The 72089-nt window shown below is 31.9% G+C and overlaps 1 protein-coding gene and 1 pseudogene across 1 annotated transcript; one reads left to right on the top strand and one right to left on the bottom strand.

Annotated features, from left to right (window-relative positions):
* Nucleotides 1–16767: 16767 nt before the first annotated feature.
* On the bottom strand, nt 16768–19867 carry LOC149546704 (L-gulonolactone oxidase 5-like; annotated as a pseudogene).
* A 12799-nt stretch (nt 19868–32666) lies between these two features.
* LOC149546705 (protein argonaute 2-like) lies at nt 32667–41749 on the top strand. The gene is made up of 8 exons (XM_089794042.1): nt 32667–32800; nt 32951–33285; nt 33376–33445; nt 33502–34014; nt 40342–40600; nt 40697–41133; nt 41216–41301; nt 41424–41749. Exons 1-8 carry the CDS (start codon nt 32667–32669, stop codon nt 41747–41749), a joined length of 2160 nt encoding a protein of 719 aa, XP_089650168.1.
* Nucleotides 41750–72089: the final 30340 nt, after the last annotated feature.

Genomic DNA, 72089 nt, shown 5'->3' on the forward strand with positions numbered 1-72089 from the left:
GCAAACATGGTCATAAAGCTAATGAATGCAAAGAGAAATCAAAATTTGAAGGCAAAAATCATAAATGCAAGAAACAAGGTCACAAGGCATCTGAATATAGATCCAAATCATTCAATCCAGCTGAAAAAATTGTCAAAGCAATATTTGGTTGGGATTACAATACTTGGTGTAGTTCTCACTATTGTGGAGAATATGGACACATTGGCATAGACTGCACAAGGTATCATGTGAGAAAGAGGGATTCAAAAGTAAGATGCTATACATGGATTGAAATTGGTCATATAGCCAAAAACTACATGAATATAGGAAGAGTTGAAGATGAGAAGAAAGCTAAAGCTGATAACACCAAGAAGCAGATGACAAAGTAGTGGACTCCTAAATCTACCAAGAAAAATAGTTCAAATGATGGCAATGTCACTCAAGAAGTGGGTGACTCCACCATTTCCAATTAGATTCATGAAGGAGGAATTGGAACTACATCTTTAAGTTATATCTCAAGCAGTTCCAAATGTAAGGAAGCAGAAGATCCAAATCAGTATTTCAAAAACAAAGGGATCACATGAGATCAAGCCTTACTGAGCAAGGTTAGTCATAGAGTCAACTGAGCTAGGTTGAGAGGAATGAAAGTTTTTTTGATTGCCAAGTCACAAGTTTCTATTGAGCTAGTGAGTGGATGATAGTCTATCATGCACTACAGCATTATGGTACCTAGCATTAATGGTGAATTTTTATCAAAAAGGGCAAAATTTGACTTCATTTTTCACCATGACTTCAAAATTCATAGAGCTAAGAGATTTCTAGGTGCACATAAGTGATTTTGAGTAAGTTTCCAACAAAGAATTTTTTGGAAAAATTTCTATCATTTACCAAGAAAAGATGGCATCCAGGAGTAGCAGCAGAAGCAATGCAGAAGTAGCTTAGAGATGAGAGAGATAGAGAGTTTATTATAATTGAAAATGCTAAAAATATAATAATTGAGACTATAGGTGTTGATGTAGACTCATGTCAACACATTTTTTATGATTGGAAGAAGCTATAAATAAGTTCAATGAAGATACTTTTGGTCAAGATAAGTTAATAGAGAAGGCAGAGAAGAAGTTTGATAACAAGGTGCTTGAGCACATAGCTATTAATCAAGTAGAGTTATCTTCAATTTTGAGCATTCTTGAACAATTTTTCACCAATTTAACATCACTTTTTGGCAAGATTTTTGATGTTATCAAGTATACTAAGGAGATAAAGGAGAAATTGAGTAAGATTGATGTTGATATGAAGGCAAGTGCTCAAAGGCTATAGCTTGACCTTAGTTCAAGCTCATCACATCACATGAATGTGAGAATTTTTTCAGATTTGCAAGTAGAATTTCTAAGAGAGGAAGCCAAAATCAGATCTACACTTATTGATATACAAAATATGATCCTTCCAGTTATGGACTCAATGCAAGAACACATTGCGTATTCAAAAAAATTGGTACATAGCAAATCATATGATTGAACTTTCTGTAGAAGTTTAAGTGGCACTCTCCACCTACAAAATTTTGCAAGACAATTGGGATAAGACATTGGCTCTTATTCTCAAGGTACACTCCAAATTTCTCTCACATTTTGATGTCTCTATTTGAATATTTTGCATATCTCTTTGGCATTATTGTCAAAAAGGGGGAGTAAGAGATAGTAAGAGACATGGAAATAAGAGACTTGTGGAGAAACTAAGGGAGAAAATAAATTGATATGTGTACAAAGAAAGCTATCTATATATTATGCCATATGTATGGGCGATATATGTAAGATATGTATATACAACAGCTTTACAAAGATCAATTTTGAAAAATAAAAAATTAGTATGTCAGTATACATTAGGCTCATAAGTATTTTGATCACTAATACCAAAGGGGGAGATTGTTGGAATTATGTTATATTTGTCATTAGTGACAACACATATTCGATTCTGAATGAAAACTGAGCTCATCACTTAGTCTACAATTTCTACCGAGCATTTAGTGGTTACTTAGTAAGTTCACTTAAATAGTTCACACTGAGCATTCCTGAAGCTATCAAGTGAGTGTGCAGTTTAGTAGTATATACCGAGCTTACAGTGTTCTCTAGATAGATAGTGGTCACCAAGCTTCATAGTGTCTACCGAGTCATCAATTTGTGTGATGAGAAGCCAGTTTCTACTGAGTGATGAATGTGTAGTGTTTATCGAGTGACATCACAGTAAACAAAGGATTCAGTGTCTATCGAGTAGTACTATATCTACCAAGTCTCCAATGGTTATCGAGTTCCAAGCTATGTTGTGTGATTAGTATGGACTGAGCTTCTACTTCTACCAAGTGCATGATGATGTCGAGTAATGTAGTAGACAATGAGTATCAGAAGGTCACCAAGTTAGCTTGAAGAGCTCGAGTTTTCTACTATTTGGCTAACTCAATAATATTTTGTTTACTTGTGTTTTAGCCGACCTTGTATTTGAAAATATTGGAATGGTGTGTGTGTGTGTGTGTGTGTGTGTGTGTGTGTGTGTGTGTGTGTGTGTGTGTGTGTGTGTGTGTGTGTGTGTGTGTAATGTATTATATCATTTGCAATTCATGCAAAAGAATATCAAGAAATGGACATGTAATGTTTGAGAAGAGTGAATGCAAATCAATAGCAGAACAATTCAGCAAGGTCTTCATGGAGTAGTAAAGATATATCAATCACAAAAGGTGATCTATACTTTAAGAATCTAATCAGAAATCAAGTTGTAAGTTAGATCTACTATTTCATCCTAATAGGTGAATCAATTTTCCAAATCCTTTAACAAGGTAGATTTAACAGTCTTTGTATAAATCTCCTAACAGAGTGCATACTTCATTGTATGTTTGTAAAACCTTTAACAAGGTGGAACTAGCAGTCCAAATTGCTCTTAACAGGGCAAATCATCAGAAGTGGTCAATGTAAGTCCTAACAAGCCAACTTTATGCTACAATAGTGAACTTTTGTGGGTATCATCCCCACCCCAGTTTTACTTTCTATTTGGAAGGTTTCTAGGTCACCAAAATATTGTGTTCACGTGTTATAAATGCTTATCTTTTCTCATGCATGCAGTATATTAGATGAATGAATGGTGAATGATATATATATGGTTAAATGCTGAATTGATTTATAGTTTTTGAGGTTACTAATTCACCCCTCCCCTCTCAGTAACTCTTGATTATTTCCAACAGGTTGATCTTTCATCCACTTCAACAATTACCACTATGTTTCAATGAAATATGATACCCTAGGAGCATTTTCACAAGTTCTCAAAAAAAAAAAAACATATAGAGGACATTAGAGCATACATACATTGTATTGTTGAAAGTATGGCTGACAATGACATTCACAAGGACCCATACATAGTTCCCAATAATGACCTATCTCTTAAGAAAGGGTTTGGGTATTTGGATAAGATGACCATCGTTAAGCATATGGTCTACACAGAGTTTAACAACCATGAATGATAAAGAATGATTCTAAGGAAAATTTATGAAGATATGTTTTGGCTAGGTGACATACCTATAATAATAGACAATGACATGATTCACAAACCCAGTAGACTTAGTAGTGAAGGAACCAATCCTTTGAATGAGAATGATGTAAAGAAGATGGTTGAACAACTCTAAAAACTAAGTGAAATGGAAGAAATATGAAGTTGGACATGATAAATGAGATTGATGTAAGATTGATCAAAAAGATAATAGGTTAAAGACAAATTATAGTTCAAGGATTAACTCAGTATCTATCAGATTCATCAATGCAACATATATAATGCCTATAAAGAAGGAGAAAGTAAAAATGTGTGATATATTAAAGTAGTAATTACTAGATAACATTGACAAAATTAAAAGGACTAAGAATGCAACATTTAGATTTAAACCAATGATTAAACATCCATTCTTCCAAGTTATAAAGAAATTCCCTGGTAGGCCATATTAGGAGTGGAATGCAAATAAATGCACTATGAACCTAATACATCACTACTACAAGGATAATTTAGAGAATATGATAACATAGGATATCACTATTAGGATGAAGAGTTTCCAAAAAAAGATGAAGAAAATATATTGAATTTCTCTATCCCTAGTAGAGAAGTATAACTTGATGGCATCTCTTTCATGGTTGAAACTGATTAGCATGCATGGAAAAAGTGGAACCAAGGGTGAAGATCATTGATCCTATAGGATATAAAATGATAAAATAAATCATTGAAGGTTTATGCAAAGATCATTCATGAGTCAGAGAGAGATATGGAATGTCCTAGATGGGGCACTTATGAGGACAAAATAAGGGAAGCTCATAGTGAACTTCATAGACAAGACATTAAGAAAAGAGTAGACAAGAAAATATATACCATATTGAAAGGAATAGGCATGAGGAGAGAAGAATACAAGGAAGCTATGGGAATTACTCTTGAACTGAGAGAAAGTGGAAACTAAGAGATACTAATTTCTAAGCCCTTAGTAATTTGAGGTACCGTAGAAGGTGTAACAATAGAAGGTCCATCAGCACAAATACCTAGTGTACCTTATGCAACATTATCTAAAGTGAAACCCCAATTTGTCCCACCTATTAAAAAATATGAAGAAGATATATGTATTCTGAAGGTACAATCTGCCACCCCTTCAAGCATAAGAAAGTCTACATGGTTGAAAAACATTAAGAAGGAGAAAATTGAACCTCTTAAACATAAAATAGTGAAGAACATGGATACATGACTAGAGAAGAAAAGAAAGACTCTTATTTCCATTAAAGGCATTCAGAGAAGAAGAACTCAAATAGTTGAGTTTGAATCAGATGAAGAAGAGGCAGAGGTAAACGAGGCAGAAAAAGAAGATAGAGGTAAAAGTGCCTCCTAGAAGAAAATCATGCAAACCAAGGATTGAATTATTAAATGATGCTATCATAAATAAAGTAAATTTTGCATAGTTGAATAAGTTCTATGATTTATACAGTAGTTTTGAGAAATTTGAATTAGAAAATGTTATAAGAAGGCATTTTTTACTGAGTGATAAGAAATTGCTTGATATACAAGGTCTTATCCCAAAATATTTGTATGGAAGAGTTATAAATAGAAAGCATAGGGTAGTAGAGGAGGACAATAAAATCAAAGAGAATAACATAAGGAACCTTTGCAAAGTTACTAGTGATGAACACTTGCATAGCATATACAAAAGTCTTGCACCCTATCTCCCAAATAAGACAAGACCCATCCTAATTATTGGAGGAAATTATGATGAAGAAAATAGAGGGATAGAGTCAAAAATTATGTAGATGATGTCTAAATTGAAGGCATCTAGTGTGCAAAAGGTTTCAGAAGAAGAGAAGAAGGGTATTGAACTAGAGGTAAAGGATACAGAGAAATATAAAATAGCAATAGATACAGTAATTATAGAGGCAGTCAACACTCCATAGGTAATGATTTCTACTAGTACTATGAAAATAGATAATAATAAAACTACCTTGGACATAACAGATTATCCTTTTAAGGATTGTAACCAATCCATTGTTGGTAATTTGGTGAGGTACACTAGCTCTCAGAACGGGGATGAAAAAGAAGAGGAGGAAAAGAAAGGTAAGAAGAGAAAAAGAGAGAGGTTGAGGACCGAAAGAAGAATGAAGAAGAAGACAAGAAAAAATGAAGAAGGAAACAAGATATACTTTCTATAGGATAAGTACCTCTAAAGATTATACTATTGGTATTACTATTATCAAATTTAGACTTCTAAGAATTAACTACTTTATGACCCCAAAAAATTATAGTTATAAAAAAAAATAGTAATATGTTTAATTGACTTACTTTTACAATCCCTTTTATGAATCTACTTTAATAATAGCATTTTACTTCTCAAGTTCTACATACTACAATTTTGCAGATTCAAATTTGATTCAACTTTACCGGTATCATCCTTCAAGCTCAACTTTAGATATGTAATCTTAAGTTCATACTTCAAGATCTCATTTTCTTTCTTCACTATTGAAACTTAATCACTATCCTTGATCTAATATTTAGGCTCTTTCTTGGACTTAAGATAATCTATCTTATCTTCAGCTTTTCAATTTAGACTTTTGCATCTTCATATGTTTCTTTCAAAGCATTTCTTTCTTCAATAAGAATATAAATCTCCTCAAGAGGTTCTTCTATAAAAATTCCATACCTATAGTGATCTCTCATACCAATTATTTTAAATAAGAAATACTTAGCAGGGGGGGTTGAATTTGTATTTCAAAAACTTTTTCCACAAACTAGATATCTTTAACAACTTTATAACTTGTATAAGAAAGTAAACTAACTATGCTAAATAGTAAACATAACCATAAAATAAATTAACTCATAACACCATACTTGTTTAACTAGTGAAACCTTGTCCAAGGGGAAATTGGGGATGCTACCCATAAAATGATCCACTAATCAAAAGTAGGTGTTAAACCCAGTTAGGATTCTATTTCATTCATATAGCATCTAGGTCCTTGCTAAAGGACTTAGGCCAAGTTAAAATCCTTAAACCTATTAGGATTTTTCATACACAAATTACAAATGTATGCAAGATAAGCCCACTACCCAAACATACAATGTACAATAAAATTCTTCAATACAAAAGATAGATACAAAAACCTTTACCCTATCAATAATATCTTAAAATCTTATATTGCCTATGCTTCTCTTCAAAAAAAATTATTAAAAATTTCAATCCTCTAATCATACATCATAATTTGCATCATACACAATTTCACTCAATTACATAAACGTTACACTTAACCTTTCAATTGCAATCTTTCCTTTATATCTTTCTATTTCACAAATATCTGCTTTATTACCCTTCATACCTTTATTACACTCATCAAAATACAAAATTAATTGTAGGAATGAAGTGTTTGAAGACCTCTAACTAGACCACTCTTAATGTGGTAATGTAAATTCTCTAATAGGGTTAAACTTAACAATATGTTTTGTAATCTTTAATGGAGTTAGCTCCTAACAATGCTTACTTTAGAAGAGTGAAAAATATTGTGACTAGTTGCAAAGTGGTTTAGAAATTGTGTAGATGATGTCTGAATTGAAGGCATCCAGTGTGCAAAATGTTTCAAAAGAAGAGAAGAAGGGCATTGAACTAGATCTAAAGGATACACAAAAATATAAAATAGAAATAGATATAGTGATGATAGAGGTAGTCACCACTCCACAGGTAACAATTTCTACTATGATTATGAAAATAGACAATAAAAACACTACCTTGGACATAATAGAGGATCATTTTAAGGATTACAGACCATCCATTGTTGGCAATTTGGTGAGGTACACTAGATCTCAAAATGAGGAAGAAAAAGAAAGGACGAGAAGAGAAAAAGATAGAGGTTGAGGACTGGAAGAAGAATGAAGAAGAAGACAAGAAAAAGGAAGAAGAAAACAAGATATACTTTCTATAGGATTGGTACCTCTAAAGATTATACTATTGATATTATTATTATCAAATATTGGCTTCTTACAATTAACGGCTTTATGACCAAGACCATGATAGTTATAAAAACAAATTAGTAATAGGTTTAAATGACTTACTTGTACAATCCTTTTTTACGAATCTACTTCCATAAGAGCATTTTACTTCTCAAGTTCTACATACTACAAATCTAATTCAACTTTATTAATATCATCCTTCAAGCTCAACATTTGATCTGTAATTTTATGTTCATGCTTTAGGATCTCATTTTCTTTCTTCACTTTTGAAACTTCATCACTATCCTTGATTTGATCTTTAGGCTCTTCCTTAGACTTAAGAAAATCTACCTTATCTTTAGCTTTCCAATTTAGACTTTTGCATCTCCATATCTTTCTTTCAAAGCATCTCTTTCTTCAATAAGAATATAAATCTCCTCAAGAGGTTCTTCTAGGTTCTTCTGTAACTATTCCATATCTATAGAGATCTCTCATACCAATTATTTTAAATAAGAAATACTTAGAGAAGGGCATTGAATCTGCATTTCAAAAACTTTTTCCCCAAACTAGATATCTTTAAAAACTTTATAACTTGTATAAGAAAGTGAAATAACTATGCTAAAAAATAAACATAACCATAAAATAAAGTAACTCATAACACCATACTTGTTTAACTAGTGAAACCTTGTCCAAGGGAAAATTGGGGATGGTACCCATAAAATGATCCACTAATCAAAAGTAACTAGTTAAATGCTATTAGGATTCTATTACATTCATATAGCATCTAGGTCCCTGTTAGAGGACTTAAGCCAAAATAAAATCCTTAAACCTATTAGTTTTTTTTATACACAAATTACAAATGTATGCAAGATAAGCCAACTACCCAAACATGCAATGTACAATAAAGTTCTTCAATACAAAAGATAGATACAAAAACCTTTGCACTGTCAATGATATCTTCAAAATCTTATACTACAGATTTATGAATAATGAATGGTGTGGTGGGCAGGAACCTGCATCGGTAGGGGAGCTTTTATACTAATCAATTGTGATCTATGGTGGAGTTGTAGTTGGGTATGTGTAGCATCATGGTGTGCCAAAATGTGGCAATCTAAAACATATGTAGTTTTGAAATGGCTCAAACCATTTCAAAATCTATTCCAACTTTTTTTCCAACCATCTTGATACCAAACCAAACAAAAATACCTTAATAAGGCCTAGTATACCATTGGATACCACCCCTACATGGTCAACTTTTAAAATGTCTCAAAAATGTGTTTTTGGCCTATTCTTGTGTGCTTTCTAAAGTGTTGATTGATACACTATTTGGAAAATGACTATAAATTTCAAACAGTAAAACATTTTGGAAATCCAAAAGGTGCATCACCTTTTATACTTCTTCTACTATAAGGGGAAAAAACTAAAAAATTGCAGAGTTTTGAATTACTTAATGTGTTCAAACATGAGAGTCTTTTTATTCCAAAAATAATATAGTAGAAAATTCATAATTAATAAATTATTAAGAATAAAAATACCAAAAAATAAGAATCACATTCGAGAATGAGTCTACTTCCTACATCTAGAATATAATTAAAAAATATTATCATTTGATTTTGATTAAGGTGGTCATACATACGTCTACTTCTTATTTTTGTCCTAAAAGTTTTGTACTATAGCATTAAAATTCAAATTTTTTCCCAATCATTTTTTTTTCAAATAATACTTAGTATTTTAGAAACTAAATTCAATTTCCAAGAGATTATTTTCTCAAATTTTTGATAGAAAGTTCATAACAAGTTGAAAATTACATGTCAATTTGGCATAACCTCGATTTGTCGATTTTCGATTGTCACTTAAGGGCATAGTTTCATTAACAATGATTCTACACATACCCAACTCCAACACATATGTCCTCCTATCCCTAACCACCATGTGTCTTCGATGTACCTTTGATGATACCAATCACATATGATGGCACCACACTAAGACATTATCGGGTCAAGAACTGAATAGCTTGATAGACTAAAAGTAGATCAGTAGACAAACATGTACTCATAGGACTCAAACAATCTAGTTAAGACTCCATAGAGATGTCTACTAGAGATGGGATGTCAACCTCGTAATACATATCATCAGATGAGGATGATTCAACACTATGACCAGCTATAGATGTAGATCATAAGCGTGGCATGTATCTATGCACTCAATCAAAAGATATCTCATGCACCTAGGTAGCAATAGTGGCAATCCTCTAGTACACATCTATATGTGTATCATCTGTCACTTTATCTCTAGTTGCAACGAACTCTAATGTTTTGGCATCACCAAAAGGTTTGGACCAAGCAATGCCCATTTATTAACGAGCACATGAGCATCTAGGTGTATGAATATATCTAACATCTGTAGATCATGAGCGTGGCATGTATCTATGCACTCAATCAAAAGATATCTCATGCACCTAGGTAGCAATAGTGGCAATCCTCTAGTACACATCTCTATGTGTATCATCTATCACTTTATCTCTAGTTGCAACTAACTCTAATGTTTTGGCATCACCAAAAGGTTTGGACCAAGCAATTCCCATTTATTAATGGGCACATGAGCATCTAGGTGTATGAATATATCTACCCTTACCCTACCCAACTTTCTTAAGGATATTAGTGTAATTAACATCTTGATGCAGATGAAATTTTGCAAACAATTGTTTGTAGATATATAAGGGGAACTCATTCTTTTGGGGCTACATGTGATGTGCAACCAAAAAATGAGGATATATTAAAGGTGCCACAATGGATTAGTAAATATTTTAGCATGATACCCTCTTACCATTTTGAAAAAATGATAATATGGGAACGTGCTCTCCACACTCTCCACTAACACCATCTCATCTATCTCCCTCCACCTCAAACCACCACTAGCACAATCATAAGTGTTAAAACCCAAGATAGTGTGCATCATACTGATCAACTCATCCTTAATCACAACCACCTTATCCCTATCTTGTAGGGTTGGTGAATCTTGTAAGCTCTGATTAATAGCATCAAATGTGATCTATAAGCATTGAATAGTCTTAGTGAAAAATTTTTGCCTATCTTGGGTGCTAGTAGTGGATCTACATGATGAACCACTACTTATTACATAGATGAATCAATGTAATTATACTAATTTATCTTTGATCTCATAGGTTTATCCTACTAAAGATACTAGAACATCAACAAATATCCTTTGATTGTACATGATATTTTTCTATCAAACATTTGGCTTCTAAGAGTTCCTATAGTACTAGTTGGAAGTCACGCTCTACTAGTGGAAGAATTTTGTTTGTAACAACCTAATTATTTTTTCCAAATATTTATAACATGTACAATATTATTTTTTAATATTAATATTCCAATATTATTCATGCTCCTCCAAGTTAACTAGATATGATTGAGGACATAAGGATAAATGTTTCTTAGGTTACTTTTCCTCTAATTACTTATGCACCTCTTGATAGTATTGTGTATTTAATTTCTTTTGTTTATTTATCATATCACTTACACTTATATTAGTTTTCCCCCTCAAATTGTGATTGTATTATCAAGATTGAAATATATAGTTTTTAAGTAAAACTCATTTATTGTTTTTTTATGTGTAGTGGTTCACAAGAACCCATCTATTATTAGAATTAATCGAACACTTCTCACTTGTTGCATCTATTTTATGGTCACTCATTAATCATTAAAGGTTTAGAAAATTGGGTTACTAGATGACCAGGCTTAAGCTAGGATAAAAGTCCATGGTAAATTACACTTATTTTGGAATGGTACTCATGTAGGTGACCTACCAAGAATATTCAACACTTTACATTTGTAACCATTACCTGAATGCAATAAGTGTTGAGTGTTTCATTCATTCTCATTAGATATAGGATCATTTGGATCACTTGTAATGGAACAAGGGTGAATTAGTTTGATCTAAAAATTATATAGTTGAGTCTTGATAGGAATATCACAATATAACTCCTTGTGAAATGTATTTCATACTTTTTAATTAGAACTTAAGAGGATATATAATGAATAATATATAGAGAGCATAAAACTTTTCCAAATTTTTTTAAATGATGTTTCAAGATAAGTAGGATTAAACATTTAGTAAATACTATGGTTAAGTGAATTTGAGGTTGAGTATTAGTAGGATGAATACCTTTTTAAAATATCTAGTGCTTTGCTTGTATGAGTATCATCTAGATGCAATTAATTCTATGTGTTCATTCAAAATTGTGAGGGATGAGTTTGTTTGAATCACTAAACATAGCACATAATTCAATGAGATTTTATCAAAAACTACATGGATAAATAGTGATAGCTCAATATTATTATTTTACATGTTCTAGACAATATTTTCTAGGTATTAAATAATTAGGTAAAGGGGCTCTATAATGAATGGTTCATAATGGGGTTGCAATTCAAGTGAGCTTAAACTTTGATAAAAATCAATGGCTAGGTGGCCTTATTTTCAATAGTTCATAGATGGCTGACTTCTTGAAAAAGCACATTGCTTCATCTCTCTAAGCATTTCCTGGATGCAATGCTTAAAGATGGGTTCTTCTGAACCACTACACTTGGAACATGGCTCAATAATTTGATTCGAAAACCAAATAGTTGCTTCTTTATTTCAATATCACAAATTTACTAGTCTTGAAACCTATTTCCTACTTATAAATTGTTGAGCTAATGTGTCTATATAGTGAATGGTTAATAAATTATTTAAACTATTTGAACCTTCATAGATGAGATTATGATTTAAGTAGGCTTTACCTTGGGGGAAACCCCATTATCAAGCACACTTGAGTTAGATTAGTGCTAGAATGTATGCCTCATTAGAAGCCTAAATTCTAGTTGAATCCTAATAGTATCATCACAACAAAATTATTTTACAAATTCAAAAACTTTTCTCTGAATAAAGAAAAAATATAGCATTTTAAACAAATAAGAAACGAATATACTCATTGATTTTAAACCATCTTCAAAATATTCTACTACAAAGTTCATTGTTTATATATTAATTGTTGTTAAATCATCTTCAAAACATTTTTTTTATTTTAAAAATTAGTTACTAGTTTGAATAAGCTATTGTTTTAAGAATTCTAAATAAATATTTATACATTTCTACGGTATATGTTTTAAAACCTTCTATTCTAGTATATAGAATTTGAAGATGCAAACAACTTTTTATGTGTTGAATGAAAGAATTTAGGAGTATTTTGTTAACATTTTAATCTTATCGAGTGATATAATCCATTATTAAACACATCTTATCCAGTGCGCAAGAGTTGGGCTTCTGAAGTGGCCAATCTTACATGGCCACCCTTAAAAATCACACACTAAGGGAAGAATTAAGCTTGGGAAAAAAAAGTCAACTTTTACTATTTAACACTTTTGGTCTAGGAATTAAGCTTAGTGTGTGATGTTTAAGCTGTTCCATCTTGCACTGCCCAGCTTGCAAATAGAACGGTCCTCCCATATGATCTTGTAATTGAAGATTTCACATTCCTAGCTTCCACATTGCACATATGGAGTACTTGTACTTTGACATATACAAAACGAGCACAAGAGAAATGCCAACAGTGAGAATCATCATTTTTATTTCTTGCTAGGTAGCTTATGTTCCAAGGGGATTATAGCAGTGTGAATATATATACAAATTATTCACGAGTTCTAGTCATTTAATAAATCTTACAGATTGTAATGAGTTGGCAAAATGTATAATTACTATTTCACATATTTAAAAAACCTTCCACACATTGTCAAGTTTCTACTAAATATTATTTTTCATATGCTCAGATTAGTACTATTTCACACATTTGAAAAATCACTCACACGTTGTCAATTTTATATTAAATTTTAGTTTTCATATTGTGGAATTTAAATTAATAGTTTTTTAATAAATTTTTATAATTAAAAACCTTCAAACAGTGTAGTGATATTTTCCCATCCAATGAGGTATACATAAAATTGTAGCAACTAATCAAACTTGACAGATCTTCTAATGTATTCTTTCATTTTCATGGAAGAAAGTATGTAAGTAGTGAACTATTGAATTTATTAAAATTAGTTATGTCTAAAATACTCTAATAATTCTTTTTTTCAAGATTCAGATTGTTGTATGATATCTAAATCGTAAACACATTGCAAATAAGAATTCATAAACCTAATATGTTTAGTAATTGACTAGATCATGTTTCCCATTAGTTGTAAAGTTAAACATATATATAACAATATAAAACAACATTATAGAATCTCATACTAATAGTCCTCTTCTTTTAGAATATTTTGCTAAATGTTTCTCAAAAAATCATGGTACTGTTTCCTTAGTAGCTCGTCATTACAATTTTTGTATTTTTTCTTCTCCAATAATTTCAAACTACATTTAATACAAGATTTTGTAAAGGCTTTTAATGGCTCTAATAAGAGTCCTTGGAAGTTTGTGCTGAAAGTCTACTCTCTATTTCCTAATAAACTTAGATAAAATTCCATGGTCAATTGTGCTTGTTTTAGAGAAGTACTCACTCGAGTGGGTGACATGTTCAGAAGGTCCAATGTTTTACCTTTGTGATCATCACCTAGATGAAATGAGTGGCAAGAATTTCATTCAATCTCATGAGAGATGCATTCTTTTGAACTACTACTCATGAAACATGGGTCAATGAAGTTGACTTGGGAACTAAATATTCAAATGCTAATAGAAATATTACAATATTACTCGTGAAAAAAAATATACTACATATTTGTTAGATGCTAAGAAGATCTCTAACAAATTATTTATAAGGCCCAAAACATTATCTAAGTTTGAAAATGAGGCTGCAAGCTAGATGAGTTAAATCTCTAGAGAAACTCTCTGGTTAAGAGTATTTATAGTGGACTAGTAACAAGATGGATGAATCTTAGAAATATATAATGCTTCACTTCTATAAGAATCATCTAGATGTAATGTGTGCTAAGTCTTCCATTTAATCTCTTGTGAGAGAAAAGTTTTTGTGAACCGCTAATCGTGATGCATGGATCAATTTGTTTTTATTAAAAATTACTTGCACGAATCTTGATAAAAATATCATAATTCATCATGTCTTGGATAATATCACTAAGGTATCAATTAGTAAGGTGAAGGGGTATATAATAAATGGTTCATAATGTACAACACTTGTTGATGGCTTTGAGAATGGTGTTGAAAGCTAAGTGAGCATAGCTTTAAATACAAACCTATGGTTGAATTTGGTGCAGGAGCACATATGTGATAGGAAGATAGCATGCAACATTATTAATGCATAATTATATTGTAATAGGAAGTCTGGTGGCGATAGGAAAATAACCTACAATATGACTAAAATGTAGGGGCACAAAGAAAATATCAAAAAGATTTGAGTTTGAAATCTGAAATTTGAAATATTAGTGAGGGTGTGAGTTCAAAGTTTTATGTTTTAAAATAAAAGTCATTTTCCATGTGGTAGAAATTTTTAGGTGGCATTCTTATAATCCTACCCAACATTATCCACTTAGGACATAGTATGAATCTATTTTAATTTCTTTTGGGTGTGTTAAAAGTTTCTAATTTTCAAAAATGTTTTATGGGAAAAAATAAAAGGAAGAAAATGATGAATATTCCTAAAGCACCATGTGTTGGCATTCAAAATGTAACTGCCACAAGAAAGCTATGATGGTTTCTTGGGAGTTAGATTAGAAGGTTTCTCAAAAAAAAAAGCGTGCATATTGTAAGAGAGATTTTTGGAAAAAGTTTTTAGGACAGATTTTTTGGAGAAAGTGAATAGAATGAAGTCCATGAGTTTTCTTGTAATTTTCTTGGATTTCTAGTGTTGTATGGATGTGATTGTGTAGTATTCTACATACATTTTTCTATTTGTATATAGATCTACATTTTGGAAGAAATCTGAAAATCATATCTTAATCGTTTAGCATTTTCTTACTTTTCATTTCCCATCAGTTGGATCTCTCTGTTGTTTTGAGAGTGGCCTTTCCATGGAGGTTTTCTAAAGATCCTCCAATAGTCTTTGTCAGCTATTGGAGGATCCTCTTTAGTTTCATGCATTGATTTGTTCTTGTATTGTTGTCTCATATAATGTTATAGGAAAACCTAGTTGTAATGTAGATTTGAATGGGCAACATCATTATGTGTTGACCACTTGTCGAGAAAAATTTATGAAAATCTGCATGCATGCATGTGCAACCTGATTTTATGAAGTTTTAAAATCCCTCTGCATCAAAATGTACTTTAGATTAGTACTTAGATTGATGGTGTCTTGGGAAATTCAAATGGTTCAACTCTTTGAACATCACCTAAATGCAATCAGAGTTAAGCATTTGATTCATTCTTGTGAGAGATGAGATCTTTTAAATAGCTCCAAATGGAACATGGCTTAGTGAGCTTGATTTGAAAACCAAATCGTTGAATATCGACAAGGTTATCATATTTTAACTTGGCAAAAATGTTTCCTATTTATCAATTGATACATTAATGGATGTCTATATAAATGGTTCATAAAGCACAAAACATGTTGAAATTTTCACAAATGAGATTCTAGCCAAGAAGGCTTAACCTTGGAGAAAGCCCCATCGTCAAGCTTGCTTAATTGGACTAGTATTGGAATTGGTGACCTATCAAAAAGACTCAATACAACTTTAATCTTAATAGCATTATAAAAATATATATTCAAATTCCAAATCTTTTGTCAAATTAAATAATAATAATTTCATTATCAACATAATTGCTATTGTTGAGTAGTCATAAAAATAATCTAATAGAAAATTCATTTTTAATATACTAGCAGTTGTTAAGTCATTTTCAAAACATGGCATTATACTTTAATATTAATTACTAGTTTGAATAAGTTTACCTTCTGAATTATAAACTAAGATACATACATTTCTATGGTCGGTTAGTCAAAATATGTTTTTAAAAATTATATTTTGGCTTATGCAATTTAAAGATTCAAACACCTTTTTATTTGTTGAATGAACGGATTTCCAAGTATTCTGTATATATTTTGAGCGCTATAATCTCTAAACTGAAAACATTTCTAGAATTGAATCTTGACGAATACACCAAATTGTGGTACGAATAAATTATATTAAAAATGTGTTTCTTAAAAGAAGAAAATGAATTTGAAAGATGTAAGAAAAAAATCCATCGTTGTTTGTGAGGGAGAATAGTTTAATTATAAAAGTAGAATTTGTTTATTATTTTGAAAAACTCTTGAACATAGAACCAGTTACTCAAGGAACTAGTTCTAAAATGTTTAGGGATCAAACGACAATATTTTCAATTAACCTTTCTACAAACACAAGCATTCTTCCATACTCTCCCTGGCTTGCAAAGAAATCCTTTATCTGGAGCACAATGTTTATCCTCCCTACATTTACACATCTTGTCCAGTGCACATCCATCTCTCAACACCTCCACACCTTTCCCTCCAATTCCGAACAAACCGTCAGTCCAATCGTTGGAAAACACTTCGTTCGGATCAAATCTCGCCTTCACCTTTAAAAATTTTGTCAAGTTCACTGCCCGTTGAGCCAACCCTCCGAACAAGTGACCTCTAGACTTTCCCCATTACAGGCCCGCTCCATACTTCTCAATCACCATCTACTCCATCTCTTGAAACACATCTTCATTCCAATTGGGCATCTCGGCTTCTCTTGGTCGGTAAGATAAATATTCGAACCTCACTGGATCCTCAGAAGGTCCCAAGTATGCCTCAGACTTCTTAAGAGACCTTATAACCATCGCAGTTGTGTCGCACAGCCTTTGGGGATCCAAATCTCTTATTTTCTTTACATTCTCTACGACTTCTCGGAATCGAGAGAAAGGCACTCCAAATTCAACGTTAAAGAGCTTAGATGTGTGGACGTGGCGATCCCACACACGTCTTATTCTTATCTAATATCTGGGTCGATGTACAGCTCCCATCTGTTTGCTCAGAAACTCGTTCCCAGTCACCAGATGTCTGCATACGGTGATTGAAACCCACCACCGGATAGACGGTGAAAATTTTCCCGTCATTCAGAAACCTGTTGCCACTCGTCGGATATTGAAGAAGTCTGCTTCCGACCCGGTCACAAATTGCAGTCGCGTTTGCTTTTGCCTGTATTGAATCGACTGAAGTGCAAAGACAAACCAAATAAGATGCATTTTTATAACAAAGCTTTTACTATTCAAATCAAAATCAAAATAATAATGAAAGGGAAGTCTTCAAATAAGATTGAGTAATAATAGCTCTTTATGGTACTGGTGAATTTGAATGGTTTGAAAATTTGTCTATCTAGAAAAAGATATTGCTGAGTCCTTATCACATTATAAGAGATGAGGCCAGAATCATATATTCTACAAATTTAGAGAAATAGATACACATGAGTCTTTAGTTCAAAAATTTCACCCATTAAAAAATGGATTGAAGGGTTAAAATAAATTAAAAATAGTAAGTTTTTAAATCAAATTTAAATCTATAAATCTCTAATCTGCTGATAGAATTGAATGAATCTAAACGAGACTGCAGAAATAAAGTCTAACTGAATGCAAAATACACAGACATGATAAAGAATGAAATAAGATTCAAATCAATAGATATATTGGTAAAATTGAATGAGAGATTGTCAAATACGAAACTCTGAGAAGATAAAATATGATGAGGGAATCTTGCCTCAAAGGGTGGAGATTGTGGCCCGTGGCTATACAGCCATGAAAATGCACTTCCTTTACATTGCTTTTTCAAACTTTAAAAAAAAAAAATCTAAGTCCTCTCCTTCGTAAGGAAGTGCATTTTCGTGGCTGTATAGACGTTGCCGAGATTGTGCTGCAAACTCACAAAACAAAAATGGATACTCTCAATCTTAGATGTCAGCCATTTAAAAAAGAAGAAGATTGAAAAAGTTAAATAGTACACACCTAGAGAAGCATTGGTTTCAATGTCAGACACTCTGTTGGGACTACCTATGGCTGACGAGCTGCCGTCTCTGACAACATCAACAGAAACTCGATCAATTTCTGCAAAAATCGCCTTCCGATGTGAAGGCATCCAATTTATGTCACCAAATGTGTGAGCTCTGAGAAACCGTTCGGCTTCATTTCCCAGATCGTGATCGTGGTCGGTAAGATAAATATTCGAACCTCACCTGATCCTCAGAAGGTCCCAAGTACGCCTCGGACTTCTTAAGAGACCTTATAACCATCGCAGTTGTGTCGCACAGCCTTTGGGGATCCAAATCTCTTATTTTCTTTACATCCTCTACGACTTCTCGGAATCGAGACAAAGGCACTCCAAATTCAACGTTAAAGAGCTTAGCTGTGTGGATGTGGCGATCCCACACACATGTTGTCTTATTCTTATCTAATATCTGGGTCAGTGTACAGCTCCCATCCGTTTGTTCAGAAACTTGTTCGCAGTCACCAGGTGTCTGCATACGGTGATTGAAACCCACCACTGGATAGCCAGTGAAAAGTTTCCCGTCATTCAAAAACCCGTTGCCGCCCGCCGGATATTGAAGCAGTCTGCTTCCAACCCGGTCACAAATTGCAGTCACGTTTGCTTTTGCCTGTATTGAATCGACTGAAGTGCAAACACAAACCAAATAAGATGCATTTTTATAACAAAGCTTTTGTTATTCAAATCAAAATCAAAATAATAATGAAAGGGAAGTCTTCAAATAAGATTGAGTAATAATAGCTCTTTATGGTACTGGTGAATTTGAATGGTTTGAAAATTTGTCTAACTAGAATGGATACTCTCAATCTTAGATGTCAGCCATTTAAAAAAGAAGAAGATTGAAAAGGTTAAATAGTACACACCTAGAGAAGCATTGGTTTCAATGTCAGACACTCTGCTGGGACTACCTATGGATGACCAGCTGCCGTCTCCGACAACATCAACAGAAACTCGATCGATTTCTGCAAAAATCGCCTTCCGATGTGAAGGCATCCAATTTCTGTCACCAAATGTGTGAGCTCTGAGAAACCGTTCGGCTTCATTTTCCAGATCGTGATCGTCTCTCACTGAGACAGAAACAGATCTCTTGAACATTGGCTCCAGAGCGAACGTTATCTCTGAAATCGCCCCCAGTGTTCCCAGTGACAATTTTGCCGCTTTGAGATCTTCGTCTGATTCGGTCAAAACTAACATCTTTGAATACCCTTCAGAGGGAGACGCAGGAACTACGATTCTCATTCCCACCACGTATTCATAAACTCCGCCGCCTTTCCCGGCGAAGCTGCTGCCGTGGGCTCCGGTGGAAATAACACCGGCTGCAGAAACTCCACTGATGTAAGTCATGGCGGGCAGAGCGAGGCCGTGCTTTGCTGCTGCTTCAATCGCATCTCTCATCAGCGCTCCGGCTTGGACTGTGATTGTCATTGCCTTGCTGTTCACTTCAATGACGGAGTCATAATTCTGTGTTGAAATGATGAGCCCTTTTCTGTCAACGCAGGCAAGCATTGAGATGCTGTGAGCGTGTTTGCTCACCACTCGGATCTTCTGCTTGTTTCGAACAGCGTGGGCAACGGCGCGCAGGAGCTGGGCTTCTGAAGTGGGTAATGCAACGTTGGCCGCCTTGCAAGAAGAACGGTCCTCCCAGATGGCCTCGTAATTGAAGATCTCACATTCATGGCTTCCGCATTGCACAGATGGAGCAGGCGAACACCGTTGGGCTTTGGCGTCTGCGTAATACAGAACGAGCACAAACAAAATCGAAACAGTTCGTATCATCGTCTTATTTTGCACCAAACTATAGGTTATGTTCCAAGAGACTTATACCACTGTGTATATATACAAATTATTCCCCTATTCTAGTAACGTACTGAAATCTTATAGCTTGTAATGAGCTGGCAAAATTATAAAAAAACTCTACACATCGTTATATTTATAAAATGTCTAATTATAAACTCTATTTTTTATATTTTAAAATTTAAATAGAGATCTCTTTATATAAATGTTTTTACTTAAACAATTTTTACTTAAACTATTTCGATGGAATTAAAGAGTTTTTCTATCAAACTCAAAGAACCCTAGAAATCTTTTTTTAAGTATTAGAAAGTCTTACAATTTTTTTAAATGAAAATAAATTTAGTTTCTATGAAAATATTATATAGCTTTTAGTATTCTGAAAATAATAACAGACAAATATTTAGTAATAATCTATATTGAATAAATTTATCTATTGTAAGTTACATACAGTAATCATATAAAACATTAATTCCTAAACTATTATGATATACAGAAAGTTGTATCCACAAATAAAACATATTCACCATTTAATATTTTCTTTATTATTATTTTTTTAAATATGTGAAAAGTAGTAAATTATAGATGTGTATGTAACAATGATAATACCTTGACAAAAATACAGTATTAAAGATTTTAATCTTAAGTTTGTTATTTCACTACTTGTAACAAAAATTTTAAAAGCCATCTAGAATTAACCCAACATAAAAACTTTATTCTTCAGATAGGCTGATAATAGAAATAGCCTAGACACTGTATAAGAGCACTCTTCCTAATGGTCAGTAAATCAGAATCGCCTCATTTATATGTTGTAATCTACACGTCTATATCAAAATTTATTTTAACATTTCTAAAATTACAGCTGGATCTAATACAAAAGTGAGTGGAAAATTTTGATCTAATCTATCTGATAAAATATGATGGACTTAGTTAAGTTATAAAACCCGACTCTTAAACGTCACACTAACACTTAAGAGTGGCAGCTAGAGTGAGTCTCTTTGAACGTCATAATTTTGAAATAACTATAGTCTACAGACATTAGTTCTTATGTGTTTTTAATTTATTTAATAGCAATTAAATGTCTAATAAGAGGCTCCTGTCGACAGGATAGATGAATTTAGCACGCTTGTTAATCAGATGCAATTCCCAGTTGTATTGCTTCGTCCTTTTTCTTCTTTGATGACAACTTTTTATTGGACTGATTTGAAAAAAATCTTTTCTAGATTCGATTGCTTTCGCATCAACGTAATATTCCAAAATATGATAAAAATAACCACAGACATGTGAGCCCACCCTATTCAGAACAGTTTGTCACCAATAATTTTAATATACCTAGAGTATCCAATATTCAATTCAACAGCTCTGAGTGATATGCAAGCCTGTAAAGCATGTTGTTAGTAGAGGCACGTAGCACTACAAATTGGACATACGTCTTTATTGCTTGGAAAATATGATTATGCGTTCTAATAGAATTTGACCCATTTTTTCAGCAATACAATACACCTTTAATTTGGGTTTAACTATTGTCCTCTATATTTATAGCATACTCATTTCAAAATCAGCCTTCAGTTCTGTTAAAATGTCATTATAAAAAGACCTCGTTCCTCTTTCCAGCTCTCGCAACTGTAATAATGTCTCTTAGTTTCAAAAGTAGTGCAAGTTGCTCCAAAACAAACAGAAGATTGTTGTGTTCATTGACGTATTATACTATATATGTTCGCAAATACCTTATTCATTGTAACTATTTTAAGTAGTTCATCCATCGTGATAACAACGTTGTTATATGTTTTCTAATTTGGCGTTGAGCTTGAAAGAAACAAGAGAGAATCATACTCGCTTCGTATTTAAAATTCACTTCATTACAATAAATGGCCTAACTCAGTCAAAGCCTCAATATAATATCGTTTAACCAATTCATATTTAAAAGAAAAAAGAAAAAATAATGTTTCTTTTCTATTAAAACAACAATCATAAGGTCAGGAAATTCAGAATGAGCACGAGCAAAATGCAAATGGTGTGAATGACCATTTTTATTTAAAGTTCTAGCTAAGTAGGTTATTGCAATTTTCTATAAATTAGTTTAATCTACATTTTGAATTATGTGAAGAATCATATGCTACATTAATTACAAATCAAATGTAGTATATATAAAAGTGTATCAACCAATCAATCATAATGATCATATGTTTTAATCTTTCATTTTTCATAGAAAGAAGAATGATAGAAGTAGTGAATTGTCTCATTTATTAAAAATTTATAGATCTAAAATATACTAATATTTACATTTATTTTTAAATTTGTATTATTTTTTATATTAAAATAGTCAAAAACAAGGAAGCTGAACATACATGACACATGTCCAAGATAAACAACAACAAAAATCAACAAGTCTATCCTCTTTACCAATATAAAAATCTCATCCCAACTAACCATAAATAACAAATTAAACCAACTATTCCCAATAAAGCTATGGTTTAAACAAAGAGTTTTATAATTTATCACACTACTAAAAATTAACAATATTCTACTACTACAATGATAGCTTATAACCAAAATAGAGTATAAAGTCTAATAATACATTGCCAACAAAAATGCACAAGAGTAAATTTTATATTAATGGACTAAATCATTTGGCTTTTTAATTTAAATTTTAAATAGTTATGTAGATATATGTTAATATATTAATCATTAGGGTTCAAAGTTAGGTTAGATATTTTAGTTGTAGTAGTTATTTTATATCAGTTATTTTTAGTAGTTATTAAATTGCTATATGACTACCTTATTTAAGTAATGCATCTTGATAAATCGATACAGTAAAGTTTTGATTATGTTTTGATTATTTTTCATTACATCATATTTTTGGGCCTAATAGTTGTATCAGAGCAGGTAAAAATGATGCAGTAGAAGGAAAATAAAAGAGAATCTAAATATAATAAGCCCTCTGACTATCAATAATCATGGAAATTTTGTTCATTTATTTTGAAATGCAAATAATTTTTTTAGTATTTTAATCGAAATGCAATTCTATTTTAGTTCACAAGGAGACTGATTTCAAAATTCAGTTACAAGGCATATTGATTTCAAATAATTTTTTGAGTCATGGTTATTTTGATAACCAAAATTAGATGGTAATTGTTTAGAACTAATTCACACAATGTTGGCAGTGGTTTGATTTTCAATTGATATCAAGTTGGCATAAGACACTTCCATAATGGCCAATTTGGTTTGCAATGAATGATTGTGGGAGTCAAAGAATTAATTAGGAAATCATTTTTCTTGAGATTCAAATCTAATTTCCATGAAACTGATTCTCCTCCTAGTACATTGATGTAGAGTGCACAGCAGTAAGGTGAATTAAGCCTAATCATACTTATAAAAATGGTATCTCCTATCTTATTTCAAGCAACAACCACATCAGCAACTACTTATTCTCTTGTAAAATCTGCATTGAAGATAACTCTATCTTACATATTATTCTCTTTTTCAAACCATCAATCTAGGACTTTCAATCCAAACAGATTCTTTGAATAATCAACTCGATTCCATGAACATTAAACATTCTCCAAAAACTCGATTCAAGAAACATTAAACTTCTTTCATTCAAGAATTAATAAAAATAGAAAATCACGAATGCAAAAATGAAGAATAGAACATATGAATATAGAATTTAATCCCTCTTCTTCTTTTCTCAATTCCTCTTTACATCATTCGGTCTCATTCATCGAGACTGCATCTCCACCTCCCATCCAGTTACAAAATATGCGATATATAAAGGTTTGCAAAAACCTAACAACTAATTATTATAACCACTGTATCTTAACTCCCCATAACACTAACCTTATCACATCATTTAAGACACAAAAATGGCTTACTTAAGCCATACACAATGAGTAATAATCATTTATAATCTAGAAGCTTCAAAATTTTCCAATTGTCGGATGCCCCTGCATCATACATCTAAGTAAATAACATTTTTTCTTTCGATGGTGAGTATTAAAACCATGATAAAAAATTTCTAATTTCTAATAAGTATCGATTGCTAAGAAATTAAATGAGTTCAGAAGTATGAAATAAAGATTTGGGTTTTGGTGAATTGGTTTTAAAATGACTCTTCCAAAATGGTATCAGTTTTCAATTGGCTTTGAAATCAGATTTTTTTTAAACCTTCTAACTTCAAAATGGTTTTGGTAACCATAATAATATTTTTCTTTGAAATTTTCTAATTTAATACTATTAGATTTGAAGTTGGTTGAATGAGGTATTAGTTTGGCTGCAAAATCATACATGTAGATTTTTTATCTTGTTGCATAATACAAGTTTCATATTGGGTTTGATTCTTAATATTATTTTTAAAGATTCATATTTTAATGGTACCATGATGGTATGGTACTTATCGATCCTCTTGATCGACTCAAGCATGATGATGAAGATGGATTCAAAAGAATGTTGTCAATTCACAAATGGATGATATTGGAAGTTATTATTATCAGCCCAACTATTCAAGAATTATATTTTATAAAGTATCAATGAATAGTATTGGACTTTTTATAAACCAAATTCTAGATTGAGGTATTTTTATTTTATCAATATTCAAAAGAAGATATCAAATAGAAAGATGTCATTGATAAAAGAGTAAAGAGACTAAAGGATTTTCTATGAATGAATGAAAGTAAATTGATATTTTTCAAGATATACTTGGTTGCAAGATTTAGAAGTTTCATTATGCTCTATATTAAATATAAAAAGAAAAAGTTCTTCAAAGAACTAATATGTTGGTAAAACAGTGAAACTAAATAAGACCAGTTTGTTAAAAAAAATTATCTTGAAGAGGGAGTGCATCAAAGTTGAGAGTTCAAATGAAACTACCAAAGATAAGTTGGCGATGATATTGGTACATGGTAATGTATTCCATCTATTTGAAGAAATGAAGATAAATATGTGTTATCTTATCCAATATCTTATCACATGAAATTATTTCATCTCATCTGCCAAGGGGAGGATATTCTATATATGTCAGATTCAAATTCAAGTGAGTGCAATTTTAGATGCAAGTTCAAGTGAGAAATGATAATAAAAATTCATTCTAGGTTCAAGTTCAAATGAAGGACAAATACACAACACCCAATCTGTTGTTTTATTGCATCTAATGTCTACTATTATCTGAATGTCATATGGACAAAATAATTCATAACACCTAATGTGTTTTTTTATTGCACCTAATATGTGCTATTATAAAAATGTCATATGGACAAAACAATGCATAACACCCAATGTGTGCTCTTATCTAATTGTAATACAGACAAACAAGTCTATAACACCCAATGTGTGTTAAAAGTACAAAGTTGTGTCACCTTTCAGGCTAACTTATTAGAACTACTGAATTTGAGTGTTTCTATCCAAAAAAAAAAAAATTTCAAATATATGATTTAGATAAATCCATTCTAGCTAAGTTATATATGGTGTCACACTCTTTCAATTAGAAATGTCTATTAAATGCATGTTTTATACTAGTTTGTATCCAATTACTAAATAAATAAAATTATTACACAAAATTGACATTTCAATAACTCTTACTATTTTTAATGATATTTTTTTATTAACATATAAACACCACTTTATAGAGCTCAAAGTTAATAATATTCTCATATAGACATTATAGTATTTTAATTAGATATATAGTATATTGTAATTAAAAAATTTAACAAGAACATATTTTAACACTTGAACAGATGTCAATTTTGAGAAAGAAAAAATTATTAAATCATATTTAAAAAATATAAAAACTATATGACATTCTAAAGGAGAGAGTCCTCTTCTAGAATGTATAATTTTTCTTTTAGTTAGAATAGATTTGTTTTGAAAAATGTGGTGGGAGACGAAAACTATCGATTTTAGATGAGTTGAATTTTTAATCATTATAAAAGAGAAATTATAGGTCTAAAGTCATTTTTAATTTTTAATTTTTTTTAGCTATATATGTTATCTATAACATAGTCTAAGTTCAAAAGGAAATACATTTATTTCTATATAGTTTTGTGGTGGGAACTAAAGCCCTAATTTTTAGCATTTTTAAGAAACTAAAAAATCATCTATAAAAATTAGAAAAATATATCAATTCTTATTCAAAGTAATTATTAAAAATTATAATCCTAAACTTCATACATTTCTACACATTTCATTATTTTACTTCATTTTCAAATTCTAAATAATAATACCAATTTTATGTCATTGAAGATGAATAGTTATACTTTTGTCAGCCTTTCCCTTTACAAAAGGGTGACACAAGTTTCCATCTATTTGAAGCAATGATGATAAATATGTGGTATTCTATCCAATAGCTTATCACATGAAATTATTTCCTCTCATCTATCAAAGGGGGGATATTCTATATATGTCGGATTCAAATTCAAGTGAGTGCAATTTCATGTGCAAGTTCAAGTGAGAAACAATTATAAAAATTCATTCTAGGTTCAAGTTCAAATGAAGGACAAATACACAACACCCAATGTGTTGTTTTATTGTGTTGTTATTAGAATTTCATATGGACAAAACAATTCATAACACCCAATGTGTTGTCTTATTGCACCTAATGTGTGCTATTATAAAAATATCATATGGAAAAAACAATTCATTACACCCAATGTGTGTTATTTCATAGTACCCAATGTGTGCTCTTATCAAATTGTAATATAGACAAACAAGTCCATAACATCCAATGTGTGTTATTCTATTGCACCCAATGTGTGCTCTTATCAAGTTGTAACATGAACAATAGAAATTCATTGCCCCCAGTGTGTGCTATTTTCAATAAATTATGCACCCAAAGTGTGCTAATTCAAAAGGGGAAAAATAAATCTCAAAGTGATATGTATCAAAACAATAGGCTGAGGTGTTCAAAATACTCTTAATTTCATGTAACCCTTTATGATTAAGGGGGGGATCCCAATGTGTGCTCTTATCAAGTTGTAACATGAACAATACAAGTTCATTGCACCCAATGTGTGCTATTTTTAGTAAATTATGCACCCAAAGTGTGCTAAACTACTATATGAATACCTTATTTATGTAATGAATCTTTATGAATAGATACAATAAAGTTTTGACTATGTTTTGAGTATTTTCCATTACATCAGATTTCTAGACCTAGCAAATATATAGTAGAAATATACAATTTCATGATAATATACTTGATTTTATTTCAAAATATTTTTTCATTGTACTTCTTAAGATTATTATGAAGGATTTATAGAGATGCATTATTAGAATTTGTATCGACACTCCAATGTCCACTCTTACTACATTCATTTTACTTAGCACCTAAAAATGTTACAAGAAAACATAATTTGTAGTCCATGGCTTTAAGAAGACACTAATGTTTTTGGTATACTTAACTATATAGTTATTTTTCTTTTAGAAATCATCCAACCTTTATTTATAGTTTGGTTTACACTATTTTTATTAATAAAATAAAATATTTATTTTTAGTATCTTTTTTCTTACTAGTTGTCTGCAATCTTCTCCATGGTATTTTCTTTTTCTTCTTAAAGTTTTTAAAAAAAATTAGGTTCTTTTTTCAGCATGTGGAGTGGCATTTTAAAAACCTTCACATAGCTTGTGTTTTCTTCCATATTTTATGTTTCATGGACTCATAACTTAAGGTATACATTTTAAAGCTTCTCTTTGACACGTAATTTGCATGTGTTTTCAACCAATCAATCATTTGAGACCATAGAGGGAACAAACATGCATAATTCTCTTTGATTTCTTTCTTGGTTATATCTTTGTCAAAAATGTTCTTTGAAGAGGTTTATTTTCTTTGGTTTTTTTATGGCAATAGAGAGGAAGTAAATCTGATAAATATTGTTCATCTATTTATTGTAATCACAAGGAATCTCCATGCTTGTTAATGCTAAATAAACTTCAAATCTTAGTGGCATACAAAAATGAGTGATTAGACTCTACAAGTACCTCATTAATGGTGGTGCCAATGGAAAACTATGATTTATTGTAGCCTTTCTAATTCCACTTATCTTATATTGATTTCTTTAAGAATATTTCAATTCCACAATTTCTGATTATGTTCAATTAATTTTACACTTTGATTTTAACTACCAAGCTACAAAATTTGTGGATAGAGTCTCAATCTATGTAGGGAAGGGAATGTTACAACCACTAGATGGTGAAAGTAATTTTAAAATGATGAGTTTTAATAGGTAATACAATTCAAATGGGAAAAATATTAGTGACATACATGACATGATATCCTCTCTTAGATCATACCTTTGAGGACTCATCTTCCAACAAAATTTTGGCCTTAGTGATAATCTCTATTTATCCCTAGAAATTCTAGCAGCTAAATATCTTGTATAAATGAAAATGTTTTATCTTCTTTTGTATAAATGGCTAAGTATCTTATAGAAATAGAAAATATTCCACTTATTGAGTTAGGATAGGATATATATTTAATAAAAACTAAAAATTGTGTCATGATTTTTTTGGAGTAGGATAATTATTTTATCGAAAATTCATGTGTCCTATGCTATAGTGGACTAATTTTTTAGTCAAAATCTTATCCAAAGCTTGTCATATCTTGTGCTGAATTTGGCTAAATATTTTCTTGAAATCAAAATTAAGGCATCTATACTGAATTAAGATAAATATTTAATAAAAATATAAATTATGGCATCTTCTCTTCTTAGATAAGGCTTTCACAAATGTCTCCCATACAGAGAAAGGCCAATGATGTGAGTACTCTAATTCACCTCTATATAATTTTGTGCCCCTACACAATAACGGTAGTAAATATTTTGTCAACAATGCACAAGTGGATGTCAAAAAAAGTTGAATAAAATTATACATTAATGTTCTCTTTTCAATGCAAATTCTAAAGTGATTGTAAAGATCATTTTTTACTCTATTAGGATCGTTATCTCGGTCCCATTTTTCCTCACATATTTTTCCATCTTAATATTTTTAAGATGATTTTGTATATACCTTTTATTCTTAATTATCTTAACAAGACTACTTCCATTTGGCTAAACATGATCTATCAACTCTTTCATTTTACATCTACATTTGTTCAAACAATCCTTAAGAATTATGATAAAACTTTTGGATTCCTTAAAGATTCTTGCTCCATTTAATTTTGTTTGAATTTTATTTATCAACATCCTCAAGCGTAATTAAGAGATTATTTTTAATGCTACTAGTTCCCATAAAAAATCTTCTCAAGTTGTTATAATTTATTTGAGGCACAAAGATATAATACTGGTCAATTATTGGGATTAAAGAATACTAAGAAGGTTGGAGGGGTGATTAATTATTATAATACTACAAGGATTTTTATTTTTTTATTATTATATTAATTATTATTTTTATCATATGATATCATTAACACCAAAAGGGTAGATAAGTAACAAGCTATCTGTAGTTTTAATGATGTCAACATGGCCATTACATAGTTTTACTAGTGGTGCAATACATTCATATACTTTCTAAGGAACAATTACTAAGGATAAGTAGTTTCATATTTTATATGATCAAATAGAAATTTTCTACTTGTTCTATGTGAATTTTTAGAGGTTGACATTTAGATTTAAGTAGGTCATGAGGTCGTAGACATAACCTATTTATTTTATTAAAGTTTGATATATGTTATTGATATTTTGATGTATATTTAGTTTAATTGGATCATGATCTAGAGGGTCCATAATGCATTTACAAATGTTTTATGTGAAAAACTATGTTCTTTAGAGTTGGAAATAAATACTAGGAAATGTTTTGGTTGAGATGGATATTATTGTTTGCATATTCTTCCTAGCATTTAAGAATGTTCTTGGATTGTGTTCCTTTTGAGTAGGCAATGTACATTGATCAAGTCGGTCATATTTTAATATTTTCCATAGTTATAGGTAGATGTTACTCTGTTCTTGGTTGATGTGCAAATAGAACTGATAAAAGAAATTATCCATGTGCTTGGTAAATTATTCTAAGCTTTGCAGTTATGATCTTAAGGAAGTTTTTTAAGGATCAATGTTATTTTTGGGTGACTATAATTGATAAAGCTTATTAAATTTTGTGTAGAGAGTTATGAGTTTGAAATTTGGATTTGATCAACCTTATTCTTGATAAAGGTTGATTCATTAAGAAATAAATCATGTTTGTAAAGTGAAAGATTGGTCATAGATACTATAGAATTCTTTGAGAGAAGTACTACATGTATATAAGGGTTAAATGGATCATATAAAGCTAGTAAGGAGGATTGTATCAAGGGACTCATTTGTATTTTATTGGAACTCATTTATATATATGGTAGATATAATTAAATAGATAGCAACATATCATTATTTTGTTTGATATTACTTTGTAAGAGAGTGAGTATTCCTAAGGGTTGTATCCCTCTTAGAGTTGAGTAGTGAGCTCTTGGAACTGTGCCTAAAAGCACTTACATTCCCCATTTTTAATAAGTTTATACTTTGAACAAGGTATAGCCTTTTTGCATGTTGAAGCCCAATTGTAATTTGTTCCCTAGTAGGGTTTCAATAGTAAAGATTCCAGTATTATATATTCTAGATGCTTTATGATTTGTGTATACATTCTTTATTAATTTATGATCATACATTAGGGTTTGTAGTCAAAAGGCTTAGAGATTTAAGGGTTTAGAAGAGACGAGATTTTTACAAGAATTTGATTCAATCCGGCACCCATGAATTTCTTACTTCTTATTTCCTACATAATTAATGTCCCATGGTGCTTTAACAAGTATTATACATAGCTAATATTTGTCAACATAGTAGAATGTGTATGATAAATGCTTAAGGTGGAGATGAAAATAGATGTAAGCATGAATTGAGTATGTGTAGAAAGAAATTGAATTTTCATAATATCTTATTATTTGTCAATTAATCCCAAAAAATGAAAATATTATATCAAAATAAGAATAAAAAATATAAAAATTAGTACGAGGTAAAAAGGTAAACCATTACAAATATAAATATAACATATTCTTGGCAATACTACTGCAAAAGGAGAAATGCTTTTATAATTTTAATGGAACAAATATTAATAACTATCCATTGCTATTAGGGGAAAATATTATATTACATATACTCAATAAAAAAAGGTGGATGAAAGAGACCATGGTTGAAGTACCAAATGTGGAGTACCCTAAAAAATGAAGCCAAAACCTTTATTCATTAAGGTTTACACAGCTTGATAATGGATCAAGGAAAACCTACTCACCATAAAAAGGGGATTAAGGGGATTAATATAGTGATAATTTTGGTTACTATATAAGAACCCAATCAAATTATTGCCTTATTATAAATGTGATAATTAATTATTGAGAGAAAACTACAAACAATAATAGAATTATGTGTCCTCAATGTTAATCCTAATTTTTATTCTAAGAATGTGTCATGTCTAGATGAACATGGTTAAGATTTTAGCATAATTTGCCACATTTACCATATGCAATAATAGGCTTTGGGATGCGACTGTCATAAATCCAATTAGATTAATCTAAAGGAAAACATGAGAATATGTGTCTACGAATCTCTTAGTAACTGCAAAATGAATAGGGCAATCTCCACTAACCAAATGATATAATAAAAAACTAATAGAGACACCTTAGGAGAGAATATAATAGGTAAAATAGGCCAAATTTAGCATAATGATATCTATTCAAACAATTTCATAGTTAAATTAGGAGGAGCTCAACAAAGGCTTAAAATATCATAGGTCTAGCCCAACTATGCATCATATAAAGGATATGTAATAGAAAATAATGTCCATTAAAAGGCTTTTATGATAGATAGGAAGTCACAATGACACATATAATGTTTGACACGACTGTTGAATCTTGTAAATCCAATCAAATGCACCATATTAGAAAAAACTCAATATTTATCTAATATATTTCATATTTTTCCTTAATCAATTTTTTCTAAATAATATTTTCAAATAAACATTATCTAAACCTTTGATCCCTTAAAATATGAAACAAATATCAATATAGTCCTCTAGAATCCTTTTTCATATTGGAAGGGTCTATGTTTTAATGTCTTCTTAAGCTATCGAAATGCCCTTATAAGAAATAGCACAATGAATCTAGACATTGAACCTTGTTATAAGAAGAATGGGAAGACTGATCAGACTATTGCCGACTTGATTTTTATAAAAACGAATCCAAATAAAGTTTAATGATGAAGAATAATATATTACTATGATACTTCTAGTTGAATTGTGTTAAAAAAAAAAATTCACATCAAGCGAATAATCTTCTAATACCCCGTTACACTCCTCTTCTCTGTAATTCATTTGGTACATAAACCTAAGGCATTGAGGATGATCCGAATTCAAGTTTAACCCACAAAAATATTTTGAGCTGCAACGAAGCTGTCGAGGCACACAATAAAAAGCTTGAAGTTATATTGATAAAGGCACACGAATGTTTTATGATTTCGTCTATTGTTCTACAGAAGTTCAATCGAATAGAAATTTATGCGTTATATGTTTCACACTTCGAATTGGAAAGAAACCAAAAGACTCCCCATCCGTTCTGTGCTACACTACTGGGAGTGGGTATTTGAAATGAAACCAACCGATTTGTATCGGTTATATATTTCCCACTGTTGCTCCGTAGAAGAGCAAGAAATTCCCTCCGTCTTCATCTGTCCCGCTCAAGTTTAACTTTGCGAAACCGTTTAGTTAAATCGTTGTTACGGTTAACAGAGGGGCGAAGGGAAAGTTTTGTTCCAGCAAAATAGAAGTCATGGCCAGTGGAAGTAACAGTCAGCAAGGGCGACAGTGGGTGGAAACGAAGAAGGGTAAGGGCAAGGCCCAAGAGAGAAAAGTTGTGGTAGCAGTAAATCATTTCCAGGTTGAGTATCCCCTTGAGCTTCATAAGTATATATTCCTTTACAATCTGCGCATATCGACCGAAGCTCCTCTGGAAGCTTCTGGAAGCGGGACTAATGAGTCTATGGCGGATGAAGGAGACATTATTAGTAAATTCATAGACGATTTGGAGTCAGATAGAAAGCCAGTCTTCGATGGAAAATTACATGGTGAATCTTCCTGCAAGTGCACCCAATGTCGCCCAGATATATAAGGTGGACCCATAAAGGCGAACGGGACGCCGGAGTCGCTGAAAACAGTGTATGCTGTCATAAAGGAGAATGTCAGACGCAACAACATAATTGTGGACAAGGTTTCTATTGTAAACCAGTAAGCCCTCCTAATGGTGGCGTTGCAATTCAACGTGGCTTTTCAATGAGTCTCAGACGTACTGAAAACGAGGGATTTAATCTTAATGTGGATTATTCGATCGCGGCCTTCTACATGAAAATTTCCGTACTTGATTATTTGGAGGCGGAAGTTATATGGTCGCGCTCTCGCGATGTCTTTGAGCGAAACAAAGCAGAGAGTGCTCTGACAGATTTGCAGGTGACCGTCAATCACCGGCAGACAGTACAAAAGTTCACTGTGCGGGGCATCACAAATGAACATGCCAAGGACATTATGTTCGAAATTAGAGGACAAGTAACCAGTATCGTGGACTACTATAGAAACAATTACAGGGAGATTCAGAATGTAAATCTTCCATGTTTGGACCTCAGCACGAACACTAAACAGATTCATGTTCCTATGGAGTTCTGTTTTATATGTGAAGGACAGAGGGTTCCCAAGCATAATTTGAATGATGGACATGAACAAAAGTTGAAGGAGCGTGTCGAGCTATCGGTCAGGCGGAAAAAAATCAATGAAATAATGGGAAGCATACAGGGACCTAAAGGGTAAGTATCTGTTAATTATATATATATGCAGTTTCAGCAATCAATGTGTAAAATTTAAGTGGTGGCTTCACAAGAATTATAATTCAATCGCGAACTCACAAGCCCGTTTATCAAATGATAAGCTAAAATTGTTTAGGTTCAATGATTAGCGTAAATTTAGTAGATTGAATTTTATTTCGGTGGGTTTGATTTTTTTGAAAATTGTTAATCGAATATGTCTCAGCCAAGGTATGATAAAGAATGTATAATTATTTATTCTTGTGAAAATTAGTTAGACGGTTAAAGTGTGTTGGTAAACAGATTTGTCACAGTAGAATTTGCCCAACGGAGTGTGTGACAAACTGTTCACAACAGTTGGATAGGCCCTTGGTATGTGACCTTCCTCTGCGTTTAGAAGGGTAGCTCCCTCGTATGATATAATTTTTAAAAGATTTTCAAATAAAGAATTTAAACTTCAAAGTTCAAGAGAAAGTCATTGAAGACGAATGTACCACACGCCCTCACAACCTTCTTCGGTAAACAAGATCGATAACATAGGTGCTCAAGAACTATGCTTGAAAGCAACTAGTATTATTAAGCACATTCATTATCATTCGTAAACACTCGCATAGCACCATGAGAATGTCTACTACAACATATAACAATTTTGATTTTAAAATAAGAAACCCAAAGCACATCTTATTTTGTATCCTTGCACCAAGAAAGCAATAGAGATTTTTCAATTTTAGAGATAAAAAGTGTACATACTTTCCAAAATTTATCCCTCAATCAAAATTTCAGCATAGTGTTCCCTTATTTTTAAAACCCAAAAACTCCCTTTACAAAGCCAAAAGACATCCTTATATATACATAGAGGTTAATAACTACCTCTTTGTGGTTAATAACCACCTCCAAAATACGTAATTTTGGAAGGTTAATTAACCTTAAGAAAATTAACCTATATGCCCTGAAACTTGAACCTTGGACCTCACACCTTCCAAGAGGTAGATTGAATAATTAATCTTTGCTGATCTCCTTTTGATATTTGAATTATTCATTCAAGTTATGTTACTTTATTGATGAACACATATCCTCCTTCTCATGAAGAGATCAAGAGCATGTGGTGTGTACGACTGTGCTGAATACGAACTTTATGTTTATGATCTCTCCAATTGTGCTTATCTCTAAAAATTGTGCCTTTCTTCCATGATGATGTCTATTGAAAGACTAGCCCTTATACAGACACAAGTACCAAAATTCTCATCTGTCTTGCAATTATCATACATTGTGTGAGAGTATCACTTAATGTTACATTGAAACAATTAGGCGCCCAGTCCATAATTTGATTCATGCATCTACAAATATTTGATAAAAGTTGAAAAACTTTATGGTTCATGCAATTACTGCAATTCCCACTCATCCTCATCAAACTTAACTTCTTGAACTTTTACCATTTCTGTGACTATGCTTGCATCATGCATGGAAAGCAACTGTGAATAAAATTTAAGCAATGTGGTCTCATCTATGTCTGAACTAGAGAAATTAAAAAGATATCTTGCTCGGACATCTCATGCCAATTCTTACTCATTCCACTCTGCTCTTCTACAATCTAGATACCAAATCTATTGAATGATTAATCAATTGTAATGTCCATTAAACAAATTCATTTGTGCTAAGGAATGTCGAATCTGGGCCATTCCATCAAAGATTTTGCAGGCTTTGTCAAGAAATTGAATAAGTTTGTATGAGAAAGCCTGTCAGTAATCAAATTTTCTTCCTTGCTAGCCAGCTCGTAAAGATCTTTGGGATCCTCTGGCATTTAAAAATTTTTGCTCTTGAATGCAACTATGAATACCTATAGAATTCGAGTAAGGGGACTTGTCTATGGAATTCTAATATAGTAAGTATTATATCCTAGCAAAATGAAAATCATTCCAAAGAAAATAGCCCCAACTAAAATTCCAAAGCCATCATCTCATCACTCATTGTTTTGAACCCAAGCTAACACTGCCACTCCAATTGTTGAGCCCATGGTAACATGGATGCATTGCTAACACACACATCTGCACAATAACCATTTTTAATAATCTGCCCATGGGCTCCCTTCCTTGTTCCAAATGTCCCATGGTGGCACAAGCTTGAAGGATGCTTGCAAAGGTAAACCTCCCAAGTTTGTCACCCATCGACAACATGTCACAAAAAATCTTCAGAACTGCCTACCGTCATCCACAATGAGGATAACCACCAATTATCACAGTCTAGTAAATAACATCTCGCTCAGGACTTTAAAAAAAAAAAAAACATTTGGCGTGTATCCTTCATGACATGATAGTCCCATCTATGAGCATAATCTCTCCTTCCCTCACAGCGATCAAGGTGTTTATTTCCACGTCCTAGACATATATTTTCTTCAATAATGGTTGTTTGGTGAACTAGGTTCATAACAGATCCAATGGTCACTCGTGCCTTATCATTCATGCATTTGAAGTTTGGAGAATTTTGTCAAATAGTTGGCATGCTCTGTCTGTACTCACCAAAAAGGGAAGAATGACATGTCTGCTTGCAATGCCTAGGTTTCAAACTGCTCTATAAATTTGGTGAAGGTGATTCTTCCTAACAGACATGGAGGGTCTAGGACATTTTGAAAAGTGACAAGGCACGGCTGGGAAAGCCCATTATTTATATGATGGCTTGAGAACTTGAATCTTGTCACAGCGATATCTTGGGTTCCATCAATTTTGCACCGCAGACTATAAGGAGTTGGAACATTCTATCAAACACTTATTGTGCATCATCACCTTTGTTATATCAACTCTCAAGAACAACTTCCAAATGCTGGGACACCAAATTCAATGCAAATACGAGTGATCAATCAACCAGTACTCTTGGAGAAGACTTTTGATATAGTTCATGCAAGGCCTCTAAAATTCTATCCATGCACAAACATCAAGAGAAACACACCATATCCAATTTTGTTCTGATTTGTTGTTGCCTAGTTCTGAATAATACAATCCTCTGTTGCAACCGCTTTAGCATCTTCAATAGTACCGAAGGTATTGGTTCTCTTTGCAATTCTTTGCAATGAGCTTTCTCACCTTTCTGGAGAGGCTTTCTGCTTGTACGAACCTTGGGCCTTTTCTATGGTCACCACAATCCACATGTTCCATGTCTACCCCCCCTTGCTTTTTTAATAAAAACATTTACATGTCTAACTTCTAATGGAAGAATTTTAAATAGGTTAATAACTATCTCAAAGAGGTTAAGGAATACGTGTTTTTGGAGAGGTTAATTAGCCTACTCCACAATGTGCATTTTGAAAGTTATCATTAACCTTTTAAGAGGTTAATGGTTAATGATAGACTTGAAAACACATATTTTGGGTCTCAACATTAACCTAAGATAAGTTGGAGCTCAGAAGCTGGATTTTAAAAATTTCAAGTGCTGGGCGGAGCTAAGGATGAGCTGGAGACATGAAGATTTAAAAACTCATGAAAACTCAAAAATAAAATGGCCAATTTAAAGCTTAAAACCAGGCGAGTTTCAAAATTTAATCATGGCTTATAAAATTGAAACAAATTTTATAATCGGGCAACAAAGTGTACATCTTTAAGGTTCACTTTTAAACTTTTAAATTATATTTTGTTTGATTTCATTTGGAATTTAACATTTTTTTAAGAAAGAAAAAATTGTACTATTTTTAGTACTTGCCTTTGTAGACACCTAAAAAACCTTTAGAAAATAAAGTATTTTTATTTTCTAAAAAATTTCTGATGACATCATCATTTATTAATTAATTAATTATTTAATTTATTTATTTATTTTTATGCCATTAAATCCCTTTATCTTAATTAAAAATATTTAATTAAGAAATCCCTCCCAAAAATGTTTAAATCTTATTTAAACATTATTTCCTTATTTATTAATTATTTAATTAATAAATTGACCAAAAATCCCAAAATAAATAATTTATTTATTTTTTTTCCAAAAGTTGGCAAATTTCCTTAAGACCAATAACCTCTTCCAAAATCTTCTAATCCTTCTTTAATTTCGATTAAAGGCTAATCTCATCATTTCCTACCCCTAATCCCAACTCAAAATATTTAATCGAGATTAAATATTAATCCTCATGTTTATTAGAAATATTTTAATAAATATCTCCTCAACCCAAACCCTTGAAATAAATAAAACTTTATTTATTTCATAAAATCTTATCCTAGGAAGTTCTAGACTCTTCTAGAAAGTCTTCATCCTCATCCAAAGCCTAGACTCTTCTAGAAGATGTCTTTAACCCTAATCTTAATCCTAATACCCTCCTAACCTTGTCACATTCCCTAAACATGGGTTAAGACTTGCTAACTCAAGCCAAAGTTAACAAATATCTCCTCCTTCACCCACCCTCATTAATTGCAATCCACTTGCCATCCACTTGCCTAGTCCTAAGCCATCTCTAACCCTTCCTCTAATCATTTTTACAACCCTAAGCAAGCTTAAAACCTCCCTAAACTCTCAAATTCAAATTTCATGGTATCTCTCACAAATATCTTCAACCACAAAACTTTATAAAGCCCACAAAGTCATAAATGTTCTTACAAAGCACTTATGAAGGGTCTTTATGAAGATTTTATCCCTTGAGCCTCCTTTGTTGACTCATCCTTCCCCTTTCCTCCATCCTCTCACCATGTGACATGTGTCACTCCTTGATTGGTTGTAAGGAAGCACAATCCATGTGCTCTCCTCTCATGCAATCTAAGCCCTCCATGAGCTTTTCCCCATCCTTGCATCTTAGCCCTCAATCCCTCAAGCCTCTTGCCTATAAATTGGATCCTTCCCCTTTGCAAAATAACACAATCCATGAAGTAAAGTTATAATACTATTTTGAGAGCCAAATCCATACTAAAGCCATCTATCCACACTAAAAATTCACAATCATCCATTGAAGCCTTTGGAAGCATATTGAGCATATATCCTATCCATTTAGATAAAGCTACTCAACAAGAGAGCTTCTTATTGAGAGAGTCCATTAATGGCTCATATTCTCAATTGAGAGTTCATCTTAGTCTATCTTGAAGTTTATGAATTTTGTTTAGTTTGTAGAAGCTTTATTTAAATTTGGTTTCTATTAGCATACTAACATTGCTCATATACAGCCTTTAATTTATAATATATATTTTTTAATGCATAAATATTATCTTATATTATTTATATTATCAATATAATAACAAGTATCATATAGTAGCGTGGGAATAAATTGTAATATTTAGTTGAATGTATAGATAGAAAAATATTATAAAAAGTAAGATGATTTATAATTTATAAATGGTTTAAAAATAAAGTAAAAATATAATTATCTTTAAATAATCATATGATAAAATATGTTTAAATAATATAATATATAAATTAGGTGGAAAAATGAAATATGGAGAACCTCAAAAAAATGGCTCTTATAACACCAAAAGAATTTAACCAATCATCTATTTTTTCTATTATATAAAATTTATAAATAAATTAACAAATACAGTAATGATTCTATAACCATAATATACATTTTTTCTTAAGAGATTATATAGTACAAGTATATATAATTTTTAAAACATTTTTAACTAAATGATTAAAATTACATTCTAAAGTTTATAATATTAAATATATTAAAATTTAAACTAATTCTTTGACATTTAATAATATTAAATATTAATAAAATATAATCTATAAATATAAAATACATTTTTAAAAATATTATGTTTTATTCTTGTACAAATTTTGTATCTATATTATTATTAATTTATTAATGTATTAATTTAAAATAAGTTTTTAAAATGATATAATGATCAGTAAAAAAATGAATAAACAATAAATAATGCAATAGTGTAGGGCCCATTTGCCGTTGCACCAAAAGCCATGACTGTTAGTGAACATGGAACACCACATAATTAACCCATGACCAAGCCAAAACCAAGCTTTGAAACCAATTGTAGGGCCCATTTACCGTTGCACCAAAAGCCATGACTGTTAGTGAACATGGAACACCACATAATTAACCACCTGTAGGCAAGGGAGCGCGTCGCATCACCCAACAAATAGTATTACTTACAAATACTAATATATAATATAAATCAATGTATTAAAAAATTCATGAGAGTGGTTTTCTTAATTATATTTTGGTTCCTATTGTTTCTGCAGAATAGAAGAGTGGTCTTTTCTATGATTGCTCAAAATTTTTGTTTGAGCTAATTTAAGTACGTAGACCATTTCATGAAAAACATGACAAAGGAATGAGAGTAGAACATTTTACGAAACTGCCTTGATAAGTTTTAATTCATTTTTTGACATTTGTTGCCGTGATGGATGCAGAGGTCGGTACCTTACCGATTTTAATATGAAAGTGAGGCAAGCAATGACTCAAGTACAAGCACGCGTACTAGAGGCACCTGTCATTAGCTTCCGCAACAGAAACGTAACGCTTGGCGAAGAGAAGAGGCAATGTACCATGAACGGGGACACTGTTTGCTCTGAAACAAATATTGCTAAATGGGGAATCATACACTTCCACGAGCAACAACGCCGTGCGGCCGAAAAAGGAAATGCAGTGAATGCGTTTAAAGACATGCTGGTGGCTAGGTTCATAAATGTAGGCATCCGAATCAAACCAAATCCAAATATCATCCGGTATTATGTGTGTGAGGACGTGTTAAACAATGTGGCATAGCTAAAGAACACACTCACAGATGTCATCAAGGAGGATCTGGATATTCTCATCTGTATTCTTGAAAGCAAGCACCCTGGATACACAAACCTCAAGTTTATTTGCGACACAGATCTAGATGTGCTAACGCAATGCTACCTGTTTAAAAATGTGGAGAAGTGCCTTCAAAATGCGGAGAGATTCTATGCAAATTTGCCAAATTTTGCTTCCCTGTACTCGGCAAATATTGCTCTTAAAGTGAATGCCAAGTTAGGCGGGCAAAACGTGGTTCTCAGGAATAACTTACCAGGCATTGGAGAAACGGATGTTGTGTTTATCGGAGCAAACGTTAATCATCCGAGCAATCGTGATAGAGAATGCAGATCAGTTGCTGCTATTGTTATGAGCTCAAACGAGAATTTCAACAAAGTACGCAGTCAAAATACAATTGCAGGATCACCGTCAGGAAATAATAAAAAATCTGGGAGTCATGTGTCTGGAATTGCTTGGGGATAAAAGGCCTCAATGGATTATAGTGTTCAGAGATGGGGTTGGTGATAGTCAGTTGGATGAAGTCCGCCGAGAAGAGTTAGAGGCGTTGAAGAACACATTAAAGGTGAAGGCAAACGGTTATAGTCCAAGACTCACATTCATAGTAGCGTAGAAGCGGCATCGCACGAGGCTATTCCGGGATAGAGAAGACAAAAACGTGCTACCTGGTGCAGTTGTGGACTCTGATTTAATTGTTCAGCCATCAGCAATCAACTTCTATATATGTGCAGTCATTATAACGACCGGCAGCGAACCAGCATTAAGGCAACGCATTATTACATTTTGGAGGACGACATCGAGGTCAGTAAAGAGCATGTGCAGGGATTGATATATCATCTGTGTTTCACCTTCGTCACTTTCACAAAGCCTGTGTCGCTCGTGCCTCCCGTATATTATGCTGACCGTGCAGCCTACAGAGGCCGACTATACGTTGATGCACTTAGGAATTCTTCCGTGTTGCGCAGTTACCCTGAAGTTATTCCTAATATACGACTCAGGGGAAACAAATCCATGTTTATCATTTAATACCGTTGTCTATGTCATGGGAGCATGTTAATGAATTTACAGCCATATTTCGATAAGTTCTTTTCCCGATTTTGCATACTATGATTTTGGTACGATTTTCCGATTTGCCATGCTAGTTTCCATTATTTGTTTATTTTGGGACGGTCTATCTAATGAGATAGGGAGCATTGCATGTTTAAACAACAATTGAACCAAAAATTATTTCTATTTTAATATGATTAATGAAATTATTTGGTATGAGACATAGGAAATGAGAATAGGAATGCATATTGAGAATAGGAACGACTATCTTAATAATAGCTAATTAATGAAAATAGGAATATGTATTCCTATTCCCTACTCCAATTGGCTTACCAAATGCTTCGAGCAACCAAACAGACCCTAAAAGTTTGTACCTTAGATTCTGTACCAATAATTTATTTTCAAAAATTAAATTCAACTCTCAATAAAATGTAAAAAATTAAATAGATTACATCATATATTACAACTCACTTCCTAATGATAATGCAATATGACTATTTAACAGTAATTATTAAATAAATTAAAAATAACACAACACTTTTTTTATTTTTTAATTAAATTATGAATATTATTAAATGGTCAAAATTGGTTGAAATTGTAGACTGCACAATCTGTTCCATTATCCATATACATTTTGAAACATAGATAAACATTTCAATCAAGAATGACACATGTATAAGAAACAACAAGATATAACTTACCAATATAGAACTAGTACATTTTGTTTATAACTATTATGAGATAGGGATGAATGGAAGTACGAGCAAAAGTTCTCAAGAGGAGTTTAAAAGTCAAGAACTTAATTTTTTTTTCCTACATTAATATGAGTAAGAGAACATCAAAAATACAATTTAGATTCTATATAAACATTATTTTAAGAGTTGAATAATGAATTTTCACAATAAAAGTTCAATAACTAAACTCCTCATAAAAAACTAATCTTGAATAGATTCTATTTTTATTGTAGTTGATTTTGATAATGCAATTATAATTTTTCAACTACTATATGATCAAAATTCAAAATAATATACAACTCAAAAATAATTTATTTTAAATAAGAATAGCATTTGCATAGGCAACAATAAACCACATTTATAAAAATGTAAAACTAAAATAGAATAAAAATATGTGAATTATAAAGTAAAGATCTATTTCCAAACTTCTATATGATCCAATTATCAATTCTACATGTATCTAAGATGTGGTCTTCCAATTTTTTATTTTTTTAATCTATATAATTTAAATCAAAATAAGTAAAATATCTTTTTTTTTTAAAACAATATATACATAAAAACTTAGAGTAAAAATGAAAATTATAAAATTGGAAATAAAGGTCGTGACTATTATTATTATTTGTATATTGAGAAGGATTGTTAAGAGTTGTTACATTTAGAAATGTGAAAATAAAAATACTATAAATATTAGAAATGGACATAAACACAAGAAATTATTCAAAGACAATTGAATCTTAATGTCATTTAGAAAGCTTGAAAGGAGAGATGAAATTTGTACTAGCAACCAATATTAGTATTAGATGATAGAATATTGCAGGATATCTAAAAGCTGCAATGCAATAAAACAAACCTTAAAAATCATATAAGGAACTTGAAAGATTACTTAAAGATGGATGAAATGAAATCTAAAATAAACTATATAAGATGACATTTAAATAGAGAAAATTTAAATGTGAACATTATAATATGCATTAATTATAGGTCCTATTTAATGAGCTCTACCATTAAGTGGTAAATCTACACTTGATTTTACTAATCAAAAAATAATTACACGTCTATTTAAAAATTAAAAAATTAAATATGATAAGAAAGGTATATAAATTTACATTAACAAAGATTTTTTATGGACTCTCGCATTCATAATTATCCTAATTTCTCTCGTCATGGAGAATGGGGGTAATGGATCTTCTATTGAGGAAAACTTATTTGTAGAATATGTCTATATTCCTTTTGTAGGCTGTTCAAAAATTTCCCCTTCAATTGTAGATGTCGTATTGGTAAAGGAGGTGTTGGAATGCTTTGAAAAGTATGATGTTCTTAATAGAAGAATGCTAGAATGATAAGTTTAAACAAGAAGTCTTTTTGGAAAACATATTTTTATGAAAATAGAGAACATATTCTTCTATTCCAATGTATAAGATATTACATCGATAGGTAATTTTTATGTTTGTATAACCCATAAAAATTAGAACCAAGCACAAACCACTTTATAACCATCTAACCTAAACAATGTAATACATCTAATAACAATGTAATACATTATACTAATAGTCTAACCTTTATTACATTATTCCTTCAAATGTAATCATCTCTTACATATTGCATAAAAAATTGCACTGGGGAAATAAATCATGAATCAAGTAGAGTTTGATTAAGTTACCTCGTAAAGGTGTAACCAATACCTAAGATTCCTAAGTTCTCCCTCCATAATTCCTGAATCATAGCCTTGGAAGCTATTGGACAAACATCCATTCTGAACTCTACAGAAAACCCCTTACCTACCTCCACAAATCGAACTTGACAAAACATGTATCTTCAAAAATGTCAACAATAGAAAGAAGAAACAAAAAACTAGAAAACCAAAACTACTTTTGAAGAAAAACATCATCTCAAATTGAGAAGCTAACTTTAGATGATTAAAATGCTCCATTTTCCTATTCCTCCAACCTTAAAAAAATCAAGGCTTAAAGTACTACATAAAAATTACAAAAAAGATTCATTAATAACATTTGCATCATTAAGATGGAAGTGAGTGGTGGTGCTAGGGTTTCAATGAGAAGTTATGGAGGCAAGGGGGAGGATAGTGAAGATGATGAAGATGGGGAATGCTTGCATCTCCCTTTTGGGGCCTTTGGATGTTTTGGGTAGACCAGTTTTGGACAAATCTGTGTCGAAAGCTTGGACTGTGGCTGGGCTGGTATGATTTGGACTCTACAGAGCTATGATGGAGTTTTGGAGTTGGGTTGTGCTAGGTAGAGCCATGTTGGAATTTGGAGTGGCTGTGGTTTTTTGCAAGTAGATTCTAATGAATATGAAGACCTAGATGGATTTTGTTGGTTTCTTGACTATTTGGTAGGTAGTATATGGAGAAACAAATTTGGGGGTCATTTTCCATGTTGTCTCTACTTTCTCTAGATGCACTGGTGATCTCTGCTGCAATAGATTGGGGGTTTTCCTCCCAACTTCTTATGCTTTCCAAAGATGCATTATTGATCTCTAGTATAGTAGTTTGGGTTCTCTTTGCCCTGCTATCTTTCCTTTACCAAGATTTATTGGTGATCTCTAGTGGTGCAGATTGGTGCATGTTGGCCCTGTTGTCTCTTCTTTCTCTAGAGCTTTTTGTGTGGCAGTTATCCCTACTTAAAAGTCTACTATGTGTGGTTTGTGGTGGTTTATTGATGCCTGTAGGAGCCTTCCTTGTTTGGATTTGTGTTTCAAGATGGAGGGGTTCTCTTCCTTCAATATATGCATCAGATCTCTCCTCCCCTGTAAAACCCCTAGTCTTTGGTGGATGTGTCCTCTAGTCTTCACCTTCACTTTCAAGCATCCTATTCAGGTCAAGAGCCCTATTAAGGTGGGGGAAAAGCTAACGGAGGTAGTGGTTTTTTTGGGAGAAAGTGGTGGTGAATGGGTTTAGTGGGTTGTCTCCTTCTATTTTTGGCAAGTATCCCTCTCAATTTGCAAGAGATTGGGATGGTCAGAGCATGTTTGAACACTATACTTCACATAGTGAAGATGGAATGACTCTTTGGGTAAATGCTTTGATGTGGAGATGGGAGATACTTCTTTCAAGGAAGGTTTGAGTCTTCCTTTGGGCTTCTACATTCATAGTTCCTATTGAGGTGGAGCAATCTCCTATTGAGGTGGAGATCATATTTGGGCAATGGGAAGGAGAGGAGACTCTCATCGAGATGTTGTGTACTTGTGTTATTTTTAGTAGCTTGGTTAGTAGAAGAAGGGAGAGAAACTCTTACCTCTGGGAGTTGGTCTTCCTTCTCCCTGATCCTCTCATTTCTATTATGGTGATGTGGGAGTTTTGTGGGGCTTGAAAGACTTTTGACTATGTTTTCCAAACCTAGATGTCGAGCTTTTCCTAGACCCATGGTTGGAAGATATGTTTTGTGTTTGCCAAGGCTAGAGGTATAGTCCTGTTTGGCCTTATATTTTTGTTTAGGATTCTGATAGGTGTGAATGGCTTGAGTTTAGCTATTTGTTTGTATGATGATGTTTAGTCTTCCTTTCCCTTATGATTGAGTGATTGTTGGCAGTTTTAAAGGGCACATTCTAGTCCTTCGTTGTTGTTTTTAGTTTAAACATGAAGCTATTTTGGGCACTTCTCCCAAGATTTTGAGTGACAATACTAACCATGGTTGGTGGGTCAGTCATTTATGGACCTTTGTCTTTGACATAGGAAGAATTGATCTTATGGAATATTTCATAACTAGGTGCTAGTAATGTTTTGTTACTGGTGTCTAGAAGTCTAATTGTACTCCAAGTCAGCACCCATTAATTGCTCATTTTCTTAATAAAAAATGCTCATTATTTGTTAAATATTTATCATAAATGACTGCAATATTATCTTTATTTTATTTCTCTTTCAGTTTTCCCTCATTGAAACAACACATTCAAGGAAGCACTATAATTTATATTTTTATTCATAGAAATCTTCATTCAAACTTCTCTCCTTTCCACACTTGGAAAACCAAAAAATGCAATGATGTACATCATATCTCTATAATACTATTGCAAACTCCTATCTAAAAGATTAATGTCCCCTGCACCAACTTTTCCTTTTCATCAAAATGATCATGAAGAAATTTTAAAAAATCACTAACAAGAGTATATAGGATAAATAAAACTCTTCTTTCTATTACCTCATCTTCTCTTCATTCTAAATCTATTTCACTTCTCTATAAATAAAGATATTACCACTTTTTGCAATTCCATCTTAGGAGCATCATCAATAAATGAAGAATCAAATATTTATCATCTAAAATAATTTGTGTAGATCATAATAGTTCTTATATCAGTTATTATGAAAATAGAGAAAATATTCTTCTATTTCAATGTATAAGATATTACATTTGATAGGTATTTGTAATGCTTGTATAGCCCATAAAAACTAGTTAAACATTTTAATCATGCACAACCCCTTTTCTAACTAACCTAAATAATGTAATACATCTAGCAAAAATGTAATACATTATACTAACACATACAAGTCATTTAGTCATTTGAATATAACAACCACAATTATAGTTGAACAAAACCATTATACAATATTAGAGCAAAGACTTGAATCTATATTGAAACCTATTTCCAACTATTTTACAATGTTCTTAGGTAGGAAGTCATTCAAGAGCTTCTTTTCATACAACAATAAAACTATCCTTTACTTTCTACATGTCCCTTGTCACCTTGCCTTTAAATGTGGTTCATGATTGCATTTATTTAGTCTCTTCTTTTTGCCCATATAATTTCATTTTAATTTATTTTTCATCCTTAGACATCAATTATACCACCCCTTCATCATTCATCCACCTATCTTATTTTTATATAGATAGTAAAATTCTTTAAAAAATTCTATAACTGCACTCTTCTTAGATGACTCTACAACTTGGTTTTCTTTTGCAACCTTCTTCACCAAATTTGTAGTCTCTCACTTAATATTTTCTTTGCAATGGAACAATGTCTTTTCCAACCACTCTTAAATATCACACATTAAAGAACAAATTAAGCTTGGAAAATTAAGTTAACTTTGACTATAAAATATTTTTAGTATTTAATCAAACCTTACTATTTGATGTTTAAGACATTGAGATTTCTCCTTTATCTTCATTATAGCTGTCATCTTTAGAAAGGAAAGCATGGATCAATTTTTTACAATCAATAGGTACTAAATCTTTTTGAACATCAATTTACATCCAATCCTGAAATGAATAAAGTCTAAAATTGAAAGCTTGGAGATCTAATTGTTTTATATTTTATGACCTCTTTGGAATATTTATTCTCCTCATATTTTGTGACTACACCTATCTTCATTGCTATACAATTTATTCTCTCTTTTCTATTGACTTTAATCACACTATAAAACATGTTCATAAACAACAACAAGAAGTAGTGATAACAATATGAAACTAATAATGTTTTAGGAGAAATGATAAAATAAAATAATGTTTATGGTATGCTTTAGGAGAAATGATAAAATCAAATAATGTTAGTGGTTGGAACCTTTATATGATAGAGTTATGAGTGACACATGTATATGAGAAAATAAATGTAATCTTAAAAAAAATTTCAATTTATTATATAGATGAAAAATTAAATATAAAAAATAAATTATTATTTTTTAAACATATTATATATATTAAAAATTAACAAGAATAATGAAAATGATATAATTAAAAATAAAGGTTGTGAATATTATTGATGAAGTAGAGGTAAAAGTTGGTGCATTAAAATATGTGAAACAAGATATAGAAATACAAATACTAGAAACCAAGTTCAAGAATAAGAAATTACCTCAAGACAAAATGAATTCTAATGTCATGTAGAAAGCCTAAAATTAGAGAGAATATTTGCACTAATAATCAATGTTAGTATAAGATTTTAGACTATTATAGAGTGCTTGAAGTGAATAATGCAAAATATTTAATCTTGGAAATTGTTTAGGGTACTTTATATTTTTCCTAAAGATGGGTGTAATGAACCTTGAAGTATTCTATGTTAAATGAAATTGAAATGGAAAAAATACTTGTTGGTGTAAATAAGTATTTACTATTTACACTTTACTTAAGTTTGCTTAGGTTAATGCTTTAGCATATTAGTTGTCATGTAGACACCTAGGAGTTTGCATATTCATATCAGTTGTCATGTAGACAACACAGTTGTTTGCACTCCAATTTAGCACATGTTGTCTACTACATCTTTTTATGTGATACACCTTTGTATTCTTATCCTCTCATTACTGCATGTACATTCATGCACAATGGAGGATAATCCACTCTTGGTGGACATGTGCTTAGTTGTGATTATTATATCTTTGCTAACTCCTAGTCATTCAAGTTGCCTTTATCTACAAGGACTTCAAGTGTGTATTCTCTGATATCCTTTATCATTTTGATCATTATTGAGATTCACGTTTGATCACTATTTGTCTCTCTCATGTTATCTACTGAGCTTCTTGATCTTGGCATTGAATTATTGCTTTAGGAAAATTCTTACATGGTATTAAAGCGACAAGAGCTTCATTGCATAGCCATTGGAGAGCTTCATTTTGCTTCATTTTAGAGGGCCATGATTCAGATTCAGATATCCACAATTATTGGTAGTGTTTTGAGTAAGATCTGACCTCACCATTACATCCGGGTGGCCATTTTGATAAATTGACTATAAATATGCCTATCATAGAAAAATGTCAAATTCTAGGCAAATTTTTTTTTGCAAATCAGACTTGGAAGCCTGATTTTCCAATTTGAAGTCTGATTTTCCAATTTGAAGTCTGATTTTACAAGCTTGCCGTGGTACGGTAATCCAGATCTGCAAATTGGTGACATTCACCTCAATGGCACCGAGCCCATTCATTGGAGCATTGGAGATTTGGCACTCTTGATCCAACATCTTGATTCCATTGAGTATCGAGAAGTGTTGAAACATACACTAGCGACATCCATACAACACCCATCAATATCATGCATCGCACTTGATTTGAGCTCACTTCCAGTTTGACCCCTAAGGCATCTTTGGCTCATCCGAGTTGATCAGATCCATAGAGATCTATATATCGACCACACAGAGTTGGCATCGGGTCCCTCTGAGAAAACCTTTCCTCTAATTTGTATTGTCAGTGACATAGCTTTCTTTTGATTTGCACCAATGTGCAATAATCTCCCATCGGTAGTCCAATCGAGGCCGAGCAGAGAAATCTGAGTGTGACCCAGCTCATTTGGTTCGATTTGCACCATTTCACAGGCTTTCTGAAATCTACACTTCTCTACATCACGTGTGGGTTCCAAGATCCAACATAGCAGAAGTTGCTAGTCACTGGACAATATTTACATCTATACATTGAGAACTAGTGAAAATTTAGCTCGAGCACACCTCCATATTAGCTTGGCCTTCCAAGGCAGACCCAAGATTTGAAACCAGCATATTCGATAAACTTCAACCACCATGATTTGAGATTGAAAGATCCCACTTCATTACATTCTTTGTGAGCCCTCATCTCAGCGATCTGCTTGACATTTTAGGTCTCGTCTTGATCGGGAGCTTTGTTGTGACAGTCTTTATTATTCTGATCGAGTCAACCAAGCTCAGGCCAACTCATTCTCACTGCAGTTTGGTCCAATGTAGCTCTCTTTGGCCAGAGCATCCAAATATAATCACGCGACTCCCAACTTGGGTCAAGATCCGTAATGGCATGCTTGATCTAAGATTTTATAGCATTTTGAGGATTGTTTTGATCGATCTTGTCAACAACATTAGAGTGACCCGATCTCTATTGCGATGGAAGCCTGATCTGATCCATTGTCATGATCTTATCATTTGGAGCTCTCTATCCTGATCCATAATTTTACTACAATCTGGTTCAAAATGGTAATTTGTTAAAAAAAAATGCATTTCTATGGATTTGTTTGAAGGATAATTTTGAAACCCGTCTGAGGGTACTTGGTGTTTTTAAAATTTTTTTGCCTTGACAAGACCCAAACCATCAAATTTAGGCTTAGTTTTTGCTGATGTCAGAAAGCATTTGAGAATTGGACCCCTCACCATATTGTTTTTCAGTTTGGTAGTTTGACTCTGCAGGGCCATAAGTCACTCATCCAAACTCCAAATTAGACACAATTTCTTTTAATTTTGGGTAGAATATCCTAAATATTTTAGTGGTAAATTTTTTTTCTAGTTTTGGTGGATAGAGTTTGTAGAATGGGTAGATATCGGTGACTGTACCTATTTAATCCCGCATTTTGCAACTTTAGAGGCTCCATTTGAGCTCATTTGAACACATTTCCAAGTTCTATTTTTTTTCACAAGTGTATATTGTTTTGTCTACTATCCAAATATGCAATAATATTGTAGCTTTGTTTGGGAAGAAATATCACTTTAAAAAATAGGCCTTTTCTTGCATTGTATAATCATTGTAAAGCTTAAGATTTGTTGTCATTCTAAGCTATCTTGTTGAGAGTTTGAATTGGCTTCAAAGGGGCTATTGTAAACATCAAAAATTAGAGTTCCACTTTGGCCCAAAATTGGCAATTGGCTATTGTATCTGCACTAAACATAAAGTACCAAATCATTTTTTGGGGGGTGGGGGTTATTTGATTGAGTGAAAAGGTGGGTGGGGCGGGGGGAAAGGGTGTGTCTTGTGTTCTTCCATCTCCTTGATATTGTGCTCTTTCCTTTGCATGATGGGTTCTTTTTCTAAGTTAACACCACACAATTATGCTACTTGGAAAGAAAAGATAAAGGAACCATTAGTTGAAAAAGGGTTACTATGTTATGTAATTGGTGCTGCAAAGAATCTTGATGATGATGCTGATGAGTCTCGTAAAGAAGATTGGGCATAAAAATAAGAAATGTCCTTAGGAACTTGCTAAAGAATATCTCAAATCTTGTCAAATATCACATTAGGAACATTACCAATCCAATAGAAGTTTGGAATAAACTTGAAGCATTCTATGGGATAGTAGATGAAGATATGGCCTACACCATTGAGGAAAATCTTCTCAAATTGGATCCTAGGAATTTTGATACCATAAAAGATTATCTTACCCAAGTAGACATGTATAGGTCACAACTTAAGGATTGTGGTGAACCATCAAGGATGGAATGTTGATCAAATATGTGATGACTCATCTTTCTCCTAAATATGTGACTTCTGTTTCAAGTTATAATACTCAAAAGTTAACAATGGGAAGTGCCTTCACTAATCCTTCATTTGAGTCATTTTTAGGAATGTTGGTCTTAGAACATGAAAAGTTAGTGAGTATGGGAATTATCTAGTCTTCCAAGTCTAAAGCCTTGGTAGCTAATAAAGGGAATCAAGGGAATCAAGGTGGTAAAAATTCCAACAAGAAGTAAAAGAAGTGGAGAGCTAAGCCACAATATGACACACAACAATCTTCTTCTACACATCAATCTACATCCTCACATCAATCTTCCTCACAACAAGGCAAGTCTTTTTCCAAAAATAATAAGAAGGGGAATAACTTCAACAAAAGGGAGAAGAAAACTTGTGCCTATTGTAAGAAGAATGGTCATGATGAACATGAGTGTAAGGATAAGAAAATTGATGAATTTTCAAACATAATAAGGAAACATAAAATTGATGCACCAAATTCCTATAAGGATAAGGGATCTTCATCCACTTCAAAAGGTAAGGGACAAGCTTTGGTAGCAAGTACAAACAATTTTGAGGAATGGGTTCTTGATTCAGGAGCTACACATCATATGGGTGCTTCAAGGGAGCATTTTTCCTCTTTGAAACCATCACATGTACCTGACATCTATGTGGGAAATGACACACAAATGGAAGTTGAAGGAAAAGGGAATGTTGACTTTGACAATGGAGTTTTCAAGGATTTTCTTCATGTTCCCAACCTTAGCACCAACCTCCTTTCAATCTACCAAATAACTTACTATGGATGTGGCAACAAAGTGGAGTTCCTTTCTGATTCAGTTGTGGTGAAAAATCTAAAGGATGATTCAATGGTGGCAATTGGCAAGGCTAATTATGATACAAGACTTTATTCTTTTTTATCATTTTGTGCCTAAGTCCACTTCCATTTCCTTGTTGACCCACTCAAATTCACAAAGCAAACTATGGCATGAGAGGTTTGGACATCTCAATTACTACTACCTTCAATAACTTAGCAATAAGGATATGGTCATAGGTCTACCTCAAGTCAAGTATTCAAAGGGTGTATGTATAGGTTGTGAAGCATGTAAGCATCCCGAAGAAAAGTTTGACAAGGGGAAGTCTTGGAGAGCTACTATTGTTCTAGAATTGGTTCATAGTGATGTAGCTAGCACATTTCTAGTGCCATCATTTGGAAAGGCTCACTATGTTCTCACCTTCATTGAGTGAAGTGTTTGATAAGTTTATCATCTTCAAAGCACAAGTTGAGAAGCAATTAGGGAAAGCCATCAAGATTCTTCAAACAAATAATGGAAGGGAGTATGTGAACTTAAGGCTTATAGATTTTTGTACTCATGAGGGTATTGATATTCAACATTTAGTTGCATAGACTCCACAGCAAAATGGTGTTGCTGAAAGGAAGAATAGAACCCTTAAGGAAATGACCACTTGTATGAGACAACATAAGTCTCTAGATCAAGTTTTTAGGGTAGGAGCTATGTGTTTTGCAAATTACATCCAAAAAAGAAGTCCCCATAAGGTATTGGATAAAATTACACCTTTTGAGGCTTGGTGTGGAAGAAAACAAAGTGTAAAACACTTTAAAGTTTTTGGTTGTCCAACATGGGCAAGGATACCTACAGGGAAAAAGAATGCATTGGAACCTCAAAGTAAACCTTGTATATTTGTTGGATATCCTGACCATATATTTATAAATAATATGAATGTATACATATGATAAATTTATATGTATCCATATTGTTATTTATCTATATAACATCATTTAGTATTTTTTCCATATCCATTATCTATTGCATTAGAGGCTCCAATGTAAATTCCTTTTCTAATACTAACTTAATAATATATATAAAATTCATATAAAATTATAAAACCTATCACTCAAACTATGTCCCAAAAACTAATAAACATTAGTAATAGTAAAAAAATCATTAGAGTTAAAAAAATAGTCATGTCAAAACCAATTTTTAGAAATAGAAATCTATTATTTATTATAGACTTCATTATTTTCACAACCCCACTTTGTTAGAGAAAACTCTATCTTTCTAAATACTATATATAATACATATTGTAGGTTAGTCAAATAATATAAAAACTTTACATACAAATAAGGTCTAAAATGCTATGAAATCAGTTCTAACTTCTAAGTAGTTGATAATGAACAATTCATTCTTGTTGAAATGTTGAGATAAATCATTAAGGAAAATTCCATAATACATGTCAAGGAGATAAAGGATACTAATCTTAAGGAGAATTCTAGTCCTAGAAAGAGGAAATGTACTTGTATCAAGAAGAAGAAGGTCCTTAATGTAAATAAAGAGTTTGAAGATATTAACCTATCTACTTAAAAGATGACTAATCTAGAACTTTATTGAGCTCTTGAAAAGAATTGTCTAGTTTTCTTTTTTTTGGTTCTATCTCATCTTGTTTGTTTATTTTCCCTTGGTAGATATGTAGTTGTCTATTGGCCTTTTTGCTATTTTAACATACACACATGCACGCATGCCCACACACACATTTACACAGACATATGGATATATGTATGTATATGTATATATGTATATATACATGTGTACATATATGTATATGTGTGTGTGTGTGTGTGTGTGTGTGTGTGTGTGTGTGTGTGTGTGTGTGTGTGCGCGCGTGTGTGCGTGCGCGTGCGCGTGCGTGCGTGTGTAGTCTTTTGTAATTGAGTTTTGGATCCCTAAAATTGATTATTCATATAATCAATTTTTTAAAATTAATTAATCAAAATATAAAATTAAAATAATGATCTTTATGGTATAATTTTAGTTACTAGATTCCTCTCATCTGGTGTCCATTGCATTGAAGGCTCTAGCATAGATTCATTTTCTAATGTTTGCAAAATCCCTATAAAAATTTAAAACTATTCTCTTGAACTTTACCTCAATAAGTAATAAAATTTTACCAATAATAAAATGTACCAATTTAGTCAAATCTAAAAAATTAGTCAAGTGAAAATAATTTTAGAAAAAAAATGTATAATTTTAGTATGGGTTACCTTATTTTCAATGTCGTGGAAACTTGAGCTTCCTAAATTGCATAAGTAGTACATGTTTTATGTTAGTCAAATAAAATAAAAATGTTACTTATAAATCAAATCACTAATGTTAGGAATTTAGTTGTAACTTATAAGTAGTTAAGAATGCATTATCTATTATTTTATCATGGGTATGAAACTCTAGATCTAGAAAAACTATAACAACAATGAGATGAACTAAATATTACAGAGTAATGCTAATGAAAGATTAAATATTTATTTATTCCAACACTATATTTGAACCAAGCATTTTTTATCAATTTAAATCATACCAATGTATGTATATGTATATATGTATATATACATGTGTACATATATGTATATATATGTGTGTGTGTGTGTATGTGTGTGTGTGTGCTTGTGTGCGTGCGCGTGCGCGTGCGTGCGTGTGTAGTCTTTTGTAATTGAGTTTTGGATCCCTAAAATTGATTATTCATATAATCAATTTTTTAAAATTAATTAATCAAAATATAAAATTAAAATAATGATCTTTATGGTCTAATTTTAGTTACTAGATTCCTCTCATCTGGTGTCCATTGCATTGAAGGCTCTAGCATAGATTCATTTTCTAATGTTTGCAAAATCCCTATAAAAATTTAAAACTATTCTCTTGAACTTTACCTCAATAAGTAATAAAATTTTACCAATAATAAAATGTACCAATTTAGTCAAATCTAAAAAATTAGTCAAGTGAAAATAATTTTAGAAAAAAAATGTATAATTTTAGTATGGGTTACCTTATTTTCAATGTCGTGGAAACTTGAGCTTCCTAAATTGCATAAGTAGTACATGTTTTATGTTAGTCAAATAAAATAAAAATGTTACTTATAAATCAAATCACTAATGTTAGGAATTTAGTTGTAACTTATAAGTAGTTAAGAATGCATTATCTATTATTTTATCATGGGTATGAAACTCTAGATCTAGAAAAACTATAACAACAATGAGATGAACTAAATATTACAGAGTAATGCTAATGAAAGATTAAATATTTATTTATTCCAACACTATATTTGAACCAAGCATTTTTTATCAATTTAAATCATACCAATGTAAGTAAAATAAGTTTTTTTAAGAACAACTTATTTTAACTTGTATGCATTTCATATGGTTCATCTTTTAGAACTCATTGATTAAAAAAATTCATCATAATTTTAGGTGATGTGAAGATGACTCGAAATTCGATCACCAAACATTTAAATTGTGTAACTATATTTGTTATGATAGAAGCTAATGGATCTTGAGAATTTTTTTCTTTGAATTGGGTTTATTTTTCTTATACTAAATCCTAGATGCAATGTTACTTTAGATCAAAATGTTTATTACTATTGTTATGAACTAGATTATTTTTGAACTTGATGCACTCACATTGTGACAACCAATTATTGTATGTTGAAGTTTGTTATCTCCAATTTCTCGTCAACAATTTCTATGCCAAATAAAATTTGTAGCCATTGAAGTAAAAATAACATGTCCCTCTTATATGTATGATAGTATTATAATGTTTTTTTTAATTTTAAAATAAATTCTTAATGAACTTAAATTTGAACCAAAAGAAGAAGAATTTCTAAATCTAAACTTAGGGTCATCTTGTATTTATCCCACATTCAAATCAATAAAGCTAACAAAATTATAGCTTTTAGAATTATATTAATAAATTGTAAAATTTAGAATGTCTTTCACATGCCTTAGAGATTATTTTGGATACCATGATACATATTTTTTATGTATTTATCATGTACCTTGAAATGTAAATAAAATAAAATTCATATACTATAAAGCCTTCTATCAGTTATAAATATAAAACTCTAAAAATAATACTATAAATTATGCTATAAAATATTTAAGCATGATTGATCTCTACACATGAAAACTCTCTAAGAACCTAGAGTTGTGGGTGGATGACAATCAACTATGTAAACTTCCTCAAAATATCTTTTGTACACTTTTAAAAAAAATTAAGTTCTCATCCTTCTTTTGATAAACTTTTATTCAAAGAATGTTTTTTTTTTGAGACCAGGATCTTTCATATCAAATTAGTTTATCATAGAAACATTAAGCTCATATTTTAGCTGATGAATACTACCCATATATACAATTGATCATCAGCATACAAACTTATAATAAGAATAAATTAGTACATTTTGACTTCTTGTAAAGGGTACACACACTCTTACATCTATTGAATATATTCTCAAAATGTAGTTAGTCATCCTTGCATACCATGTTTTTCATGGTTGACACTATAGAAAGCCTTCTTGAAAGTATAAACATGATACTATTTTCCTTCACTTCAAAATATAATGGTTCTTCAACATGTATTTTTCTTCCAAAGTACCCATTCAAGAAGGCTCTTTTAGGTCCATATGATGTTTTCTATAATCTTTTTTAATCACTAATGAAATTAGTATTCTAGTATTCAATAATTTAGAATGAATCCTTTAGAAAATAACCTTTCCTTGTGAACTTTCATGCTCTCACTATTGTTAAAAACTGTCTGCTACACTAATTTATGACTATTTTACTGATTTTAAAAGTGTGGGATCTATAAGCTCCTAAGTATCATTCCTATTATTAGAAAAGATATCATTTTGTATCTCTTTCATCAAAACCTCATTAGTACATGTCTATTCAAAATGTGATTGCTCAAAACTAGCCTTCATAAAAAAATGAAATGTTTAATTGATACAAGATAGGGTTACCGTTGCACCAAAATATCAATGTGTCAATAACTAGTTCAACAACTATTTATATGTATAAAAAAGATTGTCAAATCAAGACATGAATGTTAAAGGGGAAGGTTGGAAGATAGTAATTGCACCTAAATATTGACATGTCAATGCCATATACAACCACTAGATTTATAAAGCATAGGAGATAGTTAAGCTATTACACAAATCTCAACAGGCAATATTTTTTGTTTGTCCAACACTCACCTCTTACATTTTATTCATGTTCCTAAGTTGTACAACTTTATAAATATCACTCAACATTTTAACCTTTATATAATGAATTGGAGCCAAAGATAGACTTCAATTTGGAGTTGTAGAAGTTGATGAATGGTGACCTAGTCAATTTTAAACATTTTATATAGATTCGTTTTGGACTTCTCATAATAATTAACATCATAGAAAATAGATATTGGTTTCTGAGCATGGCCATTTTGATGATCATACAACCATAGTTCATAAAAATTGAAATCTCTTGACACAATAAACTTATTAGTAAGAGGATTAACCATAGACTATAAGTCTTTCTTTTCTCACTATAACAAACAAAAGTGTTTGATTTAGTTTTTGTATTACATTTAGCATTTTTTTAACAAGTACATGGATAAATGATAAACAAAGTTTAAAAATTTGAAATGATTAACATTCAACCTTTTACTTGTAGGAATCATATTGGGAATGTATAAAATAATAGCGACTGCATCTGCCCAAAAAGAGTTTCTCAAAGCCTTATATTGCAACATGCTCCTTATAATTGTCTTTACACAATTCTTCCTTTCAACCACTCCATTCCATTGAGGTGTGTTTATATTGTTGAGTCCACTTTCGATCTCATTCATTTCATAGAAACTCTAATATCTTTTTTAATATGATTATCTTACATAATTTTTTCTTAGATATTTTTTTACACCATTTTCATTCTCCACAAAGTCATTATGCATGTTGAATGGATTGAGAGATTTACCTTTGGTATTAATAAAATACATTTAATATATTTGTGACAAATCATAAATAAAATTTATAAACTATGATAAATTATTTGAAAAAGTTGTTTGCATAAGATCACATATATTTGAATTTAAATAAGCTGAAGTGGATAATGAGCCTTCCATTCATTGCCTTTTAAAAATGTCCCCCTACATGCTTTCCTCTTGCACATGTGTCACCAATCTTCTTATGCTATTAGTTAGAGAAACCAAGAACCAATGCTTTCGGCCAAAGAATCTTCAAGGTGCTAAAGTTTAAATGTCCTCATACACTGATTACTATTTTGTTCAAACTTCAATGCTAACATTTCATTTATTGTCAGACTTTAAATTTATATTAGTAAAAAAAATTCAAACACTTTTCATAACTTCCTTGATATAAACATCCATAGCTCCTTTTGTTTCAATTTTAAAATGTGTTTGCTTTTAGTTTTCCTCTTTCACTGCCTCTTCATCCTTTGTTTCCTCGCAATTTTTTTTGTTATGACTTGATAAAAAATGTGAAATATAAAATAGATGTGGCTATGCATCCTACAAACTATACAATTGACCAATTTTCAAAAAATTGAAAACTCCATGGATTTTTTCAAAATTTTAAGCATTTGATCTTCATGATCTGCATAGTTTGTAGTTGAGAACAACAAAAGAATTTGGAAAAAAATCACTACGTTTTCGTGAATCTAGAAAAAAGAAGTTTTACTTCAACTATCCTCCATCAAAAGTGTACAATGGACCAATTTTCAAAAGATCGAAAATGCCATAATTTTTTTTGAAAATTTCAACATCTGATCTTCATGATCTACATAGTTTGTAGTTGAAAACAAAAAAAAAAAAAAAACAAAAAAAAAAATCACTAAGTTTTCATGAATTTAGAAAAAAAAATTGACTTTGTTTTGTCTTTGGTACTTTTTGATAAAGATTAGCCTATCTTTAAACCAACAACCAATAAATAGTTACAATTAATAAAAATACAAATCACTACACTCGTAAGAACAGTCTTGATGAAATATGTGTAGAAATAAACTCTATATCTTATTACAAGCTGCCTTGCTTTTAAATCCCCTAATTTGAGGAAAGCTCTATTTTTTGTTACTGTATACCCCATAGAGATTTTAAAGGAGTTGAGTCAAATTTTAGAAAAAGTTTAGATATAAATCAAATCTCAAATTCTAATCAATTAACTGTAACTCCTCTGTAGTTAAGCAAACATTGATGCATTATTCAGTGGAAGATGTGAAATTCCAGTTTGAGAAAGGCTAACACAAAAAAAAAAAATTATGATCTGAAGTTAAGATTTCAGAGATAAAGCTAATGAATGGCCAATCATTGACCTATAGAAAGGAAGTCTAATTGATTTAAATTAAACAACTGTTGTTAGGACAAGCTAACTAATGTTGCATGTCTGTATATGATAGGCTGAAAATTTCTTGGATCGTAAAGATTGATAGGTTATTTTTTTTACAAAATCATCAATATAATACTTAAGTGAATTAATAAACCGTCAAAATAATTATAAACAATATTATATGTATTAGTTTTATCAATTTAAAATAATATGAACTTAGAAACTTTCTTAAGTTACTATTTTATAATTAATTTTTAGAATTTTATATTATTTTATAAAATGTATGAATTTAGAAGCTTCTAAATTTGAATTTTTTGCAAATATTACTAATTTATATTTAATTGATTAAGAGTTTCGAATGCAGAGTCAGGCTGGGGTCCCATGGGCACCCACTTTCTTAAAAATAGAGTTGGTGCTGAGCTTTTTTAAGAACATTTAAAGGGGAGTGGTCCCATGGACATTACATATAAATCTACTTTAAAAAATAGCTCCTAAATTGAAGGAAATATTAAAAATATAAATTGTTGGTTTTAGAATTTTTGGCAGCATGGTTTCAATTTGAAGGGAAATGAAAGGTAAGCTCTTGCCAAGTGGTAGAATTCTTCCCTAAATAGTAGGGGCTATTTCCAACCCTGCCCCCCTTTTGCATCTGCTCAACTAAAAAGTAGGGGCTCCTAGTTAATAGGAAAAGATTCCAAATTAAGCTTTAGCCCCCAAAAATATTATCATGGGACCTCCAGCTCCTTAAATATAGAGCCCAAGCTCCCACCATAAGACCCCAGGGTCAGTCTCTATTTCATACTAAAATTTAAAGAAACTAGTAAAAAATGACAATCAATATTTGTCTTAGAACTTAAAATGAAACATGACAGGCAAGGATGACGGTCAAATTCGAGGCCTGGCTGCATGCATTGTATATCCTTGCATATGGTTGATCGTTTAGAACTCACAGATTAAGCATCAATTTTCTTTAACCCCAAAGAGATTCAAACTGGTAATACGCTTCTTCTGCTTCAGTGGATGGTGTATGAAATAGGGGAGAAGTTCACTATTCATTAGCAAGTTTAACCAGTCTTGCCATGATTCCATTGTCTCATTGTTTTGGTTCCCACTTTCTCCCAAACGAGTTAATTGACACTGATTTTCAGCAATGGACTCAGAAAGAAGAAAAGCACAGTCGACGTCAGTACTGTACGTTTCGCAGCACAGCTGTGGTGTTTCTTCATCTTTTTCTGGCTGGTTGACTACAATATTAATTGAAAGAGGCTTATTTTGTGAAAACATGTCCCCATCAAGGAAACCCTTATTATTATCGTCATTCTTGGTGTTGCAGCATAGCTAAGGCGCTTCTTGTTCCACTGGCTATTGATATGCATAGTATGCAGCTTGGACTGCAGCGGCCAAGGAAGTTGCAGAGCAAGGGAGGTAGTGAATCAAGTCAGGGAAATTGAAATTGGCTGACTCCCCTCTGAGGGCAAATGCAGCAGAGTCATGTGCACGAGCTGCCATCTCTGGTGAAGGAAATTATGAGCCCAGCCATATCCTCTTATTTCTGACACCCACAAACCCCACTTTCTCTTTCTAACACCTACATAAGTGGGATGTTTTGTTCCCCTCCTATTTTGATTCAGACTTCTAATACCATCTTTCCCCATTAAATAATCACAACCGTTGGAGTCTAACTTTAGTAGAAATAAGATTATAGACACCACTTATTAACATGGTTTCAAATGAACCATCTGAAAATATCAAACCATACAATGAGAACACCTATGCCATATAAACGATCTAAACATTTCAAGTTTAATACTTATTTAACTATTGAAAATTGAAACTAGTGGAATCTTTGATGATTTTCCTTCTAATCTCTCGATCAAGGTAGCCTATACACTATATGAAGCTTTGCTTCGTTTCACTGGCTTAACATGCTCAGAGCTGGCTGCATATATCGCTCAAAATCCAGAATAAGCTGGCAAATACGTAGTTGTCATATTGTACCATCTTTCGTTAGATCTTCCACTCACAACCGCACTTATCACCTACTTAATGCGACAAAAGGCATCTGGCTTCGATCTCAATGGGATAAAGGAGACGATAAGGGCTGAAAACATTGAACGTGATCTACTCGACGAGTTGAATTATAATGTATCATAATTTAACATGCGCGCTGAATTATTAACTGTTCTAAGCAGCCTTTTTTGGTTGCTTAAGCAATCAATAACTATATTTGTTGGCCTGTCGTCTTCACTGACCATGTTTTATAAGTTTCTTTTTGGATTTTTTTCTTTTAAACTTAGTATTATATATTGGCGTGAAAAGCATGTCCAGTATTCAATTTCTCATTTTGGATTTTGTTGCGAAGAATGTTGTTGGCCGAAGCACGTTTAACTACAAGCCTTCACATTTATTGACGCTTAGTTAATACCATGGGGTGTTTTCATATACATTTTTAAGTGTATAAGAAAGCGATAGCCGTCTGATTACAGGTCAACAGTCGTCTTCATTAGAAATGGTTTCGACAAAAACTGGCTTAAGATGAAAAAGCATACTGATTATTATTTTTATTTTTTTTGGTCCTGGCTATTCAATGCGTCAAAACTCAGATCTTCAAAAATACAGTTATTTTTTCTTAATTGTTTTGTTATTTTAGATTTTAAAATATGCAGATCATAAAGAAAAATGTTTAAAATTTCAGAAAAATGAATTGTATTTTTAATTTTTTTGAATTTTAGTCAAAGTACATTTTGTTGGAGGATAGCTGGTGTCCTTTTTTTGGCCATATCAAATTGCTTCTGTACAATTTATAGATGACTATTACTATATTATAGTAATCGTCTTATGAAAAGTTGTTGATTTAATTGTTATTAAAAAGTATAATTTTATTTAAAATTGTTTTGCATAGTTATGTTTATGGGAATAATTAAACATCTTTGTTAGAATTTTTTTGAGATTTTTTTCTACCTGATTTGCATAGGATTTCTAGAAATCAATGAGAATTTATATGTTATATATGCAAAAGATTACATGGTCTCTATCTCATATAGTAAACTAGTGCTTCAATTTTTCAACTTAGTTATTAAAGATTTTAAATATTTTGGAGCGAAGAAATTTATAATAAAGAAAAATGTTAATAACCTAGTAAAATTGTGTAGGTTGAGAAATTTTGAAAGAGTGGAATGGATTCAAAACTATTTGACACCAAAATGAACTATTTCAAAAGAAGAATAGGTTTCTAGAATAGCAATATGGCTAGAAGGGCTCATGGCTATATCGGAGGTACACAAGCTAGAACTAAGAAACATAGAAGAATGCATCCCCAAAGAACCTTGAATCAACTTCATCCACCTAATAGCTACAATTAGAGGCCTCCATTGAACAAATTTTCGTGTGGGTCCATCTACCTTATCTATGAGCATTTGGAATTCTTGATAATCCTTTTTTGAGGAAATTTTCAAGTTCAAATTCAGCTATTAATCAATTGAAATGGATATCTATTAACATTTAAGACTAAGGGCTAAGGTTTTTTCAATTTTTGTGATGAATTTATAGCTGATAAGATGTAATCTCTTAAATGTAGTTTTAAATATGTCTACAAAAGGAGATAGTGGCAATAAGGTTTTCTTTTTTAGTCTATAAAAATAAACTTCACAATTTTAAATTTCCACTAAAGAACTTTTTAATTTTTACATGGGAACTTTGATATTTAATATAGAATATGTAAGGATTTGATGCTCAACGTAGCTTTGGGATGATCAATCTCCAACATAGCTTGGTTGTGTTCTTGCTTCTCTTTTAGTTGTTGTACTATGAGAGGAAGAAAAGTTAATGCCACATAAATGCATTATCCACAAAGTGTATTGCACCATCTCCAATTCCTACTAGATGTAGTCTAATCAAACTTTGCCATGTAGGGAAGTTCTCTTTGATCAACCTTGGCACCTCCTTTTTGTACATCTTGATCTGTAGCTTCAAGTACCTTCAAACTTCTCTCTACAAGGACTAGAGCTCTAACACCAATTGTTAGAATGTTTAGAATAACTTAGAATGGCTGTAGATGTACTAATTCAACAACTAAACACTTCAACTACTTCAGATCTAAGCATCCATTAGATTAGCCTCTGTAGCACATTATTAATAAAATCAACTAGCAGTCCACTATCCAAATTATAGTGGACTTGCAGACTGTAAAATACTAATAGTAAATCATCACAAATAACATCTACACATGTTGACACTAGGATTTAATGTGGAAACCCAATTTGAGAAAAACTAATAGTAACATGTCACTAATCTTTCACTCTTCTGAAGTGAACTTTGTTAGGAGAAAACCCTATTAAAGGTTACAAAAAAACTATTAAATGTGACCTTGCTAAAGGATTTAATCATGCTATATTAAAAGTGGTCTTGTTAAAGGACTGTAGAACATTCCATTAGAATGCCACCTTGATTAAAGGATTTATAAATGATTGTTAGGTCAACCTTGATTAAAGGATTTCAATACTGATACAGTGGTTAGAAAGTAACAATAGGTTTGATTGGACTAATACAAATCTCTTTGCAAATAAAGATCATATTTTGGCTCACATGCTAATCCATTGACTAGCCTTCTTTGTCATCTATGTCTTTGATCTTCTTGGCAACCCTTCAAGAAATCACTCTTCACCCCCTTCACAATTCTTCTCAACCTCCCACACAAGTTTTCCAATCAATAGCATCAAAAAATATTCCAAACACATAAAGTTAGCCCTTATGCCTTCTTAAATAGGTAATTCTAATCTCTTTCCACTTCAAATTTATTGTAAATCCTAGGGTTAGGTCAGATTCATCAAATCTTTCCATCCTTTTGTTTCCTCTTTTCTCTTCTAGAAACTTCTCTAAACTTCTCCTTGATGTTGGAAATATAAGAGTAACTAAGAGGGGAGGGGTAAATCACTTACCACAAAAATAAATCCCATATCCCTTAGATGTCAACACAAATCAAAACCAAACTCTAATGAAACTGAAAAATACTACTATAGCTCAGTTAGCACTGAATCACTAGGCAAACACTAAGAATTACTGCTACTAATGTAAGCGCTAAAATATTACTTCTTTAGATGTTTAATGTAATTAACCACAATTAAGTTAGTTGTAGAAAAAAAAGAAAATAACATGAACACATATGACACAAGGATTTAACATGGAAACCAAATTTGGGGAAAACCACCAATTGCAACTAGTTACTATTTTTCACTCTTCTGAAGTGAGCCATGTTAGGAGCCAACCCTGTTAAAGGTTACAAAACACTCTATTAGGTGTGACCCTATTAAAGGATTTAGTCACCCTATTAGGAGTGGCCTTGTTAGAGGTCTTTAGAAACTTCAATCTAGAAATGCCACCTTGTTAGAGGATTTGCCAAATAGTTGTTAAGCTAACTATATTAAGATATTTGATGCACTGCTACAATTGTTAGAGAGTAATAATGATACGACCTAATTGTTGATGCAACTATATTCTTGATTTTAGATCTTTTTTCAGACTTGAATACTTGATCCTCCTTAACTAGATAAAACTTTGTAGCTCAGTGAACTCAGGATACTCTGCTATCCTTCCAATTTGCTTCCTTGGTTTATGTTTTCAATCCCATACTTATCTCTTTCAATTTCACAACTTGACCTTATACTTCTATCTTTTGCCTTGCCAAGCTTGCTTGAATACACTTACAAATATTCAATATTCATCCCTTAAGTTAGCTAGACTTAATAAATAAATTCATCAAACTAAATATGTTGATTTAAGAAAATCCTTTGTTAGCCGACCTAGCTCAGCCGACACTAACTCAAAAAAGACATTCTTCAAACTTCCTTTGTTAACCATGTGAACTCGCTTAACACTACATCTTGGACTGAATTCCTTTAATAACCAAGTGAGCTTAGTTAACATTGGTTCCATGTCAACTTCTCTTTGGTGCCCAAGTGAACTCAGTAGACATTGTCTTCCTACAAACTTTCTTCGGTGCCCAAGTGAAGCTCGCCACATACTATCTCTGAACTTGGTTTACTATGGAATGCTTGACAAACATTAGAAACTATCTTCATCACCTAAGTGAGCTTAGTAGACACTAACTAGTAAAGACTTGACATTTTGTGTAACATCAAAGACACTATACAATTGAATAATTATTTTCAATAATCTCCCTCTTTAGCATTAATGACGCCACAACATGTCATAATACAATAAAATTTTAGAGAAAAAGAAAAGTAAGGATAATATCCTTAGTTTCATTCTAATTATCATCCATGAGAACTCCCTATATCAGTGTGAACTCCCTCTAACATCAATCTCTGATTATTGTGAATGCAATATAAAATTCAAGTTCATTCTCCCTCTTTTACATCTCTCAAAAATATAAAAATATCTCTAATATATGAAAACATATTCTTCCTCTATCAAATATAAATTTTCTCTGATGAATGAAAAAACTCTCCCTCTTTGACATCTCATGCCAAAGATAGTATTCAATGAATTTTCATGTACCTGATATACAGATTCATATGCAATCTTCCCTTTACAATACTACATCAAATTGACTGATCTTCAACATGTTTGGTTGATGAATCATAGAATCTTATTAGTGGGCTTCAGATAGGGGAATGAACCCTAGCTTACCCCTTAGATACAAAAATGCCTCCTTAGGTAATGGATTGGTGAATATGTCTACAATCTATTCTTTTGTATTTACATATTCCAATCTTACTTCCCTATCTTACACCAATTCTTTTAAGGAATGATACTTAATTGCAATGTGCTTGGTTTTGGTATACATCATAGGATTCTTAGAAATGTTAATTGCACTAGTGTTATCATAGAAAACAACAACTAGATCCTTAATCTCTTCCTTCATAACTCTCAATGGTTGTTTGAACCAAACAATATTTGAACAATTGACTATTGCAGAAACATATTTTGCTTAGATGTTGTTGACTCTGAGATATAGTTTTTCTTCTTTCTTGTCCAAGATACTAGCTTCTTTCCAAGAAAGAATGCTGCACCATTAGTGTTCTTATTATTATTAATGCTTCCTGCCCAATCAACATCTATGAATGCTTCCAATTCAAAGTTGCCTCCTTTCTTATACCACAAACCATAATCTTCAGTATCCTTTAGATACCTCATGATTCTTTTGATTTCTATCATATGATTTTATTTTGGATTAGTAGAGAATCTTGCCACCATTCTAGCTACTAATGCTATATTAGGTCTTGTATGCACCACACACTAGAGTTTTCCAATCATTGATCCATATGTAGTCTTGCCTACTTCTATTGAATCATCATCTTTGGAAATCTTATGCCCAATGGACATAGGTGTTCCAACTGGTCTAGAATCCTCCATTCCAAACTTCTCTAGTATCTCCTTAATGTACTTTGGTTGAGTAATATAGATATCATCTATTATCTATTGAATCTAGAAGCCAACAAAGAATTAGGTCTCTCCAAACATTGATATCTCAAATTCCTTACTCATTTTGTCAAAAATAGATTTACAAAAATTATCATATCCAATAAATAATGTATCATCAACAAAGATTTTAACCAATACAATCTTGTTATGTGGCCATTCTTTGATGTATAGGTTATTGTTATTAGTAGTTCTTTAAAAAGCAATCTTTATGAGATACTTGTGTAATCTCTCATACCAAGCTTGTGGGGCTTGTTTGAGACCATAGAAAGTTTTGTGTAGTCTGCAAACCATGTCCCTTTTTCTAAGATCATTGAAACCTTTAAGTTCCTCTATGTAGACTTCCTCTTCTAAGATTCCATTTAGGAATGCTGATTTCACATTCATCTGATAGACTTTGAATCATTTATGTGATGCATATAAAAGGAGTGTTCTAACACATTCAAGTTTAGCAACATGAGAAAATATTTCTCCATAGTCAATATCTTCCTCTTGAGCATAGCCCTTGCAAACTAGCCTTACCGTGTTTCTCAAAACTTCTCCAATCTCATTTAAATTATTTTGAATACCCATTTTGTGCCAATTACATTCTTACCATTGGGTCTAGGAACAAGAACCAAAGTATTATTCCTTTCAATTTGATAAATTTCTTCATTCATAGATTTAATCCAACTTTCATTCTCTAATGCATCTTTTATAGATCTAGATTCAAATTCAATAAGGAAACGTGTACCTTTTAACTTGTTCCTTGTCATTGTGCCAAGTGACTGATCTCCACTAATTTTCTCAAGTGCATGATGCCTCCTGACATATCTAGTAGGTTTGGGCTCTTTCTTTCTAAAATCACTAGGTTCAGCATAATCTTATGTTTCATGTTTGGGTCCTACTATCTATGATTCGAGTCCATCAGAATGTGACTCAATTTCCTCTTGCTAAAACTTGGGTCCTTTTGATGACTCAAGTTGTACTTTCTCCAACTCAAGTTGAACTAGAGATTTTGGGGACTTGGGTGGTGAAGGTTGTTGATCTCCACTTGCTTGAACATTAACAATAGTATAAAGCTCATAGTAAACAAAGTTTCTATAGTCTTTAGGTTTCTTATTGCTCTATTCTTCTCTCTTTTCTGTAAACTCATCAATCTTCACATGTGCACTTTCTATAACTTTATGAGTAGATAGATTTAGATATTTATATGCTCTACTCTTATTGGAATATACTAGAAATATTCCTTCATCACTTTTGACATCAAATTTCCCTTTACTAGACTCCTTTAGAATATAACATTTAGTTCCAAATACTTTGAAGTAACATACATTAGGTTTATAGCCAAACCACAATTCAAAAGGTGTTTGATTTGAATTCTTCATCAACTAAACTTGGTCCAAGTTATGAGCTATACTGAACTGATTGCTTCCTTCTAGTATTTGATAGTAACATTATTTTCTAACATAAGGGTCCTTGCACAATCCATGATTGATCTATTCCTTCTTTTAGCAATGCCATTCTGCTAAGGTATGCCAAGTGCAACCACTTATCTTTTGATTCCTCTCTCATTGTAGAATTCATTAGCTATGAATTCTTCTCCTCTATTTGATTTTAAACATTTTAGTTTCTTTCCTATTTCTTTCTCCACTCTAGCCAAATACCATTTGAACTTTTGAAAAGATTCTGATTTATGCTTCAAATACATAACAATCATCATTCTTGAATATTCATCAACAAATAAAATAAGGTACTTATCCCCTGTGTAGCTTTCTATGCCAATAGGTCCACAAAGGTCTATATGGAGCATCTCCAACACTTCTTTAAAATGATAGTTCTTTCTTTTAAAACCTATTGTTCCCATCTTACCAATTTGACAATTTTTAGACATGCTCATGTCAAGTTTCTTTAGGCTTGGAATGCCTCTAACCCTTTTGTTATTTCTTATGTTTATCAAGTTGTCAAAATTCACATGACATAAACTCTTATGCCATAACTAGATTTCTTGTACTTGAGAAATAAAACATGAACTTCCATTAGGATCTAGGTAGAATAGATTACCTCTTGTTTGCTTTCCAGTCCCAACTAGGTTTCCTTTCCCATCTAGAAGATTGGCCTTTCCATTCATGAATTTTACCTTGAATCTAATGTTATTCATTCAACCCAATAAGAATTATCACATTTGAGATCACTGGTTAGTGCAATACAACCTTTACCTTTCACATAACATGGTTCATCATTGCCAAATCTAACATTTCTAGCATCATAGTGTACTAAGTTCTTATATTTAGATTTGTCACAAGTCATATAGTGAGAGAAACTACTATCAATAATCCATTTATCATTCTTACTAATATGTGAGATAAGTACCATTTTATAATTCTCATAATCTAATTCATTGTTAATAGTAATGTAGACCATTTCATCTTCTTCTTCACTACTTTAAGAATCTTTAGCAGTGTAACAAGATTTTTTACCTTTGTCTATATAGTCTTTGTAGCTTTTGAAGTCTTTCTTGCTATTTTAATTTTTATTCATCTTTTCTTATTTTCCTTCTCTATTTGGACACTTTACAACAATGTGACTGACCTCTTCACAAGAAAAAAATATCAAAGGTATTGTGCCTGTGTACCTCCCTTTGTCATTGGGAAATCTTCTTGCAAGTAATGCTTCAATGACATCAAGATCTTCATCATTACCATCTTTATCCTCACTATTAGTTTATGTTTTAGATTTTGTAGCTTTCTTCTTGAGTGATAACATGGCTTGAAATGCAAACTCAAGGTTACTAGTGTTAGGAACATAATTGTCATAGTTATGTAACCCAAATGTTGTCAATCTTCGCATTATGACATCCAATGTTATATCATTCTTGGGATTGTTGGATACAATTGTTAAAATTGTGTGCTATCTTTGATGTCACACAAATGTCATATCAATCATTAGACAGTGTCTACTGACCTCAGAAGGTCAGCTAGACAAAAGATAGAGTCTACCGAGCTCAAAAGATTAGCAAGGCAAAGGATAGTGACTACTGAGCTCAGAAGGTTAGCAAAGCAAAGAAGCAGTTCTTACCAAGCTCACTTGGTCATCAAAGGTAATTTGGAAGAAGTAGTTCTTACCGAGCTTACTCGGTCATCAAAGGTAATTTGGAAGAAGTAGTTCTTACTGAGCTCACTCGATGATCAAAGGTATTTTGGAAGAAGCAGTTCTTACCAAGCTCACTCGGTCATCAAAGGTAATTTGGAAGAAGTGATTCTTACCGAGGGATTCTGTTCTTACCGAGTAAACTTAGCAACCAAAGGATTTTAAGGATATTGCAATGTTAACCAAGTCAAGAAGGTTAACTTAGAAAATTTCTAGAAATAGTATTTACTGAGCAGGGTCAACCAGTAAAGGATTTCATTATTTTATGAAATAAATTTTATTTTTTTAGAGTAATATCTGTAGCCGACTAATGTATGATTTATTGGTAAATGTAACATGTAAATGGGCCGACTTGACAATTTGAATGGTATAAGTAAGAGGTCAAGTTGTGAATTCTATGTGAGAGTATGATGGAAGTGTGGAATTATTGGGATATGAGGATTGATTACTGTTGAAGTGAATTTGAAGGATGATCAGAGATCATTGAGGAGCAGTAGAGCCATATTTGATCAAGGAGGATCTAATAATGATGAATAGAAACTTGTAGCCAGCAAATTCAGTTGCATCTTGTTCAGGTCAATTCATTGTTGCTTTCTAACTATTGTAGCAGTGATTTCAAATATCTTAACAGAGTTGGTTTAATAGCCATTTTGTAAATCCTCTAACAAGGTGACAGTTTAGTTGAATTGTTTTAAAGACCTCTAGAAAGGCCACTCCTAACAATGTGATTAAATCCTCTAACAGGGTCACACCTAATAGTGTGTATTGTAACCTTTAATAGGGTTGGCTCCTAATAGGGCTCACTTCATAAGAGTAAAAAATTGGTGACTAGTTACTTGGTGGGTTTTCCCATATTGGGTTTCCACAATAAATTTGGTGTCTCTTGTGTTCACTTTGTTTTCAATTACATGCATGAATGCTTGAAAATAAGTAATAATTTAATTTACCGAGTATCAACAGTAACTAGATCTTTAAGACATCTAAGGGATCTGTGGATTAATTTTTTTTAGTAACTGATTCACACCCCCTCTCAGTTACTCTAGCTTTAATCCCAACAATTGGTATCAGAGCCATTGGTTCTTACAAGAAAAGATTTCAAGGATCTAAGCTAAAGATCAGGATGTCTTACAAAAAGAAAATTTCAAGACTTAATAGGCACAACTTCTCAGCATGGAAAGGATTGATGAGGCTTCATCTGGCTTCTATTAGTGATACAGGGCTAAAGTACCTTGAAGAAAAATATGAAGAACCTTCTAGTACATTATCTATCAATGATATTTTTTGAAAAGAAGACTCATAATAACATGATGATAGATATAGCATCTGCTCTGAGTTATGAAGAATTTGATGACATCAAGGATTGCAAAATTGCCTTTGAAATGTGGAACAAGCTAAAAGATATCTATGGAGGAGATGATAATGTGAGAAGAGCCAAAGTAGAAAGTTTGAGAGGGCAATTTGATCAAATGAGGATGAGAGAGGATGAAAACATTGCAAAGTATGTTGAAAGAGTTAAAGCATGTGTTAGTGCAATCAAAGCATCTGGAGGAGATATCAATGAGGAGACAATTATAAGTAAAGTTCTTAGAACTCTGCTTCCCATTTATGCAATCAAAGTCTTTGCAATTCAAGAAAGGAGATGTGAGGCAAATCATAAAATAAATTTAGAGGCCATAGTTGGAAGATTGACTACATTTGAGCTAGACAACTATGACAATTATGTTCCAACTACCAAGAA

This window comes from Cupressus sempervirens, chromosome 7 (genome assembly GCF_028749045.1).
Source record: "Cupressus sempervirens isolate cs-2001-9-10 chromosome 7, ASM2874904v1, whole genome shotgun sequence".
In the NCBI taxonomy this organism is placed as follows: Eukaryota; Viridiplantae; Streptophyta; class Pinopsida; order Cupressales; family Cupressaceae; genus Cupressus; species Cupressus sempervirens.

Bases quoted from the DNA above. Each gene is read 5' to 3' on its own strand.
- LOC149546705 (XM_089794042.1), top strand. From the start codon at position 32,667: ATGTTTTATGATTTCGTCTATTGTTCTACAGAAGTTCAATCGAATAGA. The intron at 34,015-40,341 runs GTAAGTATCTGT...TGATGGATGCAG, and splicing joins AGCATACAGGGACCTAAAGG to AGGTCGGTACCTTACCGATT. The intron at 41,134-41,215 runs GTCAGGAAATAA...TATAGTGTTCAG, and splicing joins AATACAATTGCAGGATCACC to AGATGGGGTTGGTGATAGTC.